The 51,615-nt window shown below is 44.9% G+C and overlaps 1 protein-coding gene across 1 annotated transcript; it reads left to right on the top strand.

Annotated features, from left to right (window-relative positions):
- The first annotated feature begins 1,122 nt into the window (after nucleotides 1–1,122).
- On the top strand, nucleotides 1,123–45,995 carry TRAF3IP2 (TRAF3 interacting protein 2). Its single transcript, XM_027551202.1, is given in 10 exon segments — nucleotides 1,123–1,568; nucleotides 14,155–14,532; nucleotides 14,535–14,984; nucleotides 26,997–27,189; nucleotides 30,616–30,794; nucleotides 32,967–33,055; nucleotides 37,463–37,531; nucleotides 38,593–38,709; nucleotides 42,867–42,941; nucleotides 45,436–45,995. Coding segments are annotated over 9 exon segments (1,689 nt in total). The 5' UTR covers nucleotides 1,123–1,568; nucleotides 14,155–14,162; the 3' UTR covers nucleotides 45,583–45,995.
- Nucleotides 45,996–51,615: the final 5,620 nt, after the last annotated feature.

Genomic DNA, 51,615 nt, shown 5'->3' on the forward strand with positions numbered 1-51,615 from the left:
CAAGAGTACTGGAGTGGGGTGCCATTATTTTCCCCTAAACTAAAAAAGCCTGTCATAATAATAGTTTTGAGGCAGAAAACTCAAGGCCAAGGTAATAAGTGCAATTTTTAAATCTTTTTTTTTTTTTTTTTAATGAATGAAGTACCACACACTTGTGGGGAAAGGAATCCAGTACAGACATGTGGGTGTTTGTGTGCTCAGTCGTGTCCGACTCTTTGCGACTCCATGCACTGTAGCCCACTAGGCTCCTCTGTCTATGAAATTTTCCAGGCAAGAATACTGGAGTGGGTTGCTGTTTCCTCTTTCAGGGGCTCTTCCCCACCCAGGGATTGAAACTGCAACTCTAGTGTCTCCTTCATCTCAGCTTTTTTACCACTTTTTTTTTTTTAAAACCGCTTTTTTACCACTGAGCCACCAGGGAAGCCCCAATATATGTATAGTATACATATTTTATGCAATGAATAGGATAAAAGCCTTCCATTCTCACCCCTTCCCTCAACCCTCTTTCCTGGAGGTGATCACTACTTAATAGTTTGATACGCATTCTTCCAGACATTTCTGTCATTTTTTGGTCATTTGGCAGTTATGTCATGCTTGCCTGCTATGTTCTGGGCACAGTGATAAGTGTTAGAAACAACAGTGAATAAATGTATATAGATATACATATCTTTATCTGTCATATCTATTGGCAAAAACGAGATGACCAGGGTAATGGGCTGACCCTCTGGACTCAACTGGCAGGCAGAGCAGCTGGAGCACAGTACACCTGCCCACACCCAGCTGGCCAATGGGCAACTGAGGTCACACCCTGGCCACCACAGCTCCCATTGCAGTCTGCTGTCCTGGCCATCCTGTTTCTAGTGTCTCCTTCAGCAACAAATTCTGTAGGCACCGGTCAAACAAGGAGAAGGAAAGATGAAGAAATAAACTTGAGGACATGAAAAATGCAGCCAGAGGAAGACTGTGTGTGTTTGTGTGTGTGTGTTTTCTTAAAAATAGTCACTTTTTCATGCCTGTGGATGGGGTAAGGAATGTGTGTGTTGGGGTGGGGGCGGGGGATGGGCAGTGAGTCCTCCCTTTGTGATTAAGAGCAGTAAATGCAGTTAGAGAATCTGCCCCACCCCGGTTTCCTGCTCTGGAGCTGCTAATGAATAACCCATCTTACCACCCCTCCCGGGGCAGCGTCTCAGGCCTGGGTGCTTCGACAACCCTGAGGTTCAGGGAACATTCCTCAGCAGTTACTTAGCTGGGTGATGGAAAAAAAAAAAAAAAGCAGCCTAATTGGCTAGTGGCCTTTTCTAGTGAATGAAGGTTTCTGTTTTAAGAAGTAAAGTGACTTCTCAGCGGCTGTTGATTCACTGCCCACAGGGAGATTTTTGAGCAGAGGCTTCCTAGCCTCGGTAGAAATTTGCATACAGCTTCCACTTCCTGCTTCGGAGCCTGTTCCACGGCTTACCTGGGCCGGGAGAGGGTGCAGGGAGGCCTGGAGCGACCCAAGGTAGAGTGGCCCCGAGAAGGAGAGAGCGTGACCACCCGTGGCCAGTCTGTCTGTCCTTGGCGGCTCTAAGGTAAGTGGTTCAGTTGTCACCTGACTGACCTTACGTCTTAACTTCTGATCCATTTTCCAAAACACTGCTTTCTCCTTTACCGAAAGTGCCGTCTCGCTTTCCTCCGCCTGCCTCTCCCCACCTTTCGTTTGTTGGTTCGTGTATAGAGAGACAGCTCCGGCTTAGAACATGACGGCTATGTGTCGGCTGTGAGACAGGGCCAGTGGTTTAGTATTTCAGACGGGAGAGCGAAGATTAACTCTTTGAGGAAAAGACACACACACCCACACCCCCCCCCCCGTGTTTGAGGACTTAGTGTCCCCACAAGTTTTGATGAAGAAGACTTCCCCCCTCCCCCTCCCTCACCCCCCTTCTCCAGGGAGGGAACCGGGGAAGTCAAAAACGAAGACTTTGGCTTCCAGCCCGCGGACGCATCCGCGGCAGAGGTGGAAGGAGAATTCCCGAGTTTTCTTGATCCCTCTTTCACTCAGGGAAAAAAAACCAACACCCTGTTCTTGAGCCAGGAAGTCCAACCCTGTTCCGTGCTGGCTGTGGCTCTGCCAGCCCCTCTGCCCCAGCCCTCCACCCTCCCACACCACCCAGGCATTTGCTGGCAGAGACAGCCGGCCTGAGCCTTTAGGAAAAAGCAAGGAGAGAAGTGCTGTTATTTGATCTTAGAAGCTTATCAAGCTTCATGTGACTGTAAAGTTCAAGATAGTCTCTTAGTATAGGGGGATATTTTTAAATGAACAGGAAAATAAATAATAAAAACAGAGGACCTGAAACTTGGTTTCAGATTCTTCCTTCTCTGCTTGCTGACTCTACGCTGCTGCTGCTGCTGCTAAGTCATTTCAGTCGTGTCCGACTCTGTGCGACCCCATAGACGGCAGCCCACCAGGCTCCCCTGTCCTGGGATTTTCCAGGCAAGAGTACTAGAGAGGGTTGCCATTGCAACTCTGTGACTTAGGCAATTTATTTCTTTTTACTTGGGCCTGGATTTCTTCATCAATAAAATGTGGATGGGGGTGGTGAGCTAAGATTATGTTGAAATTCACTTCTAAGAAAATAAGGCGAGGGTGATGAGAATCCCAGAGGGGTAGTCATAGTGGGCGGTCTTAGAAGATATGTGTTTTGTTTACTGATGATTCAAATATATTAATCTTAACTCTCCTACTAGATAGTCCCTGGAGGAAAAGGACTTAATCCTTCTTTACCCTCTAGCACTCAGAATACTATCAAACACCTTGGGGGCGCTCAGGTTTCTTCCACATAAACTGCTCTGATTCGTTTCACTCATCTATAAAAGGTGAAGCCTTAGTCTGGGTGGAAGGCTGGGGTGGGGTAGGGGAGGGTACTGGGCAGCCACATGCTCTGTGGGAGAGTTGCCTGGAATTTAGGTATTATTTTTGACTCTAGTAAAATAGGAGAACACAGGGGGTTTCTTGAATTAGTTTATGTCCCATTTGGGTTACCCAGGAAGAAATGGCCTGTGCACTTGCCCACAGAGTCCAGGCAGCGCCAGAGAGCTGGCTCACAGGCCTGGCTCCAGAAGGCTGTGTTACTGACTTAGCTGGAGCTGGGAATGACTCTTTGGCTAGACCAGTCGCTTTGTGTGGGGCCTTTAATGGGAGGTGAAAGGAAGCTGTGAAGCACGTCCTGATACCATGTAAGGGTGATGACTAGGATCGGACACATTACTAGATGGTAAACACCCTGAATTCTTAACCTTTTCCAAACCACTACTTTGTTAAAAAAAAAAAAAAAAAATCATTGTTTCTTTTGAGCTAATTCTCTCCCTCCATACAGTTCACAGGGGCCCTGGTTGAGTGGGATGGGCTGACTCAGGGCTTTTGGTATTGCTCAGCTGTTTCTGTGGAATACGAAGGCCCTGGTATGGTCCTCATCATGCTTTCAGATGGCTCTCTCTCTCATTCTGGGATGAGAGGACAGGAATTTCAAGATGTTTCACCTGTGATGCGTTAACTGATTTTTATTTTCAAATAACATGCACCATTATCTGAAATCAAGCCAACTGTAGTTTGCTGCCAGCCAAGCTTTGACCCAGAAAGACCACCCACAGACATTCTTCATCTTGTGTCGTTTGTGATGGCGGCCCCTGCTTTGCTATGTGCTTGGGGTGAGCTGACTAAGCGTGAAGTCTGGGCGTGTCGGGGAGAAGACTGTTAACTCAGGGATACTCACTTTGGGAGGGTTCAAAGATGGAAAATATTTAAGCCTGCTTCTCAAAATTAAGGAGCTAGTGACTTTCAAATGCTCTGAAAATAAGGAGAAGGCAGTCATAGCTGCAGAAATTCAGAATCACAGTTGCAGGCACTCAGAAAGATCAGCTATGCGGGTAGTTTGCCTAAATTAAATCTATGTTTTAAAGAGTTGAAATCTTGGAAATACCCTGAATTCAAATCATTTTTCCATGATGGACAATTTTCGAGTAGCCTTTCAAAACACATATGAATTGCAGGCAACTGCTGCATGGGAAAAAAAAGAGCACACAGATGAGGCATATTAAACTGTAAATTCCTTTCAGATCCAATGAAATGACCCCTAATGTTTGATCATATTTCCTTATCAAAACAACCCTGCAGCCCTTCCGTGAGAAAGCATCTGAGGATTAGAGTCCAGCAGCTCTCTCCTGGGCCCCTTCTGCTTCTTCTAGTGCATTGTCACCGAGGTATTTTTAGTTCATGAAGCCCAGGCTGTCCTTCTCCCTCAGACATTCGACATTCTTTGCGTCTCTTGCCCAGCAGGCTTCCTGCTCACCCACGTGTGCGATGATGCCTGAGAGTTAAGCTCACTCTCTCCCTCTGTGCATGTGTGTTTGTGTGCATGTGTGTGTGTATGTGTGTATACACACAGAACTTCCTGGAGACTTGAAGCTATAAACTGGCTGAGGGAGGAAGGTGAGCTTTCATCCCCCTCATGACCTGTGCCAGTCTGGAGTGATTTCCTGATAAGGCCGCTGAGATCAAGTCGCTTGGGACTGACAGGAGCCCCCAGCCCACATGACGCCCTTCCTTCACCCTGAAGACCCAGGCTGGCTGAGGTCTGGGCAGCTCCTTCAGTGATGATGGGAACTTGGCTTTTCCCACCTCCCTGTTTCCTGCACTAACGGTACCAGTGTTTTTCCTTCTTCCTCTCCCAGGCGGGGTTCCCAGGTCTCCTCCTGGTGCCCTTCCTTCTCTGTGCTGTTGGCCCAGACTCTTCTGGGCTCAGCAGCTCCCCTCCAACACTCTTGCCTTTTACCTGCACTCATTCTCTCCCTCCCCTTCCAGCTGCCCCTTGTCTTACCCAGCAACACATCTAAATCACAATTTAAGTGAGCCTCTGTCCTCCACCAATAAAGGACAAATTTTTTTTAACTTTTCCTTCAAAGTTTCCCACTCTTCTGGCTTCTCTTCCATTTTCCTTTCCTCCTTTCCATCCCTTCTTCTCCCTCTCCAGATTTTTTCCTTTCTGCCCCTTCTTCTTCACTCTGGGGTCTGGACTGAATTAAGAATCACAAATGTGTGTTTAGAGAAACCTTATCTGAAACAAACAAACAAAAGAACCCATGGGTTGGTTTGAGGTTGTTCTCTAAACGGTTTTTACTAGCTTCCAGCACGGTGGAGTCAGTCCATTCCCATTAGCCCCGTCCGCCAGTTGAGCAGCTCAGAGGAGTTCCAGAGCGAACTTGTAATCAGGTCGGGTCACGCTGCACTGCCTTCGGCCTGCTATGAGCTGTTCTGTGCAGGACCCGAACAAGGGCAGTAAACGTTCCCTCATCTCCAGGGCTCACCACTGCTTCCAGTCCTCTGGCAAACCAAGTGGAAGAACTTCTCTGTCTGGGAAATTCTGCAAGTAAACTTGGAAATATTTACTCACTGGAATTTGAACCTGAGCCACACAGTTCACTCAAAACCAACTTCCACTAAGCCAACTGACGTTGGGAAAGTTTGCATGCGTTTGGGTAGTAAATGAAGAATGTTAATGAGTTTAAAGTCTTGTTGTTTTTTTAATCCAGAACTTTCAAACACTTATAAAAAAAATTACTCCCTGGAGAATGAAGTAAGACCTTGAGAATCTGCGATTGCAAAGATCTGATCCAAATTGGATCTGAGGCTCTTCCTAGCTGTAAATTTATATATTTATTAATATATTCCCCCCAAAATATTCATGCTGTGTCTCTAGGGCCTTTCAACCCTTTGGGTTGACCCAAAGAATGCTTTAAAAAAAAAATCCAAGCAGTTGGTAACAGCAAGACTTGATCATTTAGGAGCTAGTAATGTGGGTTATTAATTACTCAGGCTGCTCACTCCTGCCCTTCCCCTGCTTCTTGCTCTGCTATTTGTCTTCTTCCAGGGACATAACACCTTCATTAAATCCCATCCGTCCTTGCCTCAGAGGCGTCCCCTGGAAAATATCCCCTCTCTAGATGCATCGCCATTTATCATCACCCTTTGTTTGTGCTCTGTCAACAAGTTTTCAATTTATTTTGAATTCAGTTTATGATTAAAATTTAATGAGATCCAATCAAGTGCTTTTCTCACATCAAGATGCCTCGGCAGTCTCACCCATATCCTCTATTGTAGTGGCATGAAGGAAAGCCATCACAGGTTTCCAGCCTGGCCATTCTTCATAAAACACAGGTGGCAGGTATCCACGCCTCCTTAGCTTCAAGGTGAATGGTTCTGAAACCTATTTATTCCAGAAGCTTCTAAGGTTTACTCAGCTCCTGCCATCCCCTTTCTCTGCTGCCCCCAAAAGCTGTGCAAGTCCATGCTTCCAACCAAGAATCAGGAGGATTCGGTGCACAGCTCTGCTGCTGAACTGCCTGGGTTTGAACCCTAGCTCTGCTCTTTACTAGCTCTGTGGCCTTGAGAAAGTTACTTAACCTCCCTGTGTTCGGTTTCCCCATTCCTAAAATAGGGCTGACACAGTGCCTACGAATAGGGTGTCTGTGAGGATAAGGTAATACATCCAAAACACCTGGAACAATATTTGACCTGGAATTACATTTGAACAAAACAGATGTAAACATTTGACAAATATTAACAATCATTGTTAGAAAGGGTCAGCTTTCTTAAGTATATCCATTTCGTTGAGTGCATATTGATTTATCAGCATAATGTATATCAGAGGTTGATAAACTACAACCCTTGAGCCGAAGGTGGCCCATGGTCTATTTCTATACCTGCCTATTGCTAAGAATTTATTCTTTTAAAGGGTTGTGTACAAATGAGCTAACCTAAAAGCAGAGTATGAGACAAAGACAGTTTGTGGTCCACAGGAATGAACTATTTACTGTCTGGTTCTTTACAGAAAAGGTTTGCCAGTGTCTGATCTATGTGGTTTAATGGAAAGAGCTTGGAGATCTGTAGGCTGGAATTGGCTGTGACTTTGAAAAAGCTGGGCCTAAGGCTCTCTATAGTAGGAATGGTAGTGATACCACATATCCCTCCTCTGACCCAGATGTTTCAGGACCAGGTGAGATGATGTGTACCAAATCTGCCGAAAATACACGTTGGTTAAAAAGATACAGACTCCATACACTTTGCTGTTGTTCAGTCACTAAGTCTCATCTCTTTGCAACCCCATGACTACAGCACGCCAGGTTTATGTAATAGTTTTAGCATCCAAGTATAAAACAAGCAAACATGATCTAGAAAAACAATTCCAAAGCCAACTATTTGTTGTAAAAATAATAACAAAATAACCTTTGTTTTTGGAGAGCTTGATATGGGCCAGACTCTACAGTCAGCACTTTATTTACACCTTCTTCCTTTATCCTCGCAATACCCTCCTGTGGGGCAAATGCTGTTATCTCCCCTCCACACACTTTACAGATAAGAAAAATGAGGCCCAGAGAAGATCAGTAATTTTCTCAAGGTCACACATCTAATCATGCCACTTCAGTTTAGTTCAGTCACTCAGTCGTGTCCGACTCTTGCGACCCCATGAACCACAGCACGCCAGGCCTCCCTGTCCATCACTAATTCCCAGAGTTTACCCAAACTCATGTCCATTGAGTCGGTGATGCCATCCAACCATCTCATCCTCTGTTGTCCCCTTCTCCTCCTGCCCTCAATCTTTCTCAGCATCAGGGTCTTTTCAAATGAGTCAGCTCTTCACATCAGGTGGCCAAAGTATTGGAGTTTCAGCTTCAATCATGCCACTAGCAGAGAAAGAATCCAATCATAGGGAGCTTGACTCTAGAGTCTGTACATCTAAGTCCTGCATATTTTCCACATCATAGAAATATGTATTGATTCAGGATAAGCCTTTCTGGATGGCAGAAGCCATAGTTAACTGTGAACATGGACATCAGATCTGAATATGTGTGCTGAAAGAGACTTGTGTCCTGTGCACAGCAAGGTTAGGGTCTAATCGTGACAGACCTGCAGAAAGACAGGCAGACATGATGGGAGGAAAAGAAGTTTTGGATGAACTATGAGATGAGAAATGTGGGACTATGAAATCAGACAGATTGATCAGAGGCAGAATGTGCTGGAGGAAAGAAAGTTTGCTGGGAACAGACGTGAGCAAAGACTTGGAGGCAATGAGAGAGAGACAGACAGACAGACAGACAGACTGAATGGGAAATTCTGTGACTGGGACACCAGGGAGCATCGCCACAGGGGATGTCAAAGCTGCTGATGTCTTGATAATTATCTGCAAACCGGGCTACTCAGGAAGGAGAGAAAGCAGAGAGGAAGCCAGAGAGACTGGGACAGAAAAACTGACAGATTTGAAGATGCTGGTCAGAATCTAAGGGCTAGAACCACAGCTCACAGTCCAAAGGGCAGTGAGATTCCAGAGAAGGAAAACTGCTGTCTCTTGAGTCAATCAGATCCAAGAACCAGACCCACATGCATCACTGGTTCACCTAGTTGTATGCACCTGGCGGCAGGGAGCGGCTTTCCAGGTGGCAGGAGTGGTAAAGAACCCACCTGCCAATGCAGGTAGACATAAGAGACTTGGGTTCGATCCCTGGATTGGGAAGATCCCCTGGAGGAGGGCATGGCAAACCACTCCAGTATTCTTGCCTGGAGAATCCCATGGACAGAGGAGCCTGATGGGCTACAGTCCATGGGGTGACAAAGAGTCAGACACGACTGAAGCGACTTAGCACGCACACACGTGGACCTGGGGCTAGTCTTCCATTCCTAGCTCGTGCCACTCCAAGTCCACCCATCCCCACTGCGGACAAATGTCTTCACCCTCTGCTGAATGGTCTTTTGTATTTTAAGGAACAGTTTACTCTCTCCTGGGTGGTCTCAGCAGTGCTTCTCTCTCATTGACTCTTAATCTTTGTGGACATCAGAATCACTGGTGGAGCGTTTCCTTTTCCGTTTTTATCTTGTAAGTAGATATACAGGCACTTGGTATAAAACTTAAAAGGTAAAAAAATGCTCTGAAAAGCAAGTCTCCCGCCCGCCTCCACTCCCAGTCACACAATTCCCTTCCTGGAGGCACCCTCTGTTCCAGCTTTCTGACCACCCAGCGTGGGCACAGACAGACTTAGATTGGACAAAGGATAACATATACTCTACACACTGTTCTGCTCCTGCCTTTTTTAACTTCACGATAAATTTTGGAGATAGTTCCAAATCAGTTCACACAGCACTTCCTCAGTCTTTTCAAAAAGATGTGGAGTATTCATTGCAAGGCTGAACCACAGTTATAAAAAAGCAGAAGCTTTTTGGATGGGTGAGTCCTTTGCAGTCTTTGCTGTTACAAACCTTGCTGCATTGCCTATCTTCAAAGCCTCTTTGTTTTTACCAAATAAGTGCATCTCTCTATAGAGGAAATTCTTGGAAATGAAATTATTAGGTCCAAGGACATTAGATTTAAAAATCCCGATAGTCATGGCTAAATCGTACAGATGACACTTCCCTTGGTAAAATATGAGAGGACCTATTTACCTGTGGGACTTGGTGGTGGTGGTTTAGTCGCTCAGTTGTGTCCGACCCCATGGACTGTAGCCCGCCAGGCTCCTCTGTCCATGGGATACTCCAGGCAAGAATACTGGAGTGGGTGGCCATTTCCTTCTCCAACCTGTGGGACTTAGAAACAAAAGCGTGCTCTGGCCTTCTCAGAATCTCAAGGGGTGGGGCCTGGGCATCTGAGTTGTGAGCCTCAGAAAGCGCTTCTGAGTCAGAAACTCTTCTGAGGTCCATGGCTGGCCAGCCTCTCCCTGTCCCCAGGGATCTGAAGCCATGAGCTAGACTTATCTGTCGGCTGCATCCCCAACAGCCTCAGCCTCTCCCGGCTTTCTGAGCTCAGTGTCGTGCTGATGAGCTGAGACTGCCCAGACCACGGCCACCAATGGGGTTCTCCAGGCCCTAACTGGGAGGTCTTCTGTCCTCCTCGGGATCACAGACTTCTCTAGATCATGGCTAGAAAACAGCTTTTTTGCTTAAAGCCAATTTGCACCCTCTGAGGGAGATGGGAACACAGGCTGTGCCAGGGTTACAACCACCTGCATAGCATATAGAAGAGGTCTGGAGTAAAACAGGGGAAATGGAAATGGTTAGGAGAGGTGGGATACTGAGTTAATGTTTTTTAATGTCTAGGTATCTTTTTTATTACAATATTGACATTGAAGACCAAAAAATAAAACTGCTACTTCCGACCCAACCCACTGATCTGCCCATGGCCCTCTGATGTGGCATTGTATTCTCTGTGACACCCTCAGGAGGGTGGCAGGGTTGTTCTGTCAGTTCTGGCTGAGGTCTAGGGCCGGAGGGGCCCTTGTGGTGGGCGCAGGCCTGCCCCACCCGCTGCTGAGGATGTAGGAGGAGGCCGGGTACTCCGTGTCTGAGCAGATACCCCATCATGCTGCGGGATAGGCTCACTGTTACTCTGCCAGCAAGGGTTGAGGTCAGCCCCGTCATGGATGGGACCTCTTCAGGCCTGGCCTCAGGGCCTGACACTTAGTGGAGCTTAATACATATTTGAGAGGAAGAGGGAAGGGTACCCATGTGGTCTAATTTCAAGAACTCGGAGGACTTGGCCCACCAAATCCTCCCTGTCACCCTTCATGGACCTGATTTCCTCACAGTCAGGGATTCTTCCAGCTACATGGATCTGTCTCCTCTCTAAAACAGGCACTGGTCCTTCATTCATTCAACAAATAGTTATTGAGCGCCTGCTAGGTACCAGGTATAATTCTAGATGCTGGGAATACAGCTGTGAACAGAAGAGTCGAAAATCACACCCTCATGAAGCTTACATCCTGGGGGGAGAGGAGAGACAATACACAAGGAATATTGTAGTAGGTATTAGAATTGATAACGTCTTTTTTTTTTAGTATATACAATGGTGACAACTGCTGAGAGAAGGATAGAGTAGGAAGGGGAGGCGGAGTGATGGGAACATGTAAATATTTTAGAGGGTGACCAAGGAGCCCTCATGGAGAAAGTGAGAGCTGAGTAAAGACTTAAAAAAGAAAGATAGCAAGCCACGCAGATATGTAGGGGAAGAGTGTTTGAAGAAGAAGAAATGGCAAGTGCAAAGGCCCTCGATTTGTATTAGTTTGATTTCCTGTACTAGTCATTTACCTTCAGCTGGATTACAAACCACCTGAAGGTAGGAATAATGTTTTATGTCTCCAGAAATAATTTTGTTTACCTTTTAATAGATATCCTCTTGGACCTCTTGAGTTATGTGTCACTTGTAGGTATCAACTGTAAAAGAATTTTAATTAAGCTTATGCTTCAGAAGAAGGGGTTCACAGCACAGTGTCAGACACACAACAGGGATCAGTAGTCATTTGCTGTTTGAATATTTGTAGTGACAGATTTAAAATATGGGTGTTCACTGTGTTTGTTAAAAATTACTAATCCCATAGTTTTCCTGAAAGGCTGTTCATTGCCATGCCAGGTTTATTCACTATCATCCAAGGAACCACTTGTTCCTTTTCAGACCAGTTTCAAATCTAGAATTCCCTCCCTAGGACACGACCTCAGAATTCCAGTTATGTGACCACACTCCAGAGATGGCCGCCCTTGTCACCCTTTTTATTAGCTTCCTCCAAGTCCTTGAAATCTCCTCAGCTGGAAGAGCATTTGCAACTTTTTAAATTTAATTTTATAAGTTTTAGGGAAGCACTTCTAAGGCATTCACATTTGAAACCCAGGGAGAATATAAACAATTGTACCTGAAATGTAGAAAATGAAAATGAATCGCATACCAAGAAACAGCCGACAGCATTTAGTTCTTTTGTTGGCTGGTTCTCTGGCAGCTTCTCCACCCTCCCCCCGTCCCCCTCCCCGACCCCCATCATTCAGCTGTGGGTCCACAGATGCTTGCTGAAGATTATGTAACATGCAGCCAGTCCTTTGGAAAATACTTTTGCTTCCTGACCAGCTGAAGCGCATGTTGTATGGCATATCCAATTTCAGAGCTGTAGAAAAACTGTGAGAAAGAAAGGAAAACAATGGTGAACATTTTTAAATGCTCAGAAGTTGAAATATGTGTGTTTTGGGTAGGTCTAATCAACTGATATCGGTTGAAAGGTGTGTGTTTTTCCAGGGTCTAATCAGTTTCGGTGCTGAGGTCTCTTCTCTGCAGAGCCGTGGGGCCGGAAGCACACCCAGACTAGACAGCAACCTAGAAAGCCCACGGCAAGGAGGGAGGGAAGGCTGGGACTGGGAGCCTGAAGAATTTTCTCTTGTGAGAAAGTGGTACAGAGGTTGTTTGGAGCAGATGGTAAGTCTGATACCAAGTGAGGGTCAGAGAAGTGTTAGCGGACATTCATTTGGCAGAGTGCAAGGAAAACTCGGGCTTTCCTGATGGGTCAAGCGGTAAAGGATCTGCCCGCAATGCAGGAGACTCAGTTCAACCCCTGGTACAGGAAGATCCCCCGCAGAAGGAAATGGCAACCCACTCCAGTATTTTTGCCTGAGAAATCCCGTGGCCAGAGGAGTCTGATGGGCTACAGTCCATACAGTCGCAAAAGAGTCAGACACTGCTGAACACACACGGCAAACTGACATCTCTTTTTATAGGCCAGGAAGAAAAATGTGGGAAACCACTGATCCCACTTCTGCTTCTGCGGGGCAGCATTTTAAAATGCATGTGCCTTCCCTAGTGGTTCAGGGGCTAAGACTCCAGGCTCCCCGTGCAGGGGGCCCAGGTTCAAACCTTGGTCCTCGTCAAGGAACTAGACCCCACATGCCGCAGCTAGGACCTAGTGGCAACCAAATAAAAATATTTTCTAAAGTATGTTACTTAAAATGCATGCTGTCATGGTGCCACTGGGTTGGGTACTAGGCTCAAGAGAAGGGGAATTCCTATTTTTCCAACTTGTCTTAGAGCAGTAACTGATGGGCATCGTGCCTTGGGGCAGTAAGCCCTCAGTGAGTGAGTGTGGTTGAAATTCTACAGGGATGAAAGAGGAATTTAAAGATCCAACCGCCAGCACCACTCCTTTTCTCTGTATGGCATTTGAGGCATGTTACGTACGAGGCCTTCACAGAACAGACCGCTGGGGTCTTTTCTCGTGACTCCTTCACTCCCACTGTCCCTGCTCTGGCTCCCCATCCTCACTTCAGAGACATCTTTTCCCCTGACCTGCCTCCTTGCTTCCCCTGGAGCCTAAGTATTCTGGGGCATCATTTCAACCGATCTGATGATAAGGGGAGGCCAATTTTCCTTCCCATTCTGTCATGTTGGTTAAGAGTTCTATTTCTATGGGTAAAACAGTATTCCCTGGACTGTGGGCTGACTGCTTGGGCTAAAGGCTAGTTTATTGAGCCTTGTCCATGGAGCTGCTACATCACAGGCCAGATGGTCGTGCAGGCATCATGCAAGAGGGAATTAAGTCCTCCAAATAACCTATAGCTGTAACTGGAAAATGTCACTATGACCTTTTTTCCAGTGCTTTTTAAACTCGGGCTTTAAAATTCTTTTTTTCTTTCTTTTTAAATTAGGCAATAGGTCACATGGAGCAATAGTTTAAAAGCTCAGACGGTGAAAATTCTCCCTCATCCTCCTCTCCCTCAGCTTAGCCCCATTCTCAAAGGCAACCAATGCACCAATGTCTTATGTGTCCTCCATACACATTTTATACGTGTGCAAGCAGATATGCACACACACACACATACTCACACATTCCCCTCTCCTAATTTTTTCCCACAAAATAGCAGCACCATTTACACATTGGTCTGCACCTTGCTTTTTTTTTTTTTTTCTTATCACTTAACAGTATATTTTGGAGGTCATTCCACATCTGTTACTGATATTTCTTTCATCATGGATTCCAGACACACATGAAGCAATCCACATACTGATCATTTCTCTTTCCTCAGAAATTGGCCATTGGTTTTCATCTGTGTCTTCCCCTTGCTGGTGTATGACTTCTACCGCATGATGGTCCAGTCACATTCTTTGAATAGCCTTCCAGAAAAAATGATCTTCATAAGTCTTAGTGCCTTTCCCTGGAGGATAAGCAAATGATTTTACGTGACTGGGGGCTCTGCCAGCACGCTGGTGTCATTCTACTGTTAATTTAAACCACATCTTGAATGGGGTCCCTTAAGGTCATGAAGTGGGGACTTCAAGAACTGACCTGACTCCTGAGGTTGTGGCATGTTTTCTCTTGTTCCAGACACTAGAATGAACCGAAGCATTCCTGTGGAGGTGGATGAATCGGAACCATACCCAAGTCAGTTGCTGAAACCCCTCTCAGAATATTCCCTGGCAGAGGAGTCAGAACTGGCTGCTCCAGATGCAAGGAACATGGTGCCTAACAACTTGTCTGCATCCCCAACTGCTCAGTCTTCCTCCAGAGACTTTCCTCAGGCTCACCTGCCCCTGCAACTATCAAATCTCCAGCAGCCTGTGTCCCCGAGGGTCACCTGCCTGCGCGCCAAAGTCTTGGCAGAGAGTGAAGACAGCTTGTGGAGGAGACACATGGATCCCAGCAAAGACTTCACCTCAGGCTCCTGTGCAGCCGGAGAGCCTGAGACTCAGTCTGTGGCTGGAGCCCTCCCCAGGAGCATCAGTTTTCCATTATGGAAAAACATAATCAATGGCTGGGATCTTGGCTTTCAGCAACTTCCCCTGACACTGGCCATGACTCTGACAAATCTGACCAAAGTGTACCTAATGCCTCAGCAGACCCCCAAAGTGGTAGCCAGGAGATGGTGCCCCGGCCTCTCAGGAACCGAGCAGCCCCAGACCCACCTACAATAGACACGGGGTATGATTCACAGCCGCAGGATGTCCTGGGCATCAGGCAACTGGAAAGGCCACTACCCCTCACCTCCGTGTGTTACCTCCAGGACCTCCCCAGACCTCTCAGATCCAGGGAGTTCCATCAGTGTGAACCTCAGAGATACCCAGCATGTGCACAGATGCTGCCCCCCGAGCCCTCCGTGCAAGCTCAGTGGAACTATCACTACTATTGTCCTGGAGACCCTGACCACCAGGTGCCATGTAAGTGAGTTGCTCTCCTCTGGATGTTGTGGCCCAGGTAACTGAGTAAACGGGAATCTCGCGTCAGTGTCTTGCATCGCTACACCAGCACAGGCAGGTCAGAAGGCAGGGAGGGCATTCTGCTTCTTATGGGGCCCTCCATGTGCGTTTGGATTTGCAAGGGGCTTTAGAAGAATGCTTTATCTTGGCCCAGAGCCCGTCTCACTTGGAACCTGCCTCTCTAGGAAACGTTAAGAAGAAAACAGACTGCTCTCTAGGGTAGCTGAAGTGAAACTTACCTAGAGGCAGGGAGCCATCCCAAATGACTTCTAGAAAATTTTGTTGTCCAAATTCTTGGGCATTCTTTACATGCTTGTTCTCCACCTTAGATTTTTCAGAGAAAGAGGCCTTCAGTCAAAAAAATCAGAAGGTGCCCAGAATGTCATTGAGACTTCAAATTCATGGCATTACATGAAGGTCCCATCATTCCTGTATTTCTGTTGCTTAAAGCCCTTTGGAGGTTGAACCATCCACACCTACCCTATGATCTAGCCACACTCAAGGACTGGCAGCCCCCTAACATGTAGAGCTACTTCATAGACCCCTGCATTGTCCATGTTCTTCTCTCTACCTAGGATTTTTCCCCTTCTTGTATACATGTGAACCAGTTCTATATCTTTTAACTGTTTTCTCAAGTTCTAATGTGTATACTGTAAAGTTTGCCCTTCCTCATTCATTGAAGGGTAGTATATTTAGTGTATGCAGCCATCACTCAGAGAAGGCAATGGCAACCCATTCCAGTACTCTTGCCTGGAAAATCCCATGGATGGAGGAGCCTGGTAGGCTGCAGTCCATGGGGTCGCTAAGAGTCGGACATGACTGAGCGACTTCACTTTCACTTTTCACTTTCATGCACTGGAGAAGGAAATGGCAACCCACTCCAGTGTTCTTGCCTAGAGAATCCCAGGGACAGAGGAGCCTAGTGGGCTGCCATCTATGGGGTCGCACAGAGTCGGACACGACTGAAGCGACTTAGCAGCAGCAGCCATCACTATATATGTCTTTTAAGACTTAGCTCAGGTGTCCCTCTGACAGCTTCCCCAGATCACTCCCTTCTTCAGGCTCTCTGTCTCCTTATGCTCTGCCTGTTGGCACACCTAATGCCAGTATGGCATCTACTTTGGGCCTTTTTTACTTCTCTTGTCAGACTGTAAGCTTTTGCACATCAGCAACTTACGTATTTTCAATCCGTAATTCCCCAGCATTTAACACAGTGACCAATATATACAAGACTCTCAACAAATTATGTCCAATGAATGAATAAAATGCATCAGTACAGTAAGCATCTCTGAAAGTGATAAACTCTTAGACTGAGGTAAAAGGTCCATTACAGTTCTTGATGTCAAGTCTCCATGAGGCTGCTGGAAAATAGCAATAGGGCTTTACAGATGAAACACTGGCTGAGAGGCTGGGAGATGCAATATTTTTCTTAGCAAATAAATACCATATCAAAAACAGTTTGAAGAGTCTGACCAAATCTGATGCCTAGCTTTAAAATGAATTATGGAAATAATCACGAATCCTATAATCAATCACAATTTATTTATTTGTACATGTACATTTAATATAAAGCTTCCTTTTCATAGTTTAAAAAAAGAAAATGTGAGGTAAAAGAATTTAACTTAGATGATGCCTGAAAGAAAACAGGGAAGAATGAATGAGTTAAGAGTGAGGGTAAGAGATGAGGCAGCAGCAGGGCTCTGGGAGAAAGAGCCCCTGAGATCTACAGCTGGGACTCTGGTGTTGGTGTTGGATGCGGGGCAGTCAGCTGACTGAAGCAAGAACATCACTGGTGCTCCGAGTGTTCAGGAACAGGGTGAGTGTGCTGACGAAGTTCCTTAAACATAAATCACTGAACCTGGGCAGGGTCAGGATTTGCATTTTTTTTCTCAATGATTCTTAGGTTAAAAAGGAATCCCACAATACTTTTTTTTTTTTTTTTTTAAGATTCTACTCTCTGCATTTAAAGGTAGTTTTTCTGATCATAATAGTAATATTTGTTCACTTTCAAAACTCAAATATGCCCAAAAGCCTAATTCATGTTTCTGTCACTCAAATATAATTCCTTATTGGGGTCTGACATATTTACTGGGTGTTTTTGCATGTATATATTTACTATGATATTAAAATAACTTCAGGATAATTTTCTAGCATTGTTTCAAAATGTTGCATAGTATTTCATCAGATGGATCTATCAAGTTGTTTTTAAGCTATTTTCTGTTGTTGGCTATTTTAGTTTCCCATTTCTGAGCCAATAAGCAATTATACGATACATCATGTACCCATGCTTTTATCTGCATTTCTGGTTAATTCCTTAATGTGTGGAAGTGTGAATGCTTCGTCAAGGGCTTTGTGATACTAAGTCCCAAGCAGTTGCCTTAAACCACTAACAAGAGAAAGCTTCACTGTGATAGAGAAAGCGTGAACTATTATCATTTGAGGGTCCCAGGAAGATCTTCCCACTTGAAGATATTTTTCCTGTTGAACCCTGAAATGTCATCATTAGCAATCTAGTCCTTGGAGGTAAGCATTGCCCTCCCAGGGCAGGCTCTGTTAAAATGCGAACACGCCCGCTGGGAACACTCTTAGTCTCTAACACCTGCTTTCTTTATTCAGATTGCCTCCCCTTGTTCTCTGTATTATTTCCTTCTATTGACTTGGGGAGGAAAGGGGGGCCTTAGGATCCTGGGAGTGAAGACAAGCAATGAAAGGCAGAGAGGAGAAAACTGGGACAGGAGAAGGGACAAATTTACGGAAGGTGTATAAACAGCCAATAAGTGTATGAATCCAAGCTTCACACTGAATTTAAGAAATGCAAAATTTTTAAATATATATTTTTCCTAATCAGATACACAAAAATAAAAAGTCTGGGACAATATCTAGTGTTAGTGGGATTATGGGAAAATGAACATTCCCATCTACTCTTGGTTTTTTTTTTTAATATATTTTGTGATTTTATCTATTTATTTTTGGCTGTGCTGGGTCTTCGTTGCTATGCTAGGGCTTTTCTCTAGTTGCAGGAAGCAGAGACTAGTCTCTAGTTGCCGTGCTCGGGCTTCTCATTGCAGCGGCTTCTCTTGTGGAGCACAGGTTCTATCTAGGGCGCTCAGGCTTCAGTAGTTGCAGCTCCCAGACTCTAGAGTACAGGCTCAATAGTCATGGCACACAGGCTTCGTTGCTCTGCGGCATGTGGGATCTTCCCAGATCTGGGATTGAACCTGTGTCTCCTGCATTAGCAGGCAGATTCTTTACTGAGCCACCAGGGAAGCCCCCATTTACTCTTGATAGGAGTATAAATTGGTACAGTTTTCCAGGAGGCAATTTCACTATCAAAATTTTAAACGTGTCCTATTTGGTCCAGCGTCTCACTTATAAGAATCTATTCTATAGACACATTCAATTAGCATGTAAAAATACATGAATGAGGACGTTTATTAAAGCACTGTTGCATTAGAGTAAGAATAAAAAATCTAAAATGCCTATCAATAAGGGGGAAATTATTATAAATAATTATCAAATTATGTTATAAAGGATATAAATTATTGTAAATAAGTTGTGATTTATTTATACAATAGACTATTAAGTCCCTGTTACTACACTCTGACATAAAAAAGATTAAAGAAGCATGCTTTGTGGATCCCATACGTGCTATTTTTTTAACTATATATGTTTAAAAATGGCTTGAGAAAGACTGGAAGATGGCCACAACCATTAACAGTGATCGTGAAGGGGAGGGGAATAAGGAATTAGGAGAGACAGGGAGATTTTTCTTCTAACTCTCTATACTTTTGTTAAATTTGTTATAGCAAACAGGCATAACTTTTATAATGTAAAAAATGAGTAAAAGTTAAAAAGAAAAAGGAAATGAGAACATGTGGGCTCACCCTAAATCACCCCACATGTGCCTTGGCCCTGGCCTCCAGGGGCCTCTAATTACAGGGAAGAGGGTCAGGGTTGGGCTGGTTTTGCCTGGGAAAACCAGTGCTTATATTTTGTCCTCAGGGCACTGCAAACCCAGAATATTTCTGAAGCCTCTGATAGCAATGGCTCCCAAGAAGGTTGCTATGAGGATTAAATGAGATAATGTATTAAAGACACTAGGAAAGTGGCTGGCTTGTAGTAAGCTATCAAAAACTAGCAGCTTTTAGTTATTATTGCTATTATTTAAATAGAGCCTGCAGCCCAGCCCTGTAGAGTGCCCCTCTGCTTCTAGATCCCTCTTGCTGGCACAGATTTTAAGCATTCAAAGCAGGTGTACAAATGCTTAGTTTTGTGTCAGGGCTATCACTGCACTTAATTGCCAACAGAACCGCTTCAAAAGAGCTGTTCACCTAAGCAATTCTCTTGCAGTTGGAAACCATGGCTACATGATTCTACTTGGCTTTAGAAGATCATTACTTCCTCATCTGTTAGAGAAAATATAAATAAATGCTCATCATGCAAATGGCACAGCTTTGCCCCTGCAAGTTAAAGCACAAATGGTTACTAGTCACTCCTTTCATGTAAAAAAAAGTTATCAAAGTAGGTGAAAACAAAAGGTGGAAAAATCTATTTCTTTCCTTCACCGTCATCCCCCAGAGAAGTCAGCCTCTTACTGCCTCAAAATCCTTCCTCTGAAGGTCACCAGAATGGAGGTCATGGCTCTGCAATCAAATAAAACCCTCGACGCAAATAAATTGGAAAAAAAAAAAAGAATATATTAAGTCTAAAGTGCTCTTATCTTACTGTAAAATTCTTGCTTTCTATACCAAAGAGACTGAATAAAATAAACCTGTGGACACATGCCCACTATTGTTCATATAGACCCCCAAACATGATTATTTGTGTGCTAGAATGCATGCACAGTTAAAAGTAAGGAAAAAACAAAGCAGATGGAAGAGATGATAAAGAAAGGCAGTCCCTTTCAGGAACTACAGCTGTTTACAGCTGGGGGAGTTCCTGTAACAGTTTATGTTGGCCATCTTGTCTTCCTGGCTAAACTAATTGTGTTATATCATCATGTTTTTTTTGACAACTTGAAAATCACATTTTACTTTCTCCCTCATAAATTCTTTTAATATCATTCTTAATAAGGAAGAAAAATGTTGAATGTTTTGACTGATAAGTGGAAAACCTCATTTAGGATTTGGTTTACAAATTCCAAGTGGTCAAAGCCCAGTAACACGAAGACCGTGTGTAACCCAAGCCAAGAGGATCATAAGATTGACGAGCAACATACAGTTCTGGGCACCCATGCATGATTGTGCAAGATTTGTATTTTTGTTCTGTGATGAACACTGCGTCAGAATGTAGGAGTTACTCTGCTAACAAATCACTTGTCCATCACATCCCCCACCACCTTCTAGACTCCATCCTCTTGATGGAATTCTAGGCACGGAGCACAAGTCTCTGGGGGAGATATCTTGGGGAGTGGTTCTTAAGTCTATCGTGTAGGTGGCTGCTGGCTTGCATGTCTCCTACTTGTACACTAACGAGTGTGGGTTTATATTTCAAAACAGACATCCACAGACAAACAGATTTTCTCTTTCTCTCCTGATTTATTTTGAGCAGCTCAGGAGAACTATAGCCTGTTTATCTCTAGTCATTGCATGCTTAGCCATAGAAATTTCAGTAATATTTGTTGAATGAATAAAAAGAAATCTGTTCCCTACTTCCTAGAAAAAGAAGTGATTCCCTAATTATGAGTAGAGGCTTTGTGATCTCAAGCCTTTGAAAGGCTATCTCTTTGCTTGTCTTATGGGAGGGCAGAGGAAAGAAAGGAGGTCACTTGGATTTAGAAACAGACCTGCTCATTTGTTCATCAATTTATCCAAATATTTGCCCAGTTCTATGCTAGGCACTGGGTGTACAGTTGTGAATACAACATCCTGTCTTTGTGGAGTTCATAGCCTACTGGAGATAAGTCTACTGATAAGTAGAAATCAGCAAACAAAATAACAAAGAGTACATGTTATAAAGAAAATAGCCAGGTGTTAGAGGAAGCATTAACAGCATGGTGAGAGGAGGCCTCTTTGAGGAGGACACTGCTGCTGCTGCTGCTAAGTCGCTTTAGTCGTTTCTGACTCTGTGCGACCCCATAGACGGCAGCCCACCAGGCTCCCCCGTCCCTGGGATTCTCCAGGCAAGAACACTGGAGTGGGTTGCCATTTCCTTCTCCAATGCAGGAAAGTGAAAAGTGAAAGTGAAGTCACTCAGTCGTGTCCGACTCTAGCGACCCCATGGACTGCAGCCTACCAGGCTCCTCCATCCATGGGATTTTCTAGGCAAAAGTACTGGAATGGGGTGCCATTGCCTTCTCCAGAGGAGGACACATTTGAGCTGAAATCTAAAAGACGAGAAGGTCCAGGAAGCAAGGACTTTAGTATTGTTAATGTACTGAAAGCAAGTGAGTGGAGATACAGCAGAGTGAGCAGTGAGAGAATGATATGCTAGAAAATGAAGGAGGCAAGGACTGTGATATGGAATTTGGATTTTTTACTCAGTTTAACTTCATCTTCAGGAAAGCAAAAAATTGAACTCTGTAATCCTGAATAAGGAACTTAGAACAGTACTTGGCATGTAACAAGTACTCAGTAAATATTAGCCATTATTACATATACCGTACCCAACTAGACTAGCAAGCCTTGATCAAAATAGCAGAAGGAAACTATCAAAACTTGAGCAATGAAAAGACGTTCATTTATCTGAAAATGTAAATTTTATTTCGCGACTTCTTCACACAACCAGCCAAATTCCAGTGGAACCAGTCAAGTTCCACTAAGGAAATCTTCTTTCTTTGTTTTAAACAATCAAAAGACAGCATAGAGAACTCTTTTGTCAGTACCCTAATTTTAAAATTGAGGTGGATCATTTTCATCTGCTCATATAAACCATTGTAAGCTTTTATCACAGGTGGCCATTTCAGAAACAAGAGTCACAGCTAATCAAACACTTAGTCCTCATGCCTTAGTGATTTTAATGATATGATTTGTTGCTATGAGACAAAAACATGTTGTGCGAGGAATAATCTGTTCAAAATCATATGACCTTGCTTCAAAGGCTTTTGATTAACAGCACTAACATACACTTTGTGGAAAAGAAACAAACCCTATGATTAGAGCTTGGTAGTCCTTTTAAAGCAAATAAAACCTTATTAGCCATTTATTAATGGACATGGGAAGCAAGAATGGCTCCAAGCATTAAAAACTTTCAAGGCCACTAGCAAAGTTGCTCCTCTTTCACCTTTTCTTTCTTCTTCCTACCTCCAAAGGAGACACTGAAAAATATCCCAGATGGAGAGCAGATGAGAAATAGACTCCCTAGAAGACCCAAGACCTAGCAGGCAGACTGTGCCCTCCCACATGGCTTTGCTTGTGCGTATGTATCAAGTTGACTTTGTAACTTTCAGTCTTCATTCACAGATTGAGCATCCCTCAGGTATTGGCACTGTGCTTTGAGGTATGGTGGCAAACAGACACAGTGCATGCTTTTACAAAGCTTGGAGTCTAGTAGGCAAGGCAGGCAAGAAGTTGACAAGTAGGAGTCATGCTTACTTACACAAACATGAAAAGTGCTAGGAAGAAAGTAAAATGATGAGATGGGATAAGTAACTGGTGAACAGATGATATCTGAGCTGAGCCCTGAATGTCAAGAAGTTGATCTGTAAAGATACAGGGCAAAACACTCTGAGCAGAGGGGATGGCAGACTCAGGCTCCCAGAGGTGGGGACCAGCTTGGCATTCAAGATGAAGAAAGACAGCCAGGGTAGCTAGGGCTTGCTGAACTTTTGAGAGTGTGCTGCTGCTGCTGCTGCTGCTAAGTCGCTTCAGTCGTGTCTGACCCTGTGCGACCCCATAGACGGTAGCCAACCAGGCTCCCCTGTCCCTGGGCTAGCTCTTGCCTAATGACCTGATGGCAATGGCACTTTTTGGTCTGTTCTAGCTGGGAAAGGGCCTTTCCTGGTGGCTCAGTGGTAAAGAATCCCCCTGCCAATGCAGGAGACATGGGTTCAATTCCTGGGTCAGGAAGATCCCCTGGAGAAACGAATGGCAACCCACTGCAGTATTCTTGTCTGGGAAGTCTGTGGACAGAGAAGCCTAGAGGGCTATAGTCCATGGGGTCTCAAAGAGTCAGACAAGACTTAGTGACTGAACAACTGGGGAAAAGAGCACCAAGAGAGACCAGTCCTATAGCCCTGAAACTCCAGCTGGTGAGGTGGACCCCTTGGAAATTATCTGACCTGACCCAGGATGGCCATAAAAACAAAACCTTGTTTTATCTTGTTCTAGATCATAGGGGTCTCTGTGGTCCTGTCTCCCCATTCTTAGAGATGCTATCCAAGCCCTGGTCTTTGTCAGCCAGGGGGTAGGCACAGGCATATCCTTTTATCCCCCTCCCCTTCCTTAAGCTCCAGATATCATGACCAGGCCTAAGCAAGAGCAGGGCAAAGGTCATGGTCAGGGCCTCAAGACAAGCTCTGTTCAGAGGGATGTGGTCAGTTTTGCCAGAGGAAGCATGACCTGGTGTCATGGGTCAAAGCAGACAATAGACTAAATCCAGGGAATCTGACCAAGCTTGAAAGACTGGCTGGGGCACATTTCCAGGGTCACCCAGTCAAGTTTCCTGAGCCCACACCGTGGGGACCCGGTAGTGGCCACACTAATGAACACACATATTATTAGTCTTCTGTACTTGAGGCCATATTCCTCTAGACGGTTCTTGACTACTTAGCAAACCAAGAATAAAAATCTTAACCACAGTCTCACCCTCCACATCCTGGTGCTGCCGACCTGCTTCTTCTGTTATTTCTTGCTCGCTTGCAAGTTTTGTTTCACCCTACTTCCCTGCAAGTATCCTACCTACACGACAGGCAAATTGGGCATTACTTTTATAATCAGAAGAAGAATAAAGACCAGTAAAGACCTTTTGAGTGTCAAGGTTCCTTCTTGCCTTAACTAGCTATGCCTGCTTGATCATCCAAGTTCTTACTTGGGCAGAGGTGGCAATACTTGGATCCCCAGGATGTGCTCGTGGGGTGATCCACGTGGCTCTTTTTGCAGGGTTATACATGCCTCTCTCCAGTCCTTCTACAGGCTGAGCTCACCCCAATGTGCATCCAGCCTCTCAGACTTCCCACACTCGAGCCCCGTTGGATCTGGACAGTCCCCTCAGAGCCTTCCTCTCCCACCCTTCCTGGGTTCCTTGCATCCCTCCTCTGGCCCTCACTTCTCTTCTCTCACCGGGTCAGGCTGGTTGCCTTTAATCCTTTGGGACTGTTATTCCTATGCCTGGCTGGGGTTAACTTTCTCCCAGGTTAGAAATTCATATAAGTTGATGCGAGGACTGGCTTTGCTCTAAGACCTGCCCTCTTCTAACTGCCTGGTCCCAAGTACTCATGGCCTTTGGCAAGAGGGTACTGAGACAGTTGTGAGGTGTTGCCAGCTGCTTGGCTACTTCCCCGGGATATGAGCCAAGTTTTCATTCATTTACTTCTTCCTAAGAGGGATTGAAAAAGCTGACTTGAAACTCAACATTCAAAAAACAAGGATCATGGCATTCATTCCCATAACTTTGTGGCAAATAGAAGGGGGAAAAGTGGAAGCAGTGACATATTTTTTTTTCCCCTTGGGCTCCAAAATCATTGCAGTTGGTCACTATAGTCATGAAATTAAAAGATACTGTTCCTTGGAAGGAAAGCTATGACAAACCTAGATAGCACATTAAAAAGCAGAGTGGGAAGATTTGGGAGAATGGCATTGAAACATGTAAAATATCATGTATGAAACGAGTTGCCAGTCCAGGTTCGATGCATGATACTGGATGCTTGGGACTAGTGCACTGGGATGACCCAGAGGGAGGGTATGGGGAGGGAGGAGGGAGGAGGGTTCAGGATGGGGAACACATGTATACCTGTGGCAGATTCATTTTGATATTTGGCAAAACTAATACAATTATGTAAAGTTTAAAAATAAAATGAAATTTAAAAAAAATAAAAAAATAAAAAGCAGAGACATCACTTTGTCAACCAAGGTCCATCTAGTCAAAGCTATGGTTTTTCAAGAAGTCCCATACCAGTGTGAGAGTTGGACCACTAAGAAGGCTGAGTGCCGAAGAATTGATGCTTTCAATCTGTGGTGCTGGAGGAGACTCTTGAGGGTCCCTTATATGCAGAGTACATCATGAGAAACGCTGGGCTGGATGAAGCACAAGCTGGAATCAAGATTGCCAGGAGAAATATCAAAAACCTCAGATATGCAGATGACACCACCCTTATGGCAGAAAGTGAAGAAGAAATAAAGAACCTCTTGATGAAAGTGAAAGAGGAGAGTGAAAATGTTGGCTTAAAGCTCAACTTTCAGAAAAGTAAGATCATGGCATCCAGCCCCATTACTTCATGGTGAATCGATGGGGAAACAGTGGAAATAGTGGCTGACTTTATTTTGGGGGGCTCCAAAATCACTGCAGATGGTGATTGCAGCCATGGAATTAAAAGACACTTACTCCTTGGAAGGAAAGTTATGACCAACCTGGACAGCATATTAAAAAGCAGAGACATTACTTTGTCAACAAACGTCTGTCTAGTCAAGGCTATGGTTTTTCCAGTGGTCATGTATGGATGTCAAAGTTGGACTCTAAAGAGGGCTGAGTGCAGAAGAATTGATGCTTTTGAACTGTGGTGTTGAAGAAGACTCTTGAGAGTCCCTTGGACTGCAAGGAGATCCAACCAGTCCATCCTAAGGGAAATTGGTCCTGGGTGTTCATTGTAAGGACTGATGTTAAAACTGAAACTCCAGTATTTTGGCCACCTGATGTGAAGAGCTGACTCATTTGAAAAGACCCTGATGTTGGGAAAGATTGAAGGCAGGAGGAGAAGGGGACAACAGAGGATGAGATGGTTGGATGGCATCACTGACTCAATGGACATGAGTTTGGGTAAATTCTGGGAGTTGGTGATTGGCAGAGAGGCCTGGCGTGCTGTGATTCATGGGGTTGCAAAGAGTCGGACACGACTGAGCAACTGAACTGAACTGAACTGGACAGCAAGGAGATCAAACCAGTCAATCCTAAAGGAAATCAATCCTGAATATTCACTGGAAGCACTGATACTGAAGCTAAAGTTCCAATACTTTGGCCACCTGATGCAAAGAGCCGACTCATTGGAAAAGACCCTGATGCTGGGAAAGACTGAAGGAGAAAGGAGAAGGGGGCGGCAGAGGATGAGTTGGTAGATAACATCACCGACTCAATGGGCATGAATCTGAGCAAACTCTGGGAGATGGTAGAGGACAGAGGAGCCTGGCATGCTACAGTCCATGGGGTCACAAAGAGTCAAACACGACTTAACAACTGAACAGCAGCAAAGAAGGACTGGTGTGTGTGTTAGGGGGTGGGTGGGTGTGGGTGTGTGTGTCCAGGGAGGGAAATGAACAAGTAGTGATTCTGTAGCTATCATGAGGATAATTTCTCCTAGCCTTGGGTTTTAAAACTTGGGGAGTTATGGTAGGAATCGTGGTGATCTGGACCCCTTGGAGTGTATGTGGCCTGACCCAGGAAGGCTGTAATAGCAAAACCTGGTGGTAGAGCTCATCCTAGGCCAAAGGGTTCTCTGTGGTGCTACCTCCCCATTCTTAAAGATGCCCTCCAAATCCTCGTCCTTATCAGCTGTGGGGCTGGAATCAGCTCAGTTTGGATTGTTTTAAGCATCTAATTTAAATAGGGGCCTATGTTGAGCTCTGTGTTTCCAATTTAAAACATTAAACTCATGATTTCACAGATGTTTTTGTTTATAAAAACAATAAAGACAATGACTCGGTTTAATGAAAACTATCAAGTAAATAATAGTACAGAAATGTGGCAAACATCTCGGAGGTGGTAAATGATATATGGAACCCTCAGTTGGTATAAACACAGAAATTTGCACTGAGCTTACCTCTCCTTTCATGCAAAGGAGCCACAGTCAGTCTTTCCTGTTTTCTTTGCTGTCTTCACCTACAGATGGCCATAACTACCCTCGAGCAGCCTACCAGCAAGTGATCCAGCCAGCTCTACCTGGGCAGGCCCCACCTGGAGCCCATGTGAGGGGCCTGCACCCTGTGCAGAAGGTCATCCTGAGTTGTCCCAGCCCCTGGGACCAAGAGGAGAGACCTCCACAGAGAAACTACTCTCCCCCAGGTCTCCCCAGGTATCAGTAAGTACAACTGATGGGGCCAAATTTCAGACAATATTAACATGAAAAAGAATGACACCAATGCAATCAATATGCATCAGAACTCTATTCCTTTGCCACGCAGGCTGGTGACCAAGTCACACAGTTGAACACCCCACACAGACTTTTCAGGTCAGGAGGAAACGGAAGCTGTGTGATAAGAATCTCTTCACCAGATACATGAAGACCTTGAAGGAAAGGCTCTTAAGATGCTAAGTCACACCTTTTACTTCCAGATCTCTTGGCCTTTTGGATCAAAAAATAGGTTTTCATTTTCACTATGACTGACTTCCAAGGCTACAAAATTCTTTTTTATATCCCTAGTCTCTACACCTGTTTAAGTCCATTTCTTACTTTGAAATTTTAAATTCAATTGGTTCTCAATAGAAATTTAAAACAACTGTTATTTTGTAATAAAAGCATTCACTCATGTTTAACACCATTATTAGGTCTTTCCAATATTTCTTCCAGAAAAATAATTTTGGCTTTTCTTGACATTATTGTCTAATCTTTTAATCATATTTCTATTCATTGTTCTTTTTTGACTCCTCAAGTTTTTTTTTTTTTTTTCTCTTCATTTATAGATCTAAAATATACAGGGAAAACTCATGTAAATGGAGCTTCCTAATTTATGACAAAATTGGAAAGAGAGTAGATAAAACATTTGCTCTTGCTCAAGCACAACTTTTATCTATCATTCAAAGTAAATCTATATTCCATTTTGAGAACGGAATGAGATATGAACCTCTTATTGAAGCAGTTTTTTTTCAGAAATGGAGAAATAGGTAATCAGCTCAAAAAGTGTATTGAAAAAAAGGCCTACTCTATTTACAATGGCAAATAAGGTGCCTTTCCTCTTCACTCAAAAGCCAATAACCCTCAGATTTTCTTTGCAGACAGATGCCTTATTTTTTTTTTTTACAAAAAAAATAGAATGGAATTTAAGTAATGGAATTAAGTAGTGAGTTTATAGTCAGATCAGCACTCTTGCAGAAAGCAATCTAAAATTCCAAGAAAACAAAATTTAAGCATCTCTATGTGTAGTGTTGAATAGGAGAAGCAATAGTAATTTTTTAAATGAACTTTTATTTTGAAATAATTTTGGATTTATTTATTGTAAAATAGTTCAGAGCAATTGCTTTTATAACATCAATTAAAGCCTACTATGGTCTCCAAGGATTTATCATTTTAAGATAATGAAAAGTAAGTTCAGGTAATGAGATTAATTCTCTTCTTACTGATCTTTGGAAGGAGAATCTTAATACAGAAAGATTACTCTGTCATTACTCTCCATTATATTGTTTATATATGAAAGTTTTTTTTAATATCAAGGCCTTAAGATTTTTTTTTCAAATGAGCATGCATGCATGAAGTCACTTCAGTCGTGTCTGACTCTTTTTGACCCTGCGGACTGTAGCCCTCCAGGCTCCTCTGTCCATGGGATTCTCCAAGCAAGAATACGGGAGTGGGTTACCAAGGTGCGTTCTTTACCACTAGCGCCACCTGGGAAGCTTTGTCAAATGAGCAATCATCTTTTGTAAACAACTAACTTTGGGTACAAAGGCACTAATGCAAAAAGAATATGGAATTGGATCCCCATTAGATGAAGGCATATTGTGTAGAAATTTTTTCTATAATAATATAAAATAAAAATAACTTCCTCAAACACCACAATTAGAAATGTATTAATAGCATAGTTGAGATTTTGTATAATTTTAAATCTTGTTACATAGGACTTTCAGAATTTTTTGATTACTCTTTTGGGTAAAAATATGAAAGCAGAAGCAATAATCCACTAAAACTAGGCCTATACACATAGATATTACATTCAAAACTTTTTTTTAATTTATAATATAAAACAATCGCAAACACATAACAAGTAACATTCCTGTTCCCGCTACCTAGATTTTTTAAAATGTTAACAATGCCACATTTACTTCATATTTTTTTGAAGAAATAAAGTATTATAGATACAGTTTTAGTCCCCCTAGCAGTTAGAATTCAGTTACAGAAAACAGAAACAACTCTAGCTGTTGTAAACAGAAGGGATTTAATATAAGGAATTGGGTGCTTATGACATTGGAGGCTGGAGGTTTTAGGTTGGGCTTCCAGGAATGGTCCCCGGGCAATATCACAGAACTGGGGAACAGAGGGGCTGCTTCCTCTGGCCTGGTCAGAGAGGCAGAGGGCCAGAAAGCCACCACAGGGCTCTCCAATCTAGGCCACGCTGCCAGCACCAACCAGAATCAGGAAACTGCCACTGCAGCTATTGGAAACATTCCGTGCCTACCAGATCTGCACTGGCAAAATACCGATGCCCATGCCCTTCCCTTGAAGCTGTACCGGAACACTGGGAGGCCTCCTCAGCACCCCATGACAGCACTTAGCAACAGAAACCACAGAAGTGGCAGAAGCATGGCTTACATGTCCTTCTACCTTCCAAATCTCACACAAGTGCACCTGATCTTTCTTCTCAGCAGACTATTCATAGGAATACTGGTGACCAAAATAATAATAAAGATGCCATATGATAATGTGGTAGACATGTCTTTAGTAGATCTTCAAAATTGGATGTTCATTTGTGAAATATTAGCAGCATAGATACTTTTTTTTTCGGCTGTGCCATGCAGCATGAGGAATTTTAGCTCCTGGACCAGGGATCAAATCTGTGCCCCATAGAGTGGAAGCAAGGAGTCTTAACCACTGGGCCAGCAAAGAGACCCCACAACATAGATACTTTTAAACCTACATGGTCTTTTCTATCTTTTAATACATAAATAAATGTTATCTGTTGTTGTTGTGTTAATTGTGACTCTTTGAGACCCCAGGACTATATAGTCCACCAGGCTCTTCTGTTGATGGAATTCTCCAGGCAAGATTATTGAAGTGGGTAGCCATTCCCTTCTCCAGGGGATCTTCCAGACCCAGGGAGTGAACCCATACCTCCTGCATTGCAAGCAAATTCTTTATTGTCGGAGCCACCAGGGAAGCCCAAATGTTATCTATTATGAGCTTAAAGTTCTGTCGTTTTATCTGAATGCCTAAACATCAAACCTTCTATGTCACCCATTATATTACTTTGTTTTGTTGGTGGTCTTGTCTGATCTGAACATAAGAATCATCTTCCCCATTATACAGTCCTTAAATTCAGAAATCAAATCCTGCTTCCCTCTTTGACCCCAAGCACAGGCCCTTATAAATGCCAGCTGGCTGAACTGCTTATTGACAAAAAGTCTGAGGAAAAAAACAAAACAAAACACCAAACCTTTGTCCTTCTGGCTCAGAAAAGAAATGGAGGCAGAAGAAAGATAGCTCACTGGTATTACCCACAGTCATTAAAGGCTTTCTGTCCCTCTAGGTTTGCCTTTATGCAACATGAACATTTACTGTGAATGTATTCCTTTCCAGGGATCAGCTGTATAACCAGCCACCTAATAGAGGTGGTGCTCCTGAGGGGTCCTTGGAGTGTCCTGCCGAGCTGAGGCCACAGGATCCCCAGGCTCCATCGCCAGCTGCTGTCCCCAGACCCCCGAGTCACCCTCTAGCCAGAGGAACTCTGAAAACAAGCAATTTGCCAGAAGAATTGCGTAAGTTGTTTGCAATGTGGTTTTTTCCTCCTTCTTGGTCACGTCTTACACTTTGAGAGTACTTGATGATTCTTCATCTATAATCTTGGATATTTCTCACATACTCCACAGTGAAATGAAATATCCTTTTTTGCTTTTTGTTTAAAAACTAACCAGGATTTTGTGTGAGTGTTTGTAGTGATTCTGACACCACCTGCAATACTCCCAAAGTGCTTACCACTAGATTTTCTACAACTGTACTGCAACAACAAATAACCCCCATGCTTTCTCCCTCTTCTAAATGATTCTCTTGAGTGGACTTGTCCCTGGATAAATTGATTGGATGTCCATGTGGTATTGGCCAGGGACCTAGTGTCTCACCATAAATTAGCAGCAGCCTTCAAGAAGGAGGTCATTTCCTGTAGGAATGAGCAATCGTGTTTGGAAAAACCAGTCTCACATTCTCCATGCTGCTGTACAACCAAATGCAAACTAAGCCTTTTATTTAAAGAAACATTCGACTAAGTGTCAGGTGATGATGCTTTTTCCACATTTTGCAGCCAGAACCAGAAATGTTGAAATATCACCAAAATGTTCTCATATGAAGGTCAGTCAGGACTGTAAGTTCCAGAAATCTTAAGAAAACAGTCACCCCTTATGAAATTGTTTTATTCTGTTGTGCTTGCCATAATTCCAATAAGCCCTTTCCAAATCTAGGTACTGCTTTGAACTAAACTTAAAATTAAGCCCTTTGCATTTGTTAATTCCAACTGGGGAATCAATATTCTTTAGTCATTTAAGGCTCTGAAAGATTTCTATGACAATTGTTTTTTATTTAAAAAATTTTGTTTTAATCTTAAAATCTTATACATTTAAATTTTGAGCATTTCTGGAGAACAGATAATGTTGGGATATAGTCTGGATATCAGTGTATAGAGCGTATTAATTTTACCATAACCTATAAAGGGAGTCCTAAAATTCTTACAGAGGAATTGGTTGAATATTATGTGTTGAGAATAAAATATATTGAGTGCCATCAATATGCCTGGCTGCTTAAATGAGTCAATATGACCACTGAACATCCTCTCATTTGAGAGAGGTGCTTCAAAAACAAGAGCCTAGGTCCCCTGGAGGACGGAATGGCTACTCACTCCAGTATTCTTACCTGGAGAATTCCATGAGTACAGGAGCCTGGTGTGCTACAGTGCATGGGGTTGCAAAGAGTTGGACACGACTGAGCAACTAACACTTTCAAGCGTAGTAAGTGGGTTCCCTCCAACCCCGCCCCCACTGTCTTCTCCACCCTCTGCCCCAGAGCTTCCTGAGATGTAGCCAGTTGATTTCAGACTAAATGCCAACAGAGAGAGATTATTCATCTACTACATTAACACGCTAGCCAGATAATTTACCCAAGACATTAGCCTGGGAGAACACTGGTTCTTATCCTGACTGGGTTAAGCTTGTGGGCACAATGCCATCTGCAGCTCTAGACTGACTCATGGACAAGTAAGGGAGTCAGTGATGCTGGACTGCCCAGAGGCAGGGTCTCTGCTTCAAGCTACTGAAGTTCTTAATAACATTTCTGAGCTGCCCTTTAGTCTACTCTAACTTCCTTGCCAGTCCCCGACCAATAAGTAGTGAGGGGAAGAAGGTGGTGGAGAACCACTTTCTCCCTCCCCTCACTTGCTCTCATCAAGTTCAGGGTATCAGAGAGCATCACATCATGAGATCAAAAGAGGACACGGCTGGGTGGCCTCTTAGCAGGGCTCAACTTCCAGGCCTGCTGTGAGAGTATTTTCTTGGGCACAGTGCCAAGTGCGTCTCATATACCCGGGGTGGCCTAACCTTAAGGCCCCACAGATTCTGGATGGCGGATTTTTTTTGTTGTTGTTAATGCATCATGTGGTTTTTCAGAAGACCTCCTCTGCTTCTCTCAGCCTGCCAGCACTCTCTCTGACGCACCCTGAGCAGTCTGCACACCCTGGGATGGACCCCCTGCCCCTTTGGGCCTGTAGATCTATGTCTGAGGACAGTTCACTCTGCTGCAGACATAAGCCCTGAGACCGCCCCCTCATTCTGAGGAGTCCCTTCACTGTTCTAAAAGGCCAAAAGACACTGCATGCGATTTGCAAGTGTTGTTTAGAGTGGAATGATTTGACTAGTTTCTAATAATTGACAAAAATCTCTCTTTAGGGAAAGTCTTTATCACTTATTCTATGGACACAGCCATGGAGGTGGTAAAATTCGTGAACTTTTTGTTGGTAAACGGCTTCCAAACTGCGGTAAGTATTTTATCCAAAGAGAAGACTAAACAATTAAAGTGAGTATAATGAAAACAAAAAAAATAAGAGAAACGTGTCAAAAGTTGTTGATGGCTTAAACTCTATTATATGATTTATGTGATCATGACCCAAATGCTTATGGGTTTAGGTAATTGTTTTCTAGAATTCAAACTATCCAAACTCTCCAACATGTTTTTCTTGCATGCCTTTTGAGTGACCCCAAGTGCCTCTGAGGACTTCCCTGGTGGCTCAGACAGCAAAGAATCTGTCTGCAATGCAGGAGGCCAGGGTTCAATCCCTGGGATGGGAAGATCCCCCGGAGGAGGGCATGGCAACCCACTCCAGCATTCTTGCCTGGAGAATCCCATGGACAGAGGAGCCTGGTGGGCTACAGTCCATGGGGTCGCACGGAGTCGGACACAACAGAAGTAACTAAGCAGCAGCAACAAACAAGTGCCTTTGAACAGCTAGCACGGTGTTGATGCCCAGCATGCACGCAGCTGGTGCTCAGCCTAAAGGAAAGCCGGGCTCTCACTGCACTTGGCACCTTTGCCCTTCCTCACCAATCATGTCACTTTGGTTGTGCTTCTTGCGGTGCAGGAGGCTCACCAGGTCACCTGCTCATTTGACAAGATCCTTGCATTCTGCACTGGGTTGCATGGTTTGAGGTGGAAGCCCGGCAGCCTGGGGCCCCCCACCCCACTGTGCACAGCTGGCAGTCCAGCACCGACAATTCTGAACAGGGAGCCAGGTTCTGCGACCCAGGGCCGGGTTCTCAGTTGGTCTAGGCTAGTTCAGGAAGGTAGACACCCCAGCCCTGCAGTCCACTGTGATCGTAGGCCAAGAAATTTCAGGAAGCACACACTCTTCAAGTGCCCTGCAGTGCCTTGGAAAAGCACAGCTTACACCCATGTAAGTCTTCCTTAGGATAAATAGAATACCACAGGAGGCTACTCGGAGGACTGGCTTTCCTCAAACACTGATATCACTTCTCTTCCTTCCCTGAGGCCTCCTCTGTGTATTTAGTGACAGTGGATGCTAAAGAGTAGTGAAAAATTAAGGGAAATATCTACAAATACAAATGTTGAAGAATAAAGAAAGAATACTTAGTAACTAAATGTCCATTTTAAGGATTATTTAGCATTTCTAACAGGAGTTTTATTCAAATATTTCTTTAGTCTGTAATTATTTTTAAATGGAAGTATACGAAAATTTTTACAAGTATACACTCTACACCCCAACTTCATGACTATATAGATATGTGAATATATACAGATCAGCATTTCAATTTCTCGTTTCTGGGATAAGAAACACTGGGGCAAGTCATATAAAATCAAATTATAGGACATAAGGCCAACATTGTAGAAAAGATCTTATTTTAGTCCTTTCCACATAAGCATACTGATTGCCCCAGAGAAGAGGACAGGTTTTTATGACCTTAACAATTAGGGGCTGCTTAGGCCCAATTTAAATTTGTCCCTAAACCCTAATCCTCATCATTATGAAGTGAAAAGTGAAAGTGTGAGTTGTTCAGTCATGTCGGACTCTTTGTGACCCTGTGAACTATAACCCACCAAAGTCCTCTGGGAATGGAATTTTCCAGGCAAGAATACTGGAGTGGGTTGCCATTTCCTTCTCCAGGGCATCTTCCCAATCCAGGGATCGAACCCAGGTCTCCTGCATTGCAGATGGATTCTTTACCATCCGAGCCACCAGGGAAGTCCTTAAAGCTTGTGGTAAAATCCCAGAGCCTCATCCTGGATAGCTAAGTTATTGTATCGCTACATCAAGATCCCCTTAGTGGATAAAAATTAATTTAATGGGTAATTTAATAAATGGATCATTTTCAAAGTTCTAGGTGAGTCGAGGAAACCCATAGAGAATGAATAGTGCAATATCCCAGGCCTAGCAAAAGCAAGGAGAGTCTACCACCCTGAGGCCTAAAAAGACAAGGGACCAGTGACTCCTACAACCTAAAGGGGGCACTATATTGGTTTGCCGGGTCTGCCACAGAGTACCACAGGCTGCTGCTGCTGCTGCTGCTGCTAAGTCACTTCAGTCGTGTCTGACTCTGGGCGACCCCATAGACGGCAGCCCCCAGGCTCCCCCATCCCTGGGATTCTCCATGCAAGAACACTGGAGTGGGTTGCCATTTCCTTCTCCAATGCATGAAAGTGAAAAGTGAAAGTGAAGTCTCTCAGTCGTGTCCGAGCCTCAGCGACCCCATGGACTGCAGCCTTCCAGGCTCCTCCGTCCATGGGATTTTCCAGGCAAGAGTAGTGGAGTGGGGTGCCATTAGGGAGCCTAAACTGTCCTTTATTTCCTCAGTTGTGGAGGCTCATAGTATAAGATCAAGGTTTCAGCAGGGTTGGTTTCATTCTGAAATCTCTTCCTTGTCTTGTAGAGGACCGTCTTCTCCCTCTGTCTTCTCCTGGTCTTTCCTCTGGTCTTTCCTTATAGTCTCCTCTTATAAGGACACCAGTCATGCTGCATCAGGGCCCACCTACGAAACCCCTTTTACTTTAGTCACCTTTTAAAAGCCCTATATCCAAATACAGTCATAGTCTGGGACACAAGGGGTTAAGACATATATTGAAACATGAATTTGGAGGGACACAATTCAGCTCATAACAGTAGCTGGGTGGAAAAGTTGGCCTGACAGAAGCTGTATATTTTAGTAGATGTCTGGAGAGACCAGTGGAAGACCTCCAGCACATTGTTCCTTCCAGAATGTCTACCTCCATAGCAAGGAAGAATTGAGGTGCTGGGATAATAATAAGAATGACCATTTACCGAGGACTTATTTATGCCTGGCATTATGATATGCCTTTTCCACTCTAACTCATTATAATCCTCACAAGCAGTCTAGGAAGTAGGTTTATTAACCACATACTACAAATGAAAATAGTAAGACTTAGAGAACTTCGGGAACATTTTCAAAGTCTTCCAAGTGGAAAGAGGAAAGCCACGCTGCCCGTCTCTTGTCAGCCCTGACATACATTGCTTCTCTCTCGTAAAACAGAAATGGATAACTGATGCAGTCTCAGAGAACTGGAAAGCCTCTCTCAAGGTTACCTAATGTAGTCATTGGCCATTGAACATTTTAAAGCAGGAATCATCCAAACCGAAAGAAAAGCCATTCCATCTTTTATGTTCCATCAGTTTAAAAATACATATTCTGAATTCATATTCTATATGTATCTGAGTTTGGTGTAGAACAGGATCTTGTTCCATAGGAAGCTTAGAACCTGGCTCAGGAGATAAGCCAGGCATCCATGAGACATTCAGTAAATGAAAGAATGCCCTAATAATGTGTTCATTGTCCAGTACCATCAGTAGTCACAGTGGGGTAGAGTTCATTAAGGGGAGGAGGAGAAAGGCAGTATGTGGGGAGGATTCACAGAGAGGGGGGCTTGCACTGTGCTTTTATGGCGCAGGGAGCGCAAATGTGGAGAGTAGAATAGATGGGACATGTGTGGGGAAAAGACGTGACACTGGATCATGGACGCATGGAAAGCTTGCTGAATGGCTGGAACTTGACTGGCCCTAAACGGCAGCATGACACTGAGGACAACTGACGTGGGAGCAGTGGGGCTGAATCAGATCACCCCTCTTCGGGACTCTCTCCCTGCATCACCATCCCTGTACACAATCCATCTTCCAATCAGGAGCACCTTGTGCAGACACACACTCCTCTCTGGCTGCAGGACAAGCCTGAGCCCAAGAAAGGGCTTGTTTGGGCTTCTGTAAAATGGAAAATAACTGGTTTTTCTCCCCTTCAAAAATTTGATATTTAATACCAGTCTTTTCAAGGCCCAAGAGTTCTACTTCCCAACTTTCATCATAAACCTTTCCCCCACTATCTCAATAATTGTTTTTGTGACTGTTTCTTGGATTTGCTTCAAGTTTCACACAATCCTTTTTAAATATATAGGTCAAAACTGGATATAATACCATAATAATGACCTGGCTAATGCAAGCAAAGTGCCATATTGTATCTCAGTACTTGCATACAACACATCCATTAAAATCCTCCAGAATCATGTTTGCCTTCAAATTACAGATATATATATATATATACACACACATATATATGTGCATATGTTTTGTGTATATATATAATGCATATGTTGCTGGCTTACATCCAACTTGATGGTCTACTATGTCTCTCAAATTTTTAAAACATAATTACTAATATTAAATACTCAAATGCCTACTAATCTTGAAATAGGAAACATTTTAAGAAAACTACATCTTGATTTTTAGACTTTCAGGCTCTTCTTTGCAAAAACACATTAGTGACTTTTTCAGCCTTAAATGTATACAGCCTCTTGTGCTTTCTCTTGCTTTGCATCTAGACAGAGCTTCTCATTAAGAGCCACTTTCCACATCTTTTTTTTCTTGTAGATTGACATATTTGAAGATAGAATCCGAGGCATTGATATCATTAAGTGGATGGAACGCTACCTTAGGGATGTAAGTACATTCCAAAATTCTGACCTTGTTTGCTGGTGAGAAAGACAATTAGCTTGTGGAGTTATTTTATGAAAGAAGCACTGGCATACCCACCACGGCCAAAGCTGACCAAGTCCCAACAAAGCTTCCCTTGTTGGCAGCCGTGCAAAGACCTGGAAAGGATGGGGTCACCCTCCTGGACATGCACAGGCAGGAAATAACTGTCGAACCAGACACAGGTGGTTGATAATAATCAGAGCAAACAATTTTTTGACCAGAATAGGGAAGGAGGAAATGAAGGCGGGGAGTAGGGAGGGAGCAGCAGACTTCAATTTAATCTGAGGCCAGCACCAAGTGTTCTGCAGGATCAGACTGAAGAGGCTTCCTGGGCAGCCTCACAGGCAGGGCAGCACGCCGCCCACCCCCCACCCCAGATGCCCCCTCACAGCCTTGTGATTTGTTTTTCACGGACAGAATCTATACCCGCCACTGGGACACGTTGTGCTTTAACAAGATAGAAATTGATTGCCGCCAGCCTGTCCGCGTCAGCCGGTGGGGGACGGAGTCTGAGCTGGCTGGGGTTTTGAGGCTTTTCCTTTTGTCTGCAGCCTGATGTTTGCTTTGTGCTGAAGGGTCTGCTCCTCCCGACTGGGCTAAGCGTCAGCGGCAAGCAGGGCAGTCAAGGGTGCAGTAACTGACAGCTTAGATCCCGCTGCTGGAGGGAGGCAGAGCCTCTCTGCCACAATGCAGAGTTACTTAGTCATTCCGGGTTTCATTAGACCTTTATTAGTGATGGTTGTGGAAGATGGTGGGCAGAACCGCGTCCATTTAGGAGAGACTCTTGTGTTTGAAGGGAGCTGGGGTGGGAGACAGGGCTGTGGGGAGGGGGAAAGCGGGTGGGGAGCCAGGAGTCTGCCTGGGTTGGGGCCTTGCCTGTCACTTTCCGTGGATGGGGGCCGGCCCTCCACCCTGCAGTATATCAGAAGATGCTCACAGTCTTGCTGGCCAGTTTCCAGCCTGCCTTCCCCAAATGGACCACACGCCACACTTCCATAAACATGCTTTCTCCCTCTCATTAACAGAAGACAGTAATGATAATCGTAGCAATCAGCCCCAAATACAAACAGGATGTGGAAGGCGCTGAGTCGCAGCTGGACGAGGATGAACATGGCTTACATACTAAGTACATTCATCGAATGGTGAGTGATGAAACCACAGCACCTTGCCAGCCCTCGGAGTCGGGCTTCTGCTTCTGTGAAAGCCTGTCCTTCACTGGATACCCACTGAGGGTGAGGGCTGATGGTTGAAGAATGAGGCAGGAGAGGCGGGTGTTGGTTCTGGCTCCATCTACCTTGGGGACCTGGGGCAAGTCCCCACGCCTCTGGGACTCCGTGTTCCTTCTCAGTAACAGGGAGATTAATCTGTGATCTCTAAGTTTCAAGATTCGGGAAAGCAGAACTCTGCTGGTTTAATTGTTTACCCACAGATGTGAAGTCCTGGGAGGGCAGGAGACAGGGCTGTAACGAGAGCAGGCTCCCTGCATTTGTGCCCAGTTCTGTCCTCTGCCTTTTCAGAGAGCCAGAGCAGCACATCCGAGAGGACACAGTGTAGTGTCAGGCAGCCCGTGTTCAAACCTGCCTTCCTCCTGTATCGGGTGTATGACCGTGGAAAGTGAAAGTGAGTCGCTCCACTGTATCTGACTCTTTGTGACCCAATGGATGGTAGCCTGCCAGGCTCCTCTGTCCATGGAATTCTCCAGGAAAGAATACTGGAGTGGGTTGCCATTTTCTTCTCCAGGGGATCTTCCTGACCCAGGGATCAAACCCAGCTCTCCTGTACTGCAGGAAGATTCTTTACCATTAAACCTCTTTGTGCTTCCATGTTACTATTCAAAAAATAGGTCACTAAAGAGGAGTGAAAAAGTTGGCTTAAAGCTCAACATTCAGAAAACGAAGATCATGGCATCTGGTCCCATCACTTCATGGGAAATAGATGGGGAAACAGTGGAAACAGTGTCAGACTTTATTTTTCTGGGCTCCAAAATCATTGCAGATGGTGATTGCAGCCATGAAATTAAAAGATGCTTACTCCTTGGAAGGAAAGTTATGACCAACCTAGACAACATATTGAAAAGCAGAGATATTACTTTGCCAACAAATGTCCGTCTAGTCAAGGCTATGGTTTTTCCAGTGGTCATGTATGAATGTGAGAGTTGGACTGTGAAGACAGCTGAGCACCGAAGAATTTATGCTTTTGAACTGTGGTGTTGAATAAGACTCTTGAGAGTCCCTTGGACTGCAAGGAGATCCAACCGGTCCATTCTGAAGGAGATCAGCCCTGGGATTTCTTTGGAAGAAATGATGCTGAAGCTGAAACTCTAATACTTTGGCCACCTCATGTGAAAAGTTGACTCATTGGAAAAGACTCTGATGCTGGGAGGGATTGGGGGCAAGAGGAGAAGGGGACGACAGAGGATGAGATGGCTGGATGGCATCACCGACTCGATGGATGTAAGTTTGAGTGAACTCCAGGAGTTGGTGATGGACAGGGAGGCCTGGCATGCTGTGATTCATGGGGTCGCAAAGAGTCGGACATGACTGAGCGACTGAACTGAACTGAACTGAACAGTATTGTTGTGAAGATTAGGTGAAATAAAGTCTGTAGAGCATAAGGCCTAGATCAGATGCTCAGTCAAGGGAAGGTATGGTTCTAGTTCATGATAGATCAGCAACACCTGAACTCTGGGGGCCTGGTCAAACTAAAACCAGCAGAGGAACCAAACAGGAAGTTAGACTTAGCATCTGACAGAACATTCTGGCTGAAAATATCATCCAGCTTTGAAACGGACTGTGTTACGGGCAAGCAGCCTCCCTGCTTTCTGTGATCATACTGACCTTTGAGGAGACAGCACCTGCTTGACTGGGATGCCAGACTAGGCTTGTGACGGTCACACTCTCCTGTGAAGCCACCCTTGTGCCCATACCTGCTGGGCACCTCCCCCAGAGCTGTCTGCCTTTCTCGGGCTTGTTTACCAAGGATTCTGAGACTTAAAAAGGCTTGAAACTCACTGGACTAGAACTTGTAAGCTCCATTTCAGCTTGAACATTCCACAAGGCGGGGAAGGCCCCTGGAATGGGCATAAAAGTTCCCTGATTAAGACAGGAAGATGGGACAGGAAGCAAAAGTGGCTCAGATGGAATAAGTAAGCAGCACAGGGCACCAGGGGGTCAGGAGGGGCAAGGACATGCAGCTTTAACTCAAGGGAAGTGGACTGAAATCCTGTGGCTCAGGAGGAGCATAGGAAAAAGGCAGGCTGGATGCGTGGATATCCCCGTCTGGTTCTTCAGAGTCTCTGGTTCCTCTTCTACCAAGTGCTGACCCCTTACTTGAGCTCACAATCAACCCAAAGTAAAAGCCAAGGCAAGGTGGGGAGGTCAGAGAGTAAGATGAGTATCCCTCTTATTTCATTCTTACCCAGCCTGGCAGCCCCCGGGTGGAGCCCAGAGAGGGGTACTGTTTCTGCCCTAAAAGGTCACAGCTGGCTCTAGGTGCTATCCCCCTTCACTGCCAAAGCACTTCATGGCCCCAAAGCACTCCATCTCTAGGAACTGCCAGTCCCCCGGCCGTCAGCTCGTGTGTGTGTTGAGGGCCCCAGGTCGCTGCCAGTTCCCCAGGAAACCTGTCAAGCTCTGCTGGTGTGTGGTGTCGCCTGGCAGTAACAGGCAGCTGAACCTTGGAGCTTGTCTGACAGTGCCCAGCCATGGACCAGACTGTCTCCAAACTCCGTTTCTTGCAACAACAATGTCTCAGGCCCTTCCTCATCAGTGGAGGGGTCGAAGAGGCCAGATAGGAAAGTGCCTTTCTGCCCAGCTGGCTGACCTCCTGGTCCCCTCCAAGCAGCAGAAAACTCCAGGGCAGAGGGGTCAAACAAACCCCGGAATAACTGCATTCTAGAGCCAACAGCTTCCCAGAAGGTCTATCTCTGGAAACATGAGAGAGAATGAAAGTGCTGTCACTGGGGTAGCCTAGTAGACAAGCAAAATTTTACAGGATGCAGTGTCCTGGGAGTCAGAGACTGAGTCCAGTTCTTCACGTTTATCTTACAAGCGCTGTGCCCTTCCTCTCGTTGGTGCTTTTAAGTCCACCGCTCTAGCGCCCTTTTAAAATAGGCTTTTGGGGTTATCTTCTGATTTTTAACAGGAGGTTATTCTGAGAAAACACCTCCTGGAAGGTGTGTGTGTGTGTGTTTATAAGGGGGTTTCTATGGTGATTTCAGTCGTTACCACTGTCACTTTCCTCTCGGTTTTGTTTTTATTCCCATGCATGGTGAAGGTTTCTCAGTTATAAAATTCAGTTGGAAGATGAGATAGTTGGGAACACGTAATTCCTCATCTCCTTTGTCATCAGATGACTGAAAGCTTTGTGCTGGTCACAGGATTCGGAAGGCTCTTAACTCCTCTCATGCTGAAATTTCTGGTTTTGATCGAGTTCTTGGCAGCTAGATCTTTTGGGGGCCGCTGCTATGTCAGAGTGGTGTGGGGAACCTAAGGCTTGGCAGATGGAGCTCATCTTATTGACCTCCAGCTTCGCTTCCCTCACCCTCCCTGGCCCCCTGCATTCCTAACCAGTCCCAGCCCCCAAACATTCCTTCACACCTCCAGACATTTGCTCATATACTATTTCCTTTGCTGAAGCCGTCCTTCCCCCACCTCCCTCCATTTTCCCTACCTGAGCAAATTCTTCTTTGCTTTTAGTATCCAAATGACACCTCCCTTGTAACTCCTTCAAACCACTGATGTAGAAAAGGATGGCCCCCATTGGGCTACCACAGCAATTTGTTCATACTTTTCACACTGTACTGTGGTCGGTAATTTTCCTTTCTGCCTGCTCAGTAAGCTGCTGGCTTTATAGCTGTGGTACCTGGTAAACTGGTCCTCAGGAAAAAAAAAAAAAAGGAGGGGGAATCCTGATTTGTAGCATTTGTCCATTTCCATGGTACAAATACGCTCGCAGGACTGACTTCAAACTACCACTGTGAAATCACTGAACACAGACTTGGGAAGAGATGCACACCAGGCTTCTGTGAACTGCTGTGCGGCAGCTCAGCACACCTTGGAAAGTATCCTAGTCCTTGAAACCCCAAGTCTAACACAGAGCTTGACTCTTAATAGGCTTTCAATACGTGATTGATGAATGGGCAAAAGGCGTGGATGTGTGATGGACAGCTTAAAATTAGGAGTGTGTGGCACTGACAGAAAGCAGAACAAAAATCCCATGTGGGCTTGCATGATGGTGAGAACCATTAATTTCTCGTCCTCAGTCCTGAAATTAAACCTTCAAGTGTGTTCTGTTCCAGATGCAGATTGAGTTCATCAAACAAGGAAGCATGAACTTCAGATTCATCCCTGTGCTCTTCCCAAATGCCAAGAAGGTAAATGAACAAACGAGTCTTTAAGTCCAGCTTTGGTTTAAAAGCTCCAGGATTTTAAGTGGGAAACCCTGTCAGCTCTTTATCAATCCTTCGAGATAGCAGTGTTGCCAGAAAGATCAACAAGTTGTAGCACTCGGTGAAGAAGCCTGAATCAGGAAGATTTTAAAGCTTTATCTGATAGACCATCGCTGTCCTAATTGTTCAAACAGCCATTACACACAAAGAAGTAGTTTGTGTTTTTAGCCCATGAGATGAAAAGAGGCTGTTCATCTGATACTTCTTATCTCTTGTACATAAAAGTCAAGATGTGAGCATTTTTGGCTGGCTGTTGCACGGAAATGTTTTGTTGAACATAGCTCAGTGCTCAAAGCTGTAGAATACAGGAATTAAACCTACACAGTTACCAAAGGGAACTTTGCTGTGGCTCATAGGAGGGATTGTGTTCACTAGAAGGGCAGGCCAGCGGATTTGGAGAACAGGGACGAAAAACATCTGAGAGCCTGTGCCAGGCTTGGAGAAGTGATGGCAGCTGTGTAGTGAAGGTCTTGGGAGCCAGATCCCAGCACCCTGAGCTCAGGCCCAACCCTACCCTGGAGTATCCCTGGATGTCAGGACTGCATTGAGACTCCTGCCCTGGATAAAGGAGGGACCAGTTTATGGGACCAGGACCCCTGGGCTGGCCCAGTTCACAACGTGCCCGACAGCGTGCTCCTGTCCCTTGCCCAGCCTCTGACTGCTCTCAGTGCACGATCTCCTTCCTCATTGTGCTGTGTCCACTTTGACTCTGAACCAGCCATCCTCTGCTCTGCCATCAAAGAGGAACATCCGAAATGTAGATCTGATCTATCTGTCTCCAGCTTAGAAGTTTTGTGGTGGGTTTCCTACCGACTACAGATCGCGTTCATCTTCCTTGTATGGCATACGAGGCCTTTGAGAAGAGGGCTCTGCCTGCCCACTCAGCTTTCTGCCTTGCCACTGTGCACACAGATGACACTGCGCCCTGGTCACTGTGGGCCGTTTCAGGTGTCCTGCCACATGCCACGCGCTTACTGGGTCTTTGCACTTGTGTTCTCGCTGCTTGCAGCGCCCTCCCCTGACTTGTCTGTCTGGTGAGCTCTCACTTAGCCCTCTAGCACCCAATCTCTTCTTAGCCTTTCCTGACTGCTCCCCCTTCATGCCCAAAATATTGAACAGTCCTTCTCTTGAGAGTACCTGGAGTCAACAACAGTATGTGGCTGGGGGTGGGAGTGTTGGGAGTAATTGTTTAGAATTACTGGAGCTTGGCGACAGAAAAAAGCAGACCCACTTTTAGCTGGTTTTGTTAATGTTTTTTAAACTTCTTCCAACAATCCTCTTATTACCCACACTCAGGGCAGACTGCTCCCGTCTACCTGTCCCCTTGGCATGCTACTGCCTGGAGAATAGTTACATTTTGACTCCGTCATAAGACTATGAACTCCTCAAGGCAGTAACTGTGTCTTTTTTTTAAGAAAATGTTTGTTTGGCTGCACTGGGTCTTAGCTGTGGGCTCAGTAGTTGCCCTGCGGCATGTGAGATCTTAGTTCTCCGACCAGGGGTCAAAGCTGGCTCTGCAAAGCTTCCTCACTCTACTGTTTCACATCTTCACTTGTTTTCTCAGTGAGACCTTTCCCTGTGTGTTCAGTCTCTCAGTTGCGTCCAACTCTTTGCGACCCTTGGACCCCAGGGGAGCCTGGCGGGCTACAGGCCGTGGGTCTCAAAGAACTGTACACGACTGAGCAACTGAAAACATGCAAGGAGAGATCTCACTAGAAAACAAGTAGAGTGAGGAAGCTTTGCGGAGACCTTTCCCTAATGCCCGACTTAAAACCACAGCTGTTTTCATCCCTGCCCAGCACTCCCTACCCCTTTTACTCTGTTCTATTTTTCTCCACGGCCTGCATTGCCATCGAACACACTATACCTCTGCGTCATCTGTCTGCCCCCAACAGAATGTCCACTCCCTGAGGGCAGTCTGAAACCGCGCTCTCTTCGATCCCTGGCTACCAGGTTCGGCTTTTGCCGGATTGCTGGGATCTGCGGTGGGGGAATCTCCTTCTGCGGGTCAGACCTGGGGCCGGAGTGAAAGGATAATGAGTTGGATGAATGCCCACAGCCTTGGCACACTTCTGCCGGAGCCACTGGGGAATTCACGTGGCTCTGTGTGACCGCTGTCCTACCCCTCTCAGGAGAGGGTGGTGAAAAGCATGCTGAAAGGCGAAGGGCAGGTAGCCTGGGAGACTGATGGGACATGCCGTGCACATGTGCTTTCTGTAATGAGCTACACAGCTGGCACCCGGAGCCAAGAGCATTTCACACACAAACCCCTCCCGAAAGCAAAACAGCATAGCCCCCAGGAGAGTTTAGCAGGAGATGCCTGTGAAGGGAAAATCGCGGATGCTGGGGAACTGAGCTGGGATCTGGAATCCAGGTTTCTCTAATGGCTTTTGCTTCTGTCATTCTCTCCCTGCCCTAGGAGCATGTGCCCACCTGGCTTCAGAACACTCACATCTACAGCTGGCCCAAGAATAAAAAGAACATCCTTCTGCGGCTGCTCAGAGAGGAGGAGTACGTGGCTCCTCCCCGAGGGCCTCTGCCCACCCTTCAGGTGGTCCCCTTGTGACCCCGCACCCCCACCCCCAGATTACAGCTCCTGTGGCTGAGGCCGGCTGGCAGCATTCAGGGCTGTTGTTTTCCGTCCTTCCTCGAGGGGCCTTCCAACCCCAGGAAACCTGTTCTGCAGGGGCCGCTTCCTCCTGAGACCTTGAAGGACCTTGTCTTTGAGATGGAGGCCATGACTGTTCTGCATTCCCTGCTTCTTAAACCCACCACCGTGCATGTTCCCCCAACACTCTGAGTATCCAGAATGGGCCCTCAGCACCCAGCACGTAGATAATACAAGTGACATGACTGTAAACACCAGCGACCGCAAACACTCTCCGCTTAGGGCAACATTTCTGAGTTCGCCAGACGCTGTGTGTCCTCAGACCAAACTGATTCATGTACAAATAATAAAAGGTTTACTCTTTTGTAAAACTGTGTTTCACTTATCTCAAAGGAGATAGATGTATATTAATTTTTATGGGCAGTTGCTTCCGGGGACATTGATAAATCTACTTCAGTATAACATTAGACCAATGTAACAGACTGCTTTGTATTAAAAGATGAAGGCCAGATAGTTAAGCATCCTCTTTTAACTTCATCTTGAAAGTTTTATTCCTTCAGTAGAACTTTATAAAAATACGACTTTGTACCACATACTACCATGATCCTAAGTAAAATCATAGCTCTTAAGGCCCGGGCTACATATATCAGAATGTCTGTGAACTGCATGAAGAGACAGGGGGACGTACAGTGCAGGCTAGAATTGTGGTTTGGGAGACCTGAGTTCTAGTCTTGGGTCTGCCACTAACTAGCTATGGTTTCATGCCACATGGCCTGAGGGATGGTTCCCTGTTCAGGGATCAGACCTGTGCCCTCACAGTGAAAGTGCCAAATCCTAATCCCTAGGCCACCAGGGATCTCCCGTGACACTAGCTGTGTGACCTTAAGCAAGTCCTTTTCTGAAAAACCAGAGATTCATTTCTATAATTATGTGGACAAAAATATTCCTAATGATCCTAAAAGGTTTAAAGCCTAGAACCTAAGTTATAAATACTCTTGAGGAGTGACAGAGTTCTCATTTTCATAATAATCTCCTAAGGGACTGAAATTACATTTTCTCAACAGGGATATTTTCTTCTTTTTAAAACACCTTCAACAGTACCTTCACATGAATAATACCTTGCTCATCTGGTCTCCGGAGAAGGCAATGGCACCCCACTCCAGTACTCTTGCCTGGAAAATCCCATGGACAGAGGAGCCTGGTAGGCTGCAGCCCATGGGGTCGCTAAGAGTTGGACACGACTGAGCGACTTCCCTTTCACTTTTCACTTTCACACATTGGAGAAGGAAATGGCAACCCACTCCAGTGTTCTTGCCTGGAGAATCCCAGGGACGGGGGAGCCTGGTGGGCTGCCGTCTATGGGGTTGCACAGAGTCGGACACGACTGTAGTGACTTAGCAGCTTAGCATCTGGTGTCCACAGAAAGCATACGCAGCACACCCATATATGAAATATATATATATACATATATGTATGTGTATGAATATATATAGTATATATAGTCTACTACACAGAACAAGGTGAAATTAATTATGGTCCAAGATAATAAGCCGGTATGAAGACTTTTGGCAGGGCTGAGAGCCACTGCTTCCTCTTCTCTGTCTAACCTCTTTGTTGCTGTTGTTTAGTCACATAATCGTGTCCAACTCTTTGCAGCCCATGGACTGCAGCATACCAGGCTTCCCTGTCCTTCACCATCTTCCGGAGTTTGCTCAAACTCATGTCCCTTGTCGATGATGCCATCCAATCATTTCATCCTCTGTCATTCCCTTCTCTTCTTGCCTTCAATCTTTCCCAGCATCACTGTCTTTTCCAATGAGTCGGCTCTTTGCATCAGTGGCCAAAGTATTGGAGTTTCAGCTTCAGCATCAGTCCTTCCAATGAATATTCAGGGTTGATTTCCTTTAGGATTGACTGGTTTGATCTCCTTGCAGTCCTAACCTCTTAAACAAGGCTAAATTGTATTACAATATAGTTCAACCCTTATATGTCACCATGAACGTGAAAGTCGCTCAGTTGTGTCCAACTCTTTGCAACCCCATGGACTATATACAGTCCATGGTATTCTCTAGGCCAGAATACTGGAGTGGGTAGCCTTTCCCTTCTCCAGGGAATCTTCTCAACCCAGGGATCGAACCCAAATCTCCCATATTACAGGAGAATTCTTTACCAGTTGAGCCACAAGGGAAGTCCTAGAACACGGAGTGGATGGCCTAGCCCTTCTCCAGTGGATCTTCCCGACCCAGGAATAAAACCAGGGTCTCTTGCATTGTAGGCGAATTCTTTACAACTGAGCTATCAGTGAAGCCCATACGTCACCATAGGAAAGAAAAATATTTATCAATTGGAAATAAGGAATTTTGCTGATGAATTACAAAGAACACTAGTTTTCTTTACATTATAACCTAGATGTCTACTGTGTACAGTGAATGTCTTTGTTTTTAAAACTAGGAAAGGAAAAGCTCATATACTGGAAGTCCTCGTTCCTAAGACTCTATGAGTACCTTTAGCATCATAGCATTTGAGACCTGATAAAACTGATGTGCTTGTTTAATTAACTCAAATTGCCTGGAAAACACCCCACACACAAACGTTAAATCTTCTTTCTCTCCTTTTATTATCTTTTTTTTTGGAGGTGACAGCATCATCAAGGATTCTACACACAGTTGTAAAAAAAAAAAAAAAGGCATCAGCAAGGATTACTCTGAAATGTTTCTAGTTTGCGGAGGTTTAATAGTGTGATGTTATTACCTTTCCTTCTCTTTGGAGACCTGTCGTGAGCCCTCAGCCACTATTTCTCCCCCTAGGTGAATGATGAGGGAAGGTCCCTCGTGTTCCACGAATAGTCATTAAAGTGTTACAGCTGGTAGCACTGGTAATGAAAACACACACACACACAACAAAAAGGGTGCACACACACACACAACAACTAGCCAAGTGATGGATATTTGACCCCTGGAGTTTCTATGACATCTGATAGAAACATCAGAGGAATTACAGCAACTGTTTTAGAGCACCGACACAGAGATTAACACTTGGTTTATTTAGACACTACCCTGGTCGAAGTGGGGTAGGTCTGACTCAATAAAAAAACCTCTTAGCCTCAAGGCTTTGTTCAGACCTGACCTGAATATTTAAAATGTAATGTTTAGGGAGTTCCCTGGTGATCCAGTGGTTAGGACTCCCCTCTTTCACTGCTGTGAACCCAGGTCCAATCCCTGGTTGGGGAACTAAGATCCCACAAGCTGCACGGTGGCCAAAAAACAACAAACTTTTAAATATTTTAAATGTAATTTTTAATTTCAGTGACTAGTTCCAAAGCATCTGTTTAACTTCCGTATTATTCAAAGACATCTCAGTTCATGGCTATAGTCAAAAGTATTAGACTACAGTCAAAGTCTTTCTCAGCTCAGTGCTCAGAAAAATTGTCGATACCCTTTTTCTTTGCTTCCTATTAAATAAGTCACCTATTTAAAGACTGGGTTTTTCTCAGAGTCATGTCAGCAAGAGAGGCAAGCTCTCCATTTTGAACATTCCAGAACTTGGTTCATGATGTTTTGCCAATAGCATTCTTCTCAACCTCAGTCACTTCATCAACCTCCTCATCCACTTTGCCAAATGCCCCACTGCCACCATCAAGTTTGCCAAATGAATTGCAAAGCCCTGTGATCACTGGGAAATAATCCAGAAAGTCCCTCAAAACACAGGATCTTTCTGTTTCTTCTTAATTAACCAAGAAGAATCAGGGAGACCCACCTCCTAGTGGCAAATGAAAGAGAAGGAAGGTGAGACTGTGGGAAAATGTCCCACGAAGAACAAATGCTTCTTCTCTTGAAGAATCATGCAGTATTTTTCAAGATAAATAGTTCTGTCCAGGCCCACCAACCAATAAACAACCACCCAAACCAAAAAGGATGAATGAAATCACCAATATAAGTTTAATTCTTGTATCATTTATTCCTGCCCTGGAGTCTTCGGTCTGGAAAGGACCTAAAACTCACGCACCTCTGCAGTTTTGTTTTATGCATGAAAAAAACGGGGTACAGAGAAACCGTGGCTCCACCAAAGCCTCATCCTCAGGCTAGAAGCCAGAGACCCTGGCTGCCCATCTGCAGACATTTATTCTGTGAACCTAGAACTTTTCTAGGGTTTGAAGGTAGATTTATTCAGCAAATGACCCCGTATCTCCTAGAGGTAAACTGAGCCTCAAGAACATAGGAGGCCTGAGGGAAGCTGCACCTCGGTGGCTGAAGGAATAAATGATCACGTTGCAACTTGTTCTGTGGGAAATTCTTTGGGGGATTAATTATGGTTGTGATTACACGGAGTGTGACTTTTCTTGAAGTCGCTTGGCATATTTATTTCATCCTGCTAGTCCAGGAAACTGAGGCACAGTTGAAAAGACCTTGACACCTTCCAGAAGCCTACAGACAAAGCCTGCTAGGAGATTGGTTTCTTTTTGTTGTATCTGTCAATTTCCAAAACAACAACAAAGCAAAGGTTTTTATTTTTTACTACTGTGATAGTCATCTTGCCCTCCCTCTTTTTTTTTTTTTTTGCCTCTCCCCTCTTCTGATTCTATGAGTGACCCTGGTTGGAGTGATACATAACTGTTTGGAACACCTGCACTACCTTTCAGATGAAGCAATGAGAAATGGATGGGTCTGGCTACCTCTCCTGTGGGTAGCGGGGAGGCTTTGGGAAGAGATGAACGTCAACAACATAAAGGAGCCCGGCTCATTCAATACAGCTGGCATTTGGGAGGGCCTGGTGCCCAGGCAGGACAGCATGTTCCTAACGTCATACTGATTTGTTTAATTTTCTGTTGCAAAAGGCTTTCAGATAGAATCATGAGATGCTGGTGGGAGGCTTTCAAAGACCCTGGGCAGTCACGTGCTGCCAACCCACCCACATGTGCCACAGCCCCTCCATCTGTGCCATGCTTTTACTCCCAAATCTTTAGCCTCAAGCCAAGCAGGTGGGACCTGCAAGGGGGATGCTCAGTGTAGTTCAGCTCTCTATTGAATTTCCCAAGGACCGTCTGAGTCTGGGGCTCGGTTACACTTACACAGGTGTTTAGGAAGTGATATTTGAGCCTTTGCTAAACAATGGAAGTCTAGGATCGGCATCTACCTGGGCAAAGGTGACCATGGTCTGGACCTGCCTGCTCTTTTCCAGAAACACTTGTATGGAAGGAGTAGTTGCAGCCCCTGTCTCTTAGAACCTGTGAACTAAGACCAGGAGGGCACACGCTTCTTGTCCTTGGCCTGACCTCCCTTGGTTCCCTTCACCAGGAAGGTGCTGATGGTAGATGGCAGCGGGGGAGAGAGAAAGGGAGGGCGAGAGAACTCATGCCTGATGGATCCCATTAGGCTTAGTGTGCAAAGCAAGTTGAGATGAAGTAGCTGCTCTGGTATGCGGCCAAAACTGCTGTTCTATTTTTAGTCCCTCCCGCGTGCTTCTCAACCCCGCATTGTACACCCGGGCACCTGGATCGGCAGCAAGACAGGGAACTGAGCCACTCGTTTGTAAAGCTGGAAGGAAGGAGGCCATTGATGCGGGGCTTGTTTATCGCTGACAGGGAAGGGGGAGCTGGAATGTTAATGAGGACGGCTCTCTGAAGCATGCCTTCATGGTGAGCTAGGAGTTCAAAGGAGGAGGCAGGCTCAGTCCTGTGCCCAGCAAATGTGAACCGTTGATAGAGGGGAGAAATCAATTATGCTGTCGCAGGCCTCATGTCATTGTGCTGGAGTTGTTAGGAAAGGTAGGACAAGGACCAGATCTCAAAAGGAAACAAAGCCACATGGCCTTGAAGTATAACGAGTTTGCCATGGCAACTGATGGAAATGAGCCTCCGGGGCCCTGAGCAGGTGTGTTATCTTACAGAATAAACAGACTTCTCTCACTCCCAGGTTTTTATAATAAAACCTGTGTTTGGATTACTTTCCCCTCCTCTTTGTTACCGGGAGAAGCTGGCTGTTGCTCAATCAG

This window comes from Bos indicus x Bos taurus, chromosome 9 (genome assembly GCF_003369695.1).
Source record: "Bos indicus x Bos taurus breed Angus x Brahman F1 hybrid chromosome 9, Bos_hybrid_MaternalHap_v2.0, whole genome shotgun sequence".
NCBI lineage: Eukaryota > Metazoa > Chordata > Mammalia > Artiodactyla > Bovidae > Bos > Bos indicus x Bos taurus.